Consider the following 72,089-nt stretch of genomic DNA (forward strand, 5'->3'; position numbering starts at 1 on the left):
GTGAAATGTAACTTCTTCTGTTTTAAAAGTTCACAGGGCATGGTTTAGGTAATATGTACAATAGTGGCCACAGTTGATATTATTCTAGGCCCCTTCTCATAAACAAAAACAAACTTGAATAGTCTTTTCAATATTAGCATATTTTAACAAGGAAAATTAATTTTTACTTTCATATTAAATATTACAAATAGGCATAATTATGATATTAACATAACATTTAAAAATAACTACAACTACAGCAAGGCAAATGACTGCTTATTTTCCATCTCTAAAATAATCTATCACTAGGATAGAAGACACATTGATTGCAGTAAAGTCTGAGTTCATAGAATAAGCAGTGAGAGAAACAAAGCAGTATGAGAATAAGAATCTCTAATGTTGCTCTCCAAGGTCACACATTATATAAATGGAGATTACTTGGAAAATAACTCCCCTCCCCAAAGAATTGCCTTCATATGCTGTTATAGGCAAAACTTGCTGCAGGAGTTAATCTATATTTCAGTTGGGTCAGATTTCAGTGAATGCTATGTCATTGGTAGAGATTGTTCACTATAGAACAAAAATCCCAGGGCAGAAAACATGAAGGGAAGAGAATCTTAAATTATTTCTTACCACTAAAATGTCAGAAACCTGATGAACAAGCCTTAGGAAATCTTTCAGTTAACCTTTCTCTCTCTTTTTTTTTACTTTTAAGATCTTATTTATTTGAGAACAGAGAGGGAGAAGCAGATTCCTGCTGAGCAGAGAGCCCAACTCAGAACTTGATCCCAGGACCCCAAGATTATGACTGAGCTAAAGGCAGACAGACACTTAACCAACTGAGCCACCCAGGCACCCTTTCAGTTTTCTCTTAGCTTATTGCATCAGGAATGAAATTTCCCATATGGACTATGAATTATATATGACAGATCAACTGGAAGCAAATTGTTGGGAGAAGCAATGGTCTCTCAGAGTTCATTGCCACTCAGTTATGGGCCTTGAGTGTTCCTATATGTGTTTGAGTATTCCAAGAATGCAAAGCCCTGATCATTCTTGACCTGGACCAAGTCTGAGTTGTATTTTCAGTGAGCAACTCTGAAGGATGAGAATGTTCTCTTTCCAGGGAAAAGAACAGGTTTCTTTACCCTTTGCTCTAAAATAGTGGGTTTCTGAAATTGAGTGTTCCTTGGCTGCAATGCAAACCCACTGCCTGTGACCTATGCCTAGGTTCTGCCACAGTTTTTCTCATGGGATTTAGGGAGGCGTAGGGACGTGGAACCAACATGCTTATGTTGCTTGTTTTGCTATTAGTATAAAATTCTTGTCTCTCATGTCTCTTTTGTCTGTTACATTTAAATATTTATTTATTCATAAGAGACACAGAGAGAGGCAGAGACATAGGCAGAGGGAGAAGCAGGCTTCCCGCAAGGAGCCCTGATGTGGGACTCGATCCCAGATCCCGAGATCAGGACCTGAGCCAAAGGCTCATGCTCATGGATCAGGGGTCCTCTCAGCGTCACCTGGGAGATGCGTTCAAGCCGGACCCCAACAGCAGCAGCTTCAAGAAGCCCACTGGGGAGATGAATATTGCCTCTGGCTGCCCAGTGTTTGTGGCTCAAACTGTGGCATCTTGTGGTTGTAGTGGCAGGTGGGATGTTATTAGCATCCCTGATAAGCAACGAGATGGAGCCCATGGCACTTTTTCTCTTCTCCGTCTCTCCTTCCTTTCTTTCTGTCTTCCCTTCCCCCTTTCCCAAGCAACAATAGTTTTGCTTGTGGTCTCACTGAGCATCCATAAAATGGTAACAAGCAAGCTTATTAGCTTGCAGGAAGGGTAAAATTCCAAACCCTGACCAACATGCCTGACTTTAGACAAATGTGATGTCCAACTGGAAATAGGCAATATATTGTAAAATAAGTAGTGGCATGAGAAAGTGGCATAGGTAGAATGATGTGAGAACTGATGTGATATTGGAAAAGGGAATGTCTCTTGCAGAAATGAAATGAGATGGTACAAAAATGAATCTTGGAGTTTATAAGCATTGTGCTTTGTGAAAGGGGATTTTTAAAAAAAAAGATTTATTTACTTAGAGCACAAGTGGGGAAGGAGCAGAGGAAGAGGGAGAGACAGAGACAGAAACAGAGATAGAGAATCTTCAAGCAGACTCGCTGCTGAGCACAAGGCTGACTCAGGGCTCAATCCCATGATCTTGAGATTATGACCTGAGCAAAGTCAAGAGTCTGACACTTAACTGATTAAGCCACCCAGGTGCTCCTGAAAGGGGAATTCTATGGATGTTTCTTGGCTGTACATAAGTTCAGTGGTGATAATTGAGGGAATCATCCAGAGAGAGTTACCTATAATCCAAGTTTGTGGTAACATCAGAATTATGGATAAAATGTCTGTTATAAATGGCCAACAGACACATGAAAAAATGCTTCACCATCACTCAGCATCAGGGAAATACAAATCAAAACCACAATGAAATGCTATCTCATACCAGTCAGGATGGCTAAAATTTCCAACTCAGGGAACAGATGTTGGCAAGGATGCAGAGAAAGGGGAACTCTTACACTGCTGGTAGGAATGCAAGCTGGTGCAGCCACTCTGGAAAACAGCATGGAGGTTCCTCAAAAAGTTAAAAATAGAGCTTCCCTAAAACCCAGCAATTGTACCACTAAGTAGTTACCCAAAGGATACAAACATAGTAATCCAAAGGGGCACATGCACCCTAATGTTTGACAGCAATGTCCACAGTAGCCAAACTATGGAAAGATCCCAGATGTCCATTGACAAATGAATTGATAAAGAAGATGTGAGATGTATGTACTACTCAGCCATTAAAAAATTAAATCTTAGCATTTGCAATGACATGGATAGAACTAAAGGTTATGACGCTAAGCAAAATATGTCGGAGAAAGATATGATTTGATTTCACGCATCTGTGGAATTTAAGAAATAAGACAGGATTGTGGTAGGGAGGGAAAAACGAGACAAAATCAGCATGAACTTCTCAGTGGTAAGACTTTGGCCTGCAGGTCAATGTGGGTCAGAACCCTGATCATCACTGTAGTGGTACTGCCTCTCATAGTAATTATACCTACCTTGCTTCTGCCAGTTAAATGCTGACTTGTGGCTGCTGCTATTCTACAGCCCTATGCTATCCACGGAATACTCAGTGCTATAATAGTGCTCCTTTTTGTCATCAATGTTTTGGGCTGCATTGGACAGCCAACACTAAATCTCTCAAAGATTTCTATCTTCCCCTTGCTACCACAACTCACAATGAGCGAAACCATATGATAATTGTCTTTCTCTAGTTGATTTATTTGACTCAGCTTAATACCCTCTAGATTCCCCTTTGAGGAATCACTTCAAAATCCCAGCTACTAGGGGTATAATCTCCAGCTGTTTGTTTGCCCTTTCAAACTTTGCCTCACCCACAGAGACACTTTACTCAAAAGTGTGCTCTTCTAATCAAATGGTTGATTCTATTAGAAGTATAAAGACCCAGCCATTTTCATCCACCGTGGGATACGTCTAATGAATTGTACATTCTCCAGAACTCTCTCTGGATTTGGGTGAAGTTTGTTTCAGGTCTCCATTGCAATTCAACTTTTCCCTCTGACCAACTCCACTACCTACCCCTCCCTTACATACCTGTTCATTTCTTTCTTTCTTTTTTTTTTTTTTTCATTTCTAATAAATATCAAACTTTTCTCAATATCTGTCTGGAGAACCCAGCCTAAGACAGTTGGTACCAGGAGTGGTCCAAGAAAGCAGATGATATATTATACTCAGGCTAGATTTAGGATGGGTTGTTCACTGTCCAGATCATTTGGACTTTACCATTGTTTTTTTTTTTAATTTTTATTTATTTATGATAGTCACACAGAGAGAGAGAGAGAGAGGCAGAGACATAGGCAGAGGGAGAAGCAGGCTCCATGCACTGGGAGCCCGACGTGGGATTCGATCCCGGGTCTCCAGGATTGTGCCCTGGGCCAAAGGCAGGCACCAAACCGCTGCACCACCCAGGGATCCCTGAACTTTATCATTGTTAATACTTGCACAGACAGCCCTGCCACAAGCTAAGGTTCCAATTGTTAAATGGTCTCTCTGGTGGTGAATTAAGATGATGTACTGGTAGAGGGAAATGCATAAGCTGATACTTCTCAAACATACCATGTATTGTATCAGAGAAGTAGTCTTGATTCTTTTGGCTAAGCCCCATTGACATTAGAGATCCAGAGTGTCCTCATGGCTCCCCTGTTATGGTAGGGGCATTTTAGGGCCAGGTTATGAATGCAGTCCTGGCCAAAGGTCAGTTTATGGTGGGTCATTTTTTCTCTGGACCAGCCCAGTAATCATGTCTCTATTCCCTGCAAATAAGTGACAACTTATAGCACCCCTGCAATGAGTTCTTAGCCTTCTCCACCTATAGGCCAACTTGAAGATGCTGGAAATCCTTCCAAAGAAGGGATGGTAATATAAGTGCCACGGTTGAGATTAAAAATAATGCAGCATTGGTAGTTCTTATCATAACTCCATGGACTTCACAAGTCTGACCCCTTCAGAGCTCACATGAATACTGCAGGATAGTAGTAGACAAGTGTAAACTCAGGTAAGTACTAGTCTCAACTGTAGTCACTGTTCTAGATGGCTGTCTATCGTTGATAGACAAGATTAATATAGACTTAAGTGTGTGATATGGGCTGTTTCGGTAAATGCATATTTGTATTCTGATTAGAAAAGAACATCAGACAGTTGGCCATTCATATGCAATATAAAAGAACATTCAGGGACAGTTTTGCCTTTGGCCTATATTAACTCTACAATTTATTTGATAATATAGTCTGAAGAGATTTGGACCACTTGGTCATCCCACAGAACGTTACGCTGATCTATTACATCAAAACATCATGAGTGACTAACTAGGAAAAACAAGAGGTGGCTAGGATGCTGGAGGCCTTGGTAAAACACAAGTGCATCAGATGGTGAGGGAGAAACCCTATGAAGATTTAGGGACCTCCTCCTTCAGTGAAGATTTTGGGGTTCAATGGTTACGGGTGTTCCAGGATATCATTCCAACATAAACAACTGTTTCTTTTATCTCCTATTTTAGAGAAAGAAGCACAAAGCCTCTTAGGTTTCTTTGTGTTCTAGAGGTACCACATTCCAAACCTAAGAATACTGCTCTAGCCTCCTACTACTATTCTATGTTGTATCTAAATTTACAATTGACTCATAGTAACTGTGATGCAACAGTGTGCTAGGGTTATTACCCTGCTTTTTTACCAGCCTAGAGCCCCCTTTTTGCTACTTGACTAGCAAATAATTCACTTTTGGAATCCTTTTCTTAAATATCTCATTTTAAAGATCATTTCTGTAGCCGATTGGGTTAGTTTGGGCAGCCCCAGAAATAGAATCTGAAGCCAGTTTTCAAATATCTGTGGTTTGTTGATTACCTTCCCTTTGCTGTCTCAATCTCTCATCCCTTACTGGCATTTTCCTTATTTCAGAAATAGAGTGCATTATCAAGTTTGTTGCTATGAAAATGACTGAAGTTTAATTCTGCTGGGAAGCTCAGGTGCCACACGTGACTCAGAATCATTCCAACTTGAGCCAAGGGGATCTAAGATCTCTATATACTATTTCCCATCATTCATTGCTTGAGGGTTATTCCAAGGGGGTGTTGATTTCCTGACATTTTTCAGTCTCCCACGACTGCTTTGATTCTAAGTGGACTTTGGGCAAACAAAGATGCTGGATGATGTGCACAGAATTGGTAAGTGGGAGGTGACATAGATGGGGCACCAACAACATATGCTATAGCAAACTTGACCAAATTATTTACATAAATTTTTATGTTTAATAATTTTAGCTAATTCCTTTTATTTCTTTTCTTGCTCTCCATTGGGTAAGTCAAATTTTCTTTTGCTAGTTTTGGTAGTTATGCATTCTATTCATGTGCATTAAACCTACATTTTTATGGCTATAACAAGTGTCTTTCCCCCAAATAGAAGTGAAATGTTATGAAAGATTTTTTTGGTCCATCTTCCCTCCATCATGCCCTCCCATCCGGATTCAATACATACACAGTGTTATTGTCTTGAATTTTGGTTCTGAGTTGGTAATGCAGTACTGTTCATGCTTGCTTTTCTTTCCACAAAACTTTGTGGTGAAAATGTAACAAGTAATGAAGTTGGTTGAGGAATCCAGGAAGTATTTAGAGAGGTGGCAAGACAAGGGAGACAAGTAGAGCTGTCAGCTCCTGTCACTATTCAATGTGACCAGTTCATAACTTTGACCATACTTCATGGGGAAGGTTGACTCTAGAGAAAGAGCAGAGTAGAATATGGCTGGAGACTTGGTAGATGTAGCTCTGGAGTCAGGTGACTGTATCACAAGTCCCTTGAATAAGCTCAGTAGTCGCTCCCAGGAAGCCCCAAAAGGCTTCTATTCTTCATCTCTAACTTCTTCTCTTGACTTTTCATATGAGGAGCTAAAACAAGAGGGAAGAAGAGTGAACATGCTTAGTACCTCATTACCAGAAGTGAGTTCTTACATAGTTCTTACATATTCCCTTACATAGTTCTTACATATTCCCTTTCTTACCCTAACTGGACTCAGGTCACTTTAAGTTATTATGAAAGTTTGGGACCATCTGAGTAAAGAGAGTATTACTTTATTCCCTGACCTCTATCATGTTGTGTTCAATTTCCTATTTTGTACTTCACAGTACAGACGAGTTCAGTAAACTGGCTACAAAGGACTATATTTCTTTGCTCATCCTCTGCAACAGGTCCAAAACTCCACTTGCCATGCCGCCTCAATTTTTGTATCCCTTCTCCTTCGTCCCATCCTTTGTATAAAACTCAACTGCATCTGATTGTTCTTCCCTCTGATCTCAGGATATCCTGGGGTCAAGGCCAACTTTTCTAGTGTTTTAATGTTTTTAACATTTCCCACCTAACACTTAACTCATCAGTTATGCATTCTCTTCAGATCTCCAGCCCCACTTGTCTCTTTCTCAGCCCATAAATAAGTCTGTCTTTCTACTTATTTCTTTTTTTCCTTCTGACTTTTCATCCTCTGCAATCTGGCTCAGCACCATACCACAAATTATAGACCTTCAACTCCCCCAATCACAAATAAATGCATTTCATTAATGAGGTTTAAAAAAGTGCCTACTCCCTGTTATTCCTCTATGCTAATTTTTATATGCTAACCTGGCTAGCCTACAGTCCTCAATTATTCAAAGACTAATCTAGGTGTTGTTGGAAAGGTAATCAATAGGTGTGATTAAGTCCATAATTCATTGTTCAGGATAATATCACTTACTTAAAATCAATCTAATGAGCCTAATTCAATTAGTTAAATGGTCTTAAAAGCAGACCTGCGGCCTCTCTGATGAAGTAATTCTACTCATGGACAGAAGTTTCAGCTGTGCTTCAGTTCTATTCTGAGTTTCCTAAAAGCTTTTCCTATGGATTTGAAGTTGCATAGCCAGCCTTTGCAATGGGGTACTAGCACAGTTGGATACTAATAATCAAATACATATAGAAGGTGAGGTTCTAGATGACCATGGTATTTGCTACTGTAACACATTTTTGTCAAATTAGGAAGTATAATGGGGTTGGCCAAATGCTTTTGACTGTCCTAAAGAAGTGAAAACTGCTCAAGGCTTTAAATTGCCAGCTAAAACTCTATATAAAATCCTGAAAATTTTCATATCTGTCCTTAAAGAAACCTTTGCCTACTGTAGCTATAGGGCCAAAACTTCTGAAAACCAAACCCAGAGTCTCATCCTATGAAGGGCCAAATCTCAATGCAAATTGAATTCCCAACCTCACAGGATATCTTCTGTTAATGTGAGTACATTGATAAAGAATGAGATTCCAAATATTGGAATGGAGACATTTGGGCAAATCCCAACAAACTGGAGATATCAAACCCCTAAATGAGTCTTCTTGACAGTAGAAGCTGCCTTTCTACCCGTCTGAGAAGGTTAGCACTTTGCTTGAGATACTTTCCTTTATAGGCACTGCTGATTCTCTTTAAGACCTGGCCCTGGAAAAAAAAAAAAAATAAGACCTGGCCCTGCCGCCTCTCCTGATTTCCAAATCTAGAAACAAACTAGACTCAGGTTCTAGAAACTCCCAAAGGATGAGATAAACAAGTGACCCATGAGGAGGTATACTACAAACATAACTGGATGATTTTTTTTCTGTCCAATTTCTACTCTAAGGAGATCTCTAAGGATCTCAGTGTGGGATGGTGATGGAAAGAATATAAAGTTGGATCAGTCTGAACCTATTGATATGGCTAAGCCTTAATTCCGGGTCCAATGTTTTAGGACTAGAAAGTTTCTAGTATTTTGTCTGAAACATAGACTGAAAGGTGGTGGCCTATACTAAATGAAATTGAAATGCCAGAATTGCCTTGATATACTATAGAAGATGGTATCCAAAGCCTTAAAGAAAATGGAATATTAGAATAGCTTTATAAGGTAGGACCTTCTCACTTACCCAAGAGGGTCTAGAGGACACAATTCTCAACTCAATTTTGAGAGCATCATTGAAGAGTTCTGTAGTCAACTTGTTGTAAATCAAATTACAATGGGAACTGCTGCCATACAACTAGTATCTCAAAATGCAATGGGAGATAATGGGATCCTGGGGTGGTAGGAGCTTACTGGCAACACTTAATCACCAAATACAGGGTAAGCATAGCTACCAAAGTAGACAGTAAAGCCAAGGCAGTAATCAGAATATTTTGACTTGCAAAGATGTGTGTTGTTGTTTAGTTGATCATGATATCCCCAGAGAAGAAACAAATGGGCAGCCTGGTAAATTTCTGTTCTATTAAAGTAGAGGGTCTACTTCTAAATGGTAAAGTTTAACTTGAATCTCACACACAAAAGTAATGGGCATTCAATTTCCAGGGCTTGAGCCAGTGTACAGATCAAAAATTTCATGGAGTCTTGGTCCCTTTGAGAAATCACCTTCCTACACTGCCAGATTGAACACTTTTAATCTTTTCCCCAGCATTCCCTAAATAGACCACAGTGACGTTGAGGACCATTGTCTAATAATAATTCCTGAGAAGTCTGTTTCCTTTTCCTCAATGCACAGTCACACCGGGAAATGGCCACGGGTCCACCAGTCACAGTAGGGGCTAGTTGAGGTAATGTAATGGGATTTAGCTAAGGTATATCTCACAGTGGGTCCAGTGAATCCCAAACCCATCCTTTGGTTCTTTCCTCAGTTCTAGAATGTGTGATGGTAATAGATCTACTTAGTAATAGGCAAAATCTCCACATTAGTTCCCTGACCTATAGAGCAAAGCAACTTGTATTGCCTTTACTTACAAAAATAGTAAACCAAAAGCAATGCCACATTCTGGAGATAAGTACCACTATGAAGGACTTGAAAGACACAAGGATGGTAATTTCAACCATGTCGCTATTCAAGTTGCTTATTTGGCTTGCACATAAAACAGATGGATCTTGGAGAACCAGAATTGTTACAAACTTGGGTGGTGATTCCAAATTCAGCCAATGTTACAGATGTGACTTCTCTGTTTGAGCACATCCTCTGGTACCTAATATATAGCTATTGATTTGGCAAATGCATTTTACTCTGTACTTGTTAGTAAGAAAAGAAAAGAAAAACAACCAGAAGCAGTTTGCTTTCAGGTGGCAAGGCCAGTGATATACTTTCACTGTTCTACCTTAAGACCTCACTGTGTCATAATATGTCATAATTTAGTACAGAGGGATTAATCACCTTTTTCTTGAGACATTATGCTGGTTCTTTACATTAATGATATATGCTGATTGGACCTGGTGGTCAGGAAGTAGTAACTACTTTAAAAATAATGGTAAGACATTTGCATATTAGAGGGTAGGAAGTAAATATTACAGAACTTTAAAATCCTTCCACTTAAGTGAAAATTCTAAGAATCCAGTGATATGGGGTGTGTGAGAATATTTACTAAGGTGAAAAAGAAGTGGTTGCACCTAGATTTCCTACCACTGAAAAAGCACAATGTTTAATGGGTCTTGAGTTTTTCATGGATCTTGGATCCTAGCCCTTTATCTGATACATTTCCAAATATCTCCTCCCATTCTGTAGGTTGCTTTTAGTTTTGTTGATTGTTTCCTTTGCTGTGCCGAAGATTTTTATCCTGATTAAGTCCCAATAATTCATTTTTGCTTTTATTTCCCTTGCCTTCATAGATGTGTCTAGCAAGAAGTTGCTGTGGCCAAGTTCAAAAAGGAGACATAACAGACTTAAAAAACACTGTAGCAAGACACATAGAAAGGCATTACATAATGATAAAGCACTCATGGAACACACTCCAAAATCAATCACATGTTAGGACACAAATCTAGTCTCAATAAATTTAAGATAGAAAAGATGCTTAATATAATTTTAGTCTACAACAATATGAAACTAGAAATAAATTACAAAAAAATCTGGAAAGAACACACATACATGAAGGCTAAACATGCTACTGAGTGATGAGTCAACCAAGAAATCAGAGGAAACCAGAAAATACACAATAGTCCAAAATCTTTGGGAAGCAGCAAAAGCAACTCTAAGATGGAAATTTATGATGTTACAGGCCTGCCTCAAACAAAAAATCTCAAGTGAACAACCTAACCTTACATCTAAAGGAGAAAGAAGAAGAAAGAAAGAAAGAAAGAAAGAAAGAAAGAAAGAAAGAAAGAAAAAAGAAAAAGAAAAGAAGAGAAGAGAAGAGAAAAGAAAAGAAAAGAAAAGAAAAGAAAAGAAAAGAAAAGAAAAGAAAAGAAAAGAAAAATCTAGGGGAAAAAAAAGAACAAAGCCCAAAGCTGGGAGGAAGAGGAAGATAATACAGATTGGAGCAGAAAGAGAGACAAAGAAAAAGGAGCAATAAAACTGGAGCTTATTCTTTGAAAAGAAATAAACAAAATTGATAAATCTTTAGCCAGAATCATCCAGAAAAAAAAGAATAGAGGACTCAAAAATCAGAAATGAGAGAAAAATAACCAACACTACAGATGTAAGGAATTAGAGGTGATTATGAAAAATTACATGCCAAAAAATCGGGCAACCTAGAACAAATGGATAAATTCCTAGAATTTACATTCTGAATCAAAAGAAACTGAAATCAGAGGAGGCAAGGCAAGATGGCAGAAGAGTAGGGCCCCCAAGTCACCTGTCCCCACCAACTTACCTAGATAACTTTCAAATCATCCTGAAAACCTGCGAATTCGACCTGAGATTTAAAGAGAGAACAGCTGGAATGCTACAGACAGAAGAGTTCGTGCTTTTATAAAGGTAAGAAGATGGGGAAAAAAATAAAGAAATAAAAAGCAGGGGATCCCTGGGTGGCTCAGCGGTTTAGCGCCTGCCTTTGGCCCAGGGTGTGATCCTGGGGTCACAGGATCGAGTCCCGCATGGGGCTCCCTGCATGGAGCCTGCTTCTCCCTCTGCCTGTGTCTCTGCTTCTCCCCCTCCCTCTCTCATGAATAAATAAATAAAATCTTTTTTTTAAAAAAAAGCATCCAAGTGGGAGGGGCCCCGCGAAGAGCCGGGCTAAGGCAGGTGCCCCCAGGACAGGAAAGTCCCGCCTGGAGAAGCAGGAGCTTCACCAATCTTCCCGGATGGAAAGGCGCTTGCAGGGAGCTCAGGCAGGATCCCAGGAGGGCGGGGGTGCCCTCAGGCTCCCAGGGGCACTAACAGAGCACCTGCGCCCTGGGGAGAGCAGCCACACCACCTGCACCGGAAAGGGCTGGCGGCACCCAGGGGACCCCAGGAGGAGCCAAGCCTCTGCTGGGGCAGCAGCTCTGCGCGGAGGGGGATACGCGGCCTGGGAGCAGCTCAGGCGGCGGCTCAGGTGGCAGCTCCGCACAGAGGGGCCTGCGGAGACCAGGGCACCAGGGGACACAGCCCAAGATCCGGCGCTCCCCTCGGGACAGACGGAGGTCGGGAGGACACAGGACAGTGAGGACGCTCCTGCTGCCCGGAGGCCCCGAGCTGTGCAGATCAGCGCCCCCGCCCCCGGAGCATCCAGGCCCCAGCAGACTGTGAGCTGCAGTAGTGACTGCGGGAGCTGACTCCAGGGCTGGAGAGCTGGACGCTGCCAGTGTTGTTGTCCCTCCTGGTGTCACCTTGTACCTGAGACTGAGCAGGGCCACCAGGGAGAAGGAGCCTCGGGATAAACAGCTCCCACTGAGTCGTGCACCTGGCAGGGGGCTGGGCAGCTCCCCCAGGTGCACACACCTGAAAATCAGCACAGCAGCCCCCCCCCCCCCCCCCCGCGCTGCCCCAGAAGACCAACTGGAAGGACAGGAGAAGAACAAGTTCTTGACCAAGAAGTGCTGGAAAGTTCCAGGGGAAGTTGAGGGATTTATAGTATATAGAATCAGGGGATAACCCCCCCCCTTGTTTTCTGTTTGTTCCCCCCCCCCCTTTTTTTCCCTCTCTCTTTCTCCTTTTTCCACTACAACTTGTTTTTAGCCACTCGGCACTGAGCAAAATGACTAGAGAGAAAAACTCACCACAAAAGAAAGAATCAGAAACAGCCCTCTCTCTCCCACAGAGTTGCAAAATTTGGATTACAATTCAATGTCAGAAAGCCAATTCAGAACCACAATTATAAAGCTACTGGTGGCTCTAGAAAAAATACATAAACGATTCAAAAGACTTCACGACTGCAGAATGTAGATCTAACCAGGCTGAAATTAAAAATCAATTAAATGAGATGCAATCCAAACTGGAGGAACTAACGACAAGAGTTAACAAGGTTGAAGAACGAGAGAGTGACATAGAAGACAAGTTGATGGCAAGGAAGGAAGCTGAAGAGAAAAGAGACAAACAATTAAAAGATCATGAGTAAAAAAAATAAAAATAAAAAAATAAAAAATAAAAAAAAATCATGAGTATAGGTTAAGGGAAATAAATTAAAGCCTCAGAGGAAAAAAATCTACATTTAATTGGGGTTCCTGAGGGCGCCAAAAGGGACAGACACCAGAAAGTGTACTTGAACAAATCATAGCTGAGAACTTCCCTAACTTGAGGAGGCAAACAGGCATTCAGATCTAGGAGATAGAGAGATCCTTCCCTAAAATCAATACAAATCGTTCAACACCTCGAAATTTAATAGTGACTTGTAAATTCCAAAGATAAAGAGAAGATCCTTAAAGCAGCAAGAAACAAGGGATCTAACCTTTGTGGGGAGAAGTATTAGGTTAACAGCAGACCTCTCCACAGAGACCTGGCAGGCCAGAAAGGGCTGGCAGGATATATTCAGGGTCCTAAATGAGAAGAACCTGCAGCCAAGAATACTTTATCCAGCAAGGCTCTCATTCAGAATAGAAGGAGAGATAAAGAGGTTCCAAGATAGGCAGTAACTGAAAGAATATGTGACCTCCAAACTAGCTCTGCAAGAAATTTTAAGGGGGATTCTGTAAAAGAAAGAGGAAGTGCAAGGAAACAATCCACAAAAACAGGGACTGAATAGGTATCATGATGACACTAAATTCATACTTTTCAATAGTAACTCTGAACGTGAACGGGCTTAATGACCCCATCAAAAGGCACAGGGTTTCAGACTGGATAAAAAAGCAGGACCCATCTATTTGCTGTCTACAAGAGACTCATTTTAAACATAAGGACACCTACAGCCTGAAAATAAAGGTTGGAGATCCATTTACCATTCAAATTGTCCTCAAAAGAAAGCTGGGGTAGCCATCCTTATATCAGATAAATTAAAGTTTATCCCAAAGTCTGTAGTAAGAGATCTTTTCACGAGTAAGATACTTTTCACGAGTAACCTCCAGCAGGTGCACGCATGTATGCACACGGGCATGCATACACATGCAGGGAGGAAAGTTTGTGGACCTTGTATTTTCAAGGTTTCCTTATGATCAGGGCATCTGAGGGGCCTCAGCTGTGAGGGGTCTGCTTCTCCAAGTGGAAAAATATTCAGTTAACCAGGTGCTGAGAAACAGAAGTGCGGGTCAAATACATCAGGTGAACTAAGATGTAGATGTAGATGTAGATCTAGATAAGTATCATCCAGAGTTTTAGTACATTGCACACACAAAAAATCAGCAATATCCCTATGACCTTCAAAGCATCCACACACACTTCCCATCTGTGGGCGCAGAAGCGCCTTCAATGGGAACAAAGTAAGAATTTTATATCAGAAGGAAAGAAAAACACTTATGAACACATATAATGCCTCCTCAACCTGAAAAGCAGGAAAGGATAATAAATAGCAAAAATCAGATAAAACTACTTCTATTATAATAGACACCATATTGCAAGTTAAACGTGATAGAAAACATGCAGAACAGACATTTTCCAGGTAGATGAAATATGAAAATGTATTGAACTAGAGAACCATCTACACCTTGTTTAGAGCTTATATCTCAATATCCCATAATATAACGTTATTATTTTACAGTAACATAAAATAACATTTTTGTAGTTTGAATAACACTTTTACTATAGAGGGATACTATATCACACTTAAGGATCTATCCAACAAGAAGACCTAACAATCATGAACATTTACGCCCCAAATGTGGGAGCTGCCAAGTATATCAATCAATTAATAACCAAAGTTAAGACATACTTAGATAATAATACACTTATACTTGGTGACTTGAACACAGTGTTCTCTACAATCGACAGATCTTCTAAGCACATCTCCAAAGAAACAAGAGCTTTAAATGATACACTGGACCAGATGGATTTCACAGATATCTACAGAATTTTACATCCAAACGCAACTGAATACACATTCTTCTCAAGTGCACAAGGAGCTTTCTCCAGAATAGACAATATACTGGGTCACAAATCAGGTCTTAACTGATACCAAAAGATTGGGATCATACCCTGCGTATTTTCAGATCATAATGCTTTGAAATTAGAACTAAATCCAAGAAGAAGTTTGGAAGGATTTCAAACACGTGGAGTTTAAGGACCAACCCGCTAAAAGATGAAAGGGTCAACCAGGAAATTAGAAAAGAATTTAAAAGATTCATGGAAACTAATGAGAATGAAGGTACAACCGTTCAAAATCTTTGGGATACAGCAAAAGCAGTCCTGAGGGGGAAATACATCACCAATACAAGCATCCATCCAAAAACTGGAAAGAACTCAAATACAAAAGCTAACCTTGCACCTAAAGGAGCTGGAGAAAAAACAGCAAATAGATCCTACACCCAGCAGAAGAAGAAAGTTAATAAAGATTCAAGCAGAACTCAATGAAATAGAGACCAGAAGAACTGTGGAACAGATCAACAAAACCAGGAGTTGGTTCTTTGAAAGAATTAATAAGATAGATAAACCATTAGCCAGCCTTATTAAAAAGAAGAGAGAAAAGACTCAAATTAATAAAATCATGAATGAGAAAGGAGAGATCACTACCAATACCAAGGAAATACAAACAATCTTAAACACTTATTATGAGCAGCTATACGCCAATAAATTAGGCAATCTAAAGAAATGGACGCATTTCTGGAAAACCAAAAACTACCAAAACTGGAACAGGAAGAAATAGAAAATGTGAACAGGCCAATAACCAGGGAGGAAATTGAAGCAGTCATCAAAAACCTCCCAAGACACAAAAGTCCAGGGCCAGATGGCTTCCCTGGGGAATTCTATCAAACGTTTAAAGAAGAAACCATACCTATTCTACTAAAGCTGTTTGGAAAGACAGAAAGAGATGGAGTACTTCCAAACTCGTTCTCTGAGGCCAGCATCACCTTAATTCCAAAACCAGACAAAGACCCCACCAAAAAGGAGAATTATAGACCAATATCCCTGATGAACATGGATGCAAAAATTCTCAACAAGATACTAGCCAATAGGATCCAACAATACATTAAGAAGATTATTCACCTTGACCAAGTGGGATTTATCCCTGGGACACAAGGCTGGTTCAACACTCGTAAAACAATCAATGTGACTGATCATATCAGCAAGAGAAAAAACAAGAACCATATGATCCTCTCAATAAATGTAGAGAAAGCATTTGACAAAGTACAGCATCCATTCCTAATCGAAACTCTTCAGAGTGTAGGGTTAGAGCAAACATTCCTCAGCATCTTAAAAGCCATCTACGAAAAGCCCACAGCAAATATCATTCTCAATGGGGAAACACTGAGAGCCTTTCCCCTAAGATCAGGAACACGACAGGGATGTCCACTCTCACCACTGCTATTCAACATAGTACTGGAAGTCCTAGCCTCAGAAATCAGGCAACAAAAAGAAATAAAGGCATTCAATTTGGCAAAGAAGAAGTCAAAATTTCCCTCTACACAGATAACATGATCCTGTACATAGAAAACCCAAAAGCCTCCACCCCAAGATTGCTAGAGCTCATACTCCAATTTGGCAGCATGGCAGGATACAAAATCAATGCCCAGAAGTCAGTGGCATTTCTATACACTAACAATGAGACTGAAGAAAGAGAAACTAAGGAGTCAATCCCATTTACAATTGCACCCAAAAGCATAAGATACCTAGGAATAAACCTGACCAAAGAGGTAAAGGATCTATACCCTAAAAACTACAGAACACTTCTGAAAGAAATTGAGGACAACAGAAAGAGATGGAAAAATATTCCATGTTCATGAATTGAAAGAATTAATATTGTGAAAATGTCAATGTTACGCAGGGAAATTTACACATTGGATGCAATCCCTCTCCAAATACCATGGACTTTCTTCAGAGAGTTGGAACAAATCATCTTAAGACTTGTGTGGATTGGGATCCCTGGGTGGCGGAGCAGTTTGGCGCCAGCCTTTGGCCCAGGGCGTGATCCTGGAGACCCGGGATCAAATCCCACGTTGGGCTTCCGGTGCATGGAGCCTGCTTCTCCCTCTGCCTGTGTCTCTGCCTCTGTGTGTGTGTGTGTGTGTGTGTGTGTGTGTGTGTGTGTGACTATCGTAGATAAAAAAAAAAAAAAAAAGACTTGTGTGGATTCAGAAAAGACCCCAAATAGCCAGGGGAATATTAAAAAGGAGAACCATAGCTGGGGGCATCACAATGCTAAATTTCAGGTTGTACTACAAGACAGTGTGGTACTGGCAGAGAAACAGACACATAGATCAATGGAACAGAATAGAGAATCCAGAAGTGGACCCTCAACTTTAGGGTCAACTAATATTCGACAAAGCAGGAAAGACTATCCACTGGAAAAAAGACAGTCTCCTTAATAAATGGTGTTGAGAAAATTGGACAACCACATGCAGAAGAATAAAACTAGACCATTCTCTTACACCATACACAAAGATAAACGCAAAATGTATGAAAGATCTAAATGTGAGAGAAGAATCCATCAAAATCCTAGAGGAGAACACAGGCAACACCCTTTTTGAACTTGGCCACAGCAACTTCTTGCAAGGTACATCCATGAAGGCAAGAGAAACAAAAGCAAAAATGAACTATTGGGACTTCATCAAGATAAGATGCTTTTGCACAGCAAAGGATACAGTCAACAAAACTAAAAGACAACCTACAGAATGGGAGAAGACATTTGCAAATGACCTACCAGATAAAGGGCTAGTATCCAAGATCTATAAAGAACTGAACTCAACAGCAAAGAAACAAACAATCCAGTCATGAAATGGGCAAAAGACATGAACAGAAATTTCACCAAAGAAGACATAGACATGTCCACAAGCACATGCGAAAATGCTCCACATCAAGGGCCTTCAGGGCAATACAAATCAAAACCACAATGAGATACCACCTCACACCAGTGAGAATGGGGAAAATTAACAAGGCAGGAAACCATAAATGTTGGAGAGGATGCGGAGAAAAGGGAACCCTCTTACACTGTTGGTGGGAATGTGAACTGGTGCAGCCACTCTGGGAAACTGTGTGGAGGTTCCTCAAAGAGTTAAAAATAGACCTGCCCTACGACCCAGCAATTGCACTGTCGGGGATTTACCCAAAAGATTCAGATGCAGTGAAACGCCAGGACACCTGCACCCCGATGTTTCTAGCAGCAATGTCCACAATAACCAAACTGTGGAAGGAGCCTCGGTGTCCATCGAAAGATGAATTGATAAAGAAGATGTGGTCTATGTATACAATGGAATATTCCTCAGCCATTAGAAATGACAAATACCCACCATTTGCTTCGATGTGGATGGACCTGGAGGGTATTATGCTGAGTGAAATAAGTCAATCGGAAAAGGACAAACATTATATGGTCTCATTCATTTGGGGAATATAAAAATTAGTGAAAGGGAATAAAGGGAAAGGAGAGAAAATGAGTGAAAATATCAGTGAGGATGACAGAACATGAGAGACACCCAACTCTGGGAAATGAACAAGGGGTAGTGGTAGGGGAGGTAGGTGGGGGTTGGGGTGACTTTGTGATAGGCACTGAGAGGGACACTTGGCAGGATGAGCACTTGGTGTTATGCTATATATGTTAGCAAATTGAACTCCAATAAAAATAATTAAATAAACCATTTTTAAAAAAGAAAAATAAATAAATAATGTTTTATACTTAAAAAAAAAAACAAAAGAAACTGAAATGAAAAGAAATAGAAAATTTGAACAGACTAATTACTAGTAACAAAGTTGAATTGGTAATCAAAAACTCACAAACACAAGTTCAGGACCAAATAGCTTTACAGGTAAATTCTACCAAGTATTTAAAAAATAGTTAATATACCTATTCTTCCAAATCATTCTAAAAAAATAAAAGAAATGGTATTTGTCTTATTCAATTTCTTTCATCAATGTCTTAAAGTATTCAGAGTATAGGTCTTTCACTTCCTTGGTTGTATCCAGTCAAACCATGGGCCACAGCTTATAGATTTGTTTAGACTCGTAGCTCTAAACATTTCTCCCCCAAGCAAAGTGAACAACCAGGTACATTGTTTATAAAGTTCTGCCCACTGGCAGTATTTTTCTTCACCACTATCCTTTGAGAATGTCCCAGAAAGGAGCTATAATGCTGCAGCTGTCACTTTTAATGACTGCATATCATGCAGAACAATCTGTCAATCAGGCCTGAATTTTGTTTTCAGTCAACTGAAATCACCATGAGACTATAGGTATGAATGGGAGAAAGAAGGTAATATAGCAACCGTGGGAGCCCTGGATAGTTAGACCAATTAATTCCTCAGGCTAATTGTGCCTTCAGGGTCTGCTTAAACCTGATTTTGTATGTTCCACTTCTGTTGTAAACGTAGTGTTGCTATGCATGCTCAGTTTCATGGTTTGTTGGGTCAGTCAACACCAGTTTACGATGCAGCTCAGGTCATATGATAACTTGTTGGCACATGGTTATGCATTCAGTCTCTTCTAGGGCCTGGTAGCAGATCAAGAGCTATTCCTCAGAATGAAATTAACTATCCACAGAGGATGATAGAGCTTCATCCCAAAATGCTAAGTGTTTGTGCTGTGATTCGCCTCTAGGGGCCTACCAAAGGCTCTGAATGAGATCTCTTCCAATCAATGGCACTTCAAGCACCGTTACATCTGCCGGATCAAATGGCCAGTGACAGAGAAGTTTGCATAGAAAAAGGTTCTCTTGCTCTGGGTAACCCTCAAAGCTAGCACCTTTTTAAGTTATTTGGTAAATGGGCTACAGTAGCATGTGCCAATGAAGAATACACTTATTGCTTCCAAAATCTACATATCAAACTCAACACCCAAGAAACAATCCAGTCATGAAATGGGCAGAAAACATGAACACACATGTCTCCGAAGAAGACATACATATGGCCAACAAGCACATGAAAAAATGTTCCACATCACTTGCCATCAGGGAAATACAAACAAAACCACAATGAGATACCACCTCACACCAGTAAGAATGGCAAAAATTAATAAGACAGCAAACGACAAATGTTGGAGAGGTTGTGGAGAAAGGGGAACCCTTTTCCACTGTTGGTGGGAATGCAAACTAGTACAGCCACTCTGGAAAACAGTATGGAGGCTCCTCAAGTTAAAAATAGAGCTACCCTATGACCCAGAAATTGCACTACTGGGTATTTACCCCCCAAATACTGATGTCGTGAAATGCCAGGACACCTACACCCCAATGTTCACAGCAACAAGATCCACAATAGCCAAATTGTGGAAGGAGCCATGATGTCCTTCCACCAATGAATGGATAAAGAAGATGTGGTCTATATATACAATGGAATATTACTCAGCCATCAGAAAGGACGAGTACCCACCATTTGCTTCGACATAGATGGAACTGGAGGGTATTATGCTGAGTGAAAAAGTCAATCAGAGAAAGACAATTATCATATAATTTCACTCATACATGGAATATAAGAAATAGTGAAAGGGATCTTAAAGGAAAGGAAGGGAACTGAGTGGGGAAAAATTAGAGAGGGAGACAAACCATGAGAAACTCCTAAGTCTGAGAAACAAAGAGTTGCAGAAGGGGAGGTGGGTGGGGGATAGGGTAACTGGAGGATGGGCAATGAGGAGGGCACTTGATGGGATGAGCACTGGGTGTTATACTATGTGTTGGCATATAGAATTTAAATAAAACAATTTAAAAAGTAAAGTCTGTTGTATCTGATGTTAGTAATGATACCCTGGTTTTTAAAAATTATTTCATTATTCATGGAATATTTTTTCTATCCCTTCACTTTCATTTTATATGTATCTTTAAGTTTGAGGTGAGTCTGTTGCACACAGTGTACAGATAGATGGTGGTGGGGTTTTTAAATCCATTATCATCTTCCATCTTTTGATTGGAGCATTTAATCCATTTACATTTTCTTTGTCATTTTGTTCATTGTTATCTGGTTGTTTTTGTAGCTCTTCATTGTTTTTTCTCTTGTTCTCTTCCCTTGTGGTTTGATGGTTTTCTTTAGTTTTATCCTTGGATTTCTTTCTGTTTTGTGTTTCTGTTAGAGGTTTTTGATTTGTGGTTATCTTTGAATTTATTATAACATCCAATTTATGTAGAAGTCTCTATTAAGTTGGTAGTCATTTAAGGTTGAACATATTCTAAGAGCACTAAATTTTTATTCCTTTCTCCACGTTTTATGTATATGACATTTTACATTTTTATTTTGTGTATCTCTTGACTATTTTTAATAGAACTTATTTTACTACTTTTGTGTTATAAGTTCCATTCTGGGTTTATAAGTAATTAATCTACTACCTTTACTATATGGTTGCTTTTATCTGTGAAATTTTTTCTTTTATGATTTTTATTTTTAGTTATGGCCATTTTTTTTTCCACTTAAAGAATTGTCTTTATTTCAAAGGCTGGTTTAGTGGTGATGAACTTCTTTAACTTTTGTATGTCTGGAAAACTCTTTCTCTTTCCTTCAACTGAAATGATAACCATGCCAGATATTCTTGGTTGTAGGTTTTTTTTTTTTTTTTTAGTTGTAGGTTTTCTTCCTTTCGCTCTTTGAATGCATCATGTCACTCACTACCTTCTCTCATGCAAAGTTTCTGCTAAAAAGCCAGGTGATAGCCCTATGATGTTTCCCTTGTATGTATTTGTTTTCCTTCCTCTGCTGCTTTTATTTTTATTTAAAGATTTGAGAGAGTGAGCAAATATGAACAGGAGAGGGGGTGCAGAAGAGAGACAGAAGCAGACTCCTCACTGAGCAGGGAGCCTGGCAGGGCTTAATCCCAGGACCCTAAATCATGACCTGAGCCAAAGGCAGACGCTTAACCAACTGAGCCACCCAGGTGCCCCCATACCCCACTTGGTGCTTTTAAAATTCTCTTTATCATTACTTTTTGCCATTTTAATTATTATGAGTCTTGTTGTGGACATCTTTGGATTAATGCTGTTAGGGACTCTCTCTGTTCTCCTTCTGAGATGCCTATAACATAAATGTTATTACACTTGATGTCACAATTTCCTTAACCTATTCTCACTTTTAATTTCTTTGCTCTTCAGCTTAGCTGATTTCCAAGATCACCATTGTCCAGTTAATTTCCCATTTTTCTGCATTCTCTAATCTGTTGGTTCTCTAGTGTATTTTTCATTTCAGTTATTGTATTCTTCAGCTCTGACTGGTTCTTTCTTACATTTTCTTTGTTGAAGTTGTTGTGCCCAGTTAACATCATTATGACCATTACTTTGAACTCTTCTAAAAAATTTTTATTGATTGATTCATGAGAGACACACAGAGAGAGAAGCAGAGACACAGGCAGAGGGAGAAGCAGGCTCCATGCAGGGAGCCTGATTTGGGACTCGATCCCGGGTCTCCAGGATCAGGCCCTGGGCCGAAGGTGGCTCTAAACCACTGAACCACCCGGGCTGCCCTACTTTGAACTCTTCATCAGATTTATTGCTTATCTGTTTCATTTAGCTCTTTTTCCTTCATTTTTGTTTGTTTGTTTAATTTGGGACATATTCCACTGTATCGTCATTTTGTCTGTTTCTATGTATTAGATCACCTATGTTGTCTTGTCAAGAAAGACCAGAACCAGGGGTGTTTCCTTGTGTGTGCATGCACTCTCTTTTTGTGCCTAAGCCATGCTTGCTGTGGATGCACTGGCTAAAGGGGCTGGCCTTTAGCCCAGCCAGCTGCAATAACTCACATTGTCTGCTGCGGGAACACTAGGCAGGGTTCCCTGTAGTTTTGAGAGGCCTGGCTCATTGGTTGGCAGGGGTGGTACTATTTTGCTGTCTGAAATTAGCTTTTACTATAGCTATGGGCACAACAAATGGAAGAGCTTGCTCCTTGTGTAGTCAGCTAAGAGACTCAGCTGCAGAAACTACAGGTGTGTAAGTATGTGGACTTATCTCCCCTTATCTCCAAGGCAGTAATCACTTTGGGGTAGTAGTGGTCCTAGCTTGGGTTACCCACCAGGTGTTTGGGGCAGGACCTGCTTTGGAGCCATGTTTGCTGAGGCCATTACATTGGGTGGGACAGACCTGAAGGGGAATGCCAGGGCTGGGCACACAGTGCTATCTAGCCTGGGAGAGGGGAAGAAAAATGGCATCTGTCAGATTATCCAGAGAAATCTCCTACAGATTACTGCCCTCTGGCATATGTTCTAAGATTACTCATTTTATTCATATATATCACAAATGCTTTGACTTAACTGAGTTATTGAGGTTACTGGCGCTTTGAGAGTGCAAACTCAGTTTCCTTCTGGCTTTCCTGGAGTTAATTCAGAGAGCTTTAAAAATCAGCAGGGCTTAAGTTCCATTAATTTTACATAGCTAAATATGAGGACTTGTCTTCTAGGATGGGTCTCCAAGGCTTGGGGTGCCTAGTGTGGGGTCTGATCTTGCTCCTCCATGCTTGTGTGGCCCTCCTGTTTGTGGTTAGTTGCACTTGGGTTTGGTTCCTGATAGCATCTCCTTATATATGTGGCCTGCTCTCAACAAATAGCTGTGGAAAATCTATTCTTCAAGTCTTTAGGTGATTTTCAGAGCTTATTGCATAGATGTAGGTATTGGCTCAGTGTGTCCATGGAACAAGGTGAGCTCAGGAACTGCCTACTCTACCATCGTCCCTAGTTCCCTCCCAAAATCAAATTTGTTATTGATTTGTACATATTCTTCAGGCTGTAGGTGTCCTTAAGTCTAAAATGAGTCCCTTGTAGGCAGCAAATAGATGAGTCTTGCTTTTTTATCCAGTCTGAAACCCTGAGTCTTTTGATGGGATCATTAAGCCCATTCACGTTCAGAGTTACTATTGAAAGATATGAATGTAGTGTCATCATAATACCTATTCAGTCCTGTTTTTGTGGATTGTTTCCTTGGACTTCCTCTTTCTTTTACAGAGTCCCCCCTTAATATTTCTTGCAGAGCTGGCTTGGTCATCACATATTCTTTCAGTTTCTGCCTATCTTGGAAGCTCTTTATCTCTCCTTCTATTCTGAATGAGAGCCTTGCTGGATAAAGTATTCCTGACTGCATGTTCTTCTCATTTAGGACCCTGAATATATCCTGCCAGCCCTTTCTAGCCTGCCAGGTCTCTGTGGAGAGGTCTGTTGTTAATCTAATGTCTCTCCCATATAAGTTAGGGATCTCTTGTCTCTTGCTGCTTTAAAGATTTTCTCTTTATCTTTGAAATTTGTAAGTTTCACTATTAAATGTCGAGGTGTTGAACGGTTTTTATTAATTTTGGGGGAGGGCACCTGTCTATCTCCTGGATCTGAATGTCTGTTTGCCTCCCCAAGTTAGGGAAGTTCTCAGCTATGATTCGTTCAAATATGCCTTCTGGCCCTCTGTCTCACTCGGTTCTCTCTGGAACCCCAATTATTTGAAGATTTTTCCTTCTGAGGCTATCATTTATTTCCCTTAACCTTTCCTCATGGTCTTTTAATTGTCTCTTTTTTCCTCATCTTCCTTCCTTGCCATCAACTTGTCTTCTATGCTGCTCACTCTTTACCTCATTAACCCTCATCGTTAGGATCTCCAGTTTGGATTGCGTCTCATTTAATTGATTTTTAATCTTGGCCTGATTAGATCTAAATTCTGCAGTCATGAAGTCTCTTGAATCCTTTATGCTTTTTTCCAGAGCTACCAGTAGCTTTATAACTGTACTTCTGAATTGGCTTTGTGACATCTAATTGTAATCCAAATTCTGTAACTGTGGCAGAGAGTAATGTGTCTGCTTCTTCTTCTTCTTTTTTTTTTGTGGTGAGTTTTCCTTCTAGTAATTTTGTTCAGTGCAGAGTGGCTGTAAGAGCAGGCTGAGTCAAGAATATCAACCATGACCTTAGTAAATTTCACCCTAGATGATTTTGCCGAGATCAGAGACCCGAAATTGAAAACAAAGATCAGAATGAAATAAAACAAAAGGACCACTAATGTGAAAAACAAATTTTAAAGCAAAGTAATAAAAATAAAAGGCCAAGAATCTCAAAGAAGAAGAAAAAAAAGAGAGAAAAAAAAGGAGAAAAAAGCAAAAGTAAAGAGGGAAAAAAAAGAAAAAAGAAAAAAGAGAAGAACAAAAAAAGCAGGGGGGGGGTACTGGGAGATGGTGGTGGTGACTAAGTTGTAGTGGAGGGAGAATGTAGTCTATCTGAGGGTCCTGTAGGAGGGTGATCCTCTTGGTTCTGAGTATATTAAGTTCTGTATGTTAGAAGATGCTCAGTCCCAAATTTATATACCAGAAATACTTGTAGAAAGCTCCAACATTTACCTTCAAAACATAAATGAGATAAAAGAGGGGGGAAAACGGGAATGAGGAGAGAATATAATCTCACAGAATGAACCCGTATGGTATACCACTTGTTTCTGGGTGCATGCTGGTCATGTTTTAGAAGGTATTAACTTCTGCCATTATAGAACAAAATGAGGCAGAGAAAATAAAAAAACACAAAATAAAAAAAGCATATCTTGTATATCTCCCAAAATTAGGTTGAGTATGTTGAAGGGAATCTAGAAATGGAAAATATATCTAGGACCTTTAATAGTAGAAATGTGTAAGTCAAAAAGAAGGAAACTTAAAAATGAAGAGGTGGTAAAATATTGTAGTTAAGGTGGGAAAAGAGACAAAAAATTGGAAATTACAGTCTGATATAAAAAATGAGTTGTCCTGGAAAAAGAAAGAAAAAAATAAGAGGGCTACCCTCTGGTTCTATACACTGTAAATCCGTCGACTTCCCCTGGAGCTTTCTAGCACTGCTCGGTCAAGAACTTGCTCTTCCCCTATTCTCCCAGCTGGTCTTCTGGGGGAGCAGCTGCTGTGCTGATTCTCAGGTGTGCGCACCTGGGGGAGATGCTCCCCCCACCCCCGCTGCTGGGAGCTGTTTACCCCATGAGGCCCTGTTCCCTGGCGGCCCGCTCCGTCCCAGGCACACGGCGACACCGGGAGGAACACCACTGGCGGCGGCCAGGTCCCCAGCCCTGGAGTCAGCTCCCGCAGTAACCACCCGCAGTCTCCCAGTCCGCACTGGCCTGGATGCTCCCGGGGCCGGGCGCTGAGCTGCACAGCTCGGGGGCGCCTGGTGGCAGGAGCGTCCTCACCATCCTGTGCCCTCCCCGCCTCCGTCTGTCCCGGGGGGAGCGCAGGATCCTGGGCTGTGTCCCCGGCGCCCCGGGACGGGGCCTGTGCTGCTGGAATCCTGCTCCTGGAATCCTGCAGGGCGCAGCCCCTCCGCCCGGAGCCCCCTGCCCCACCGGCTTCTCCCCGAGGCCCCGCCACGCTCCGGCCCTTTCCCGACATCGGCTGCGGGGTGGGTGGTGGGTGCGCTCTCCCCGGGTGCACCTCCTCTGCTGGTGACCCCGGGACACTGGAGGTGTCCCTGCCGCCCTGGGGATCTGCCCGGGTTCCCTGCTCAGCGCCTTTCTGTCTGGGAAGAAGCCGGTGCGGGTTGTTAAAGTTCCCCGTCCCCGGGGCTGGGCTCTCCTGGCCCAGGCTCTCGCCGCCCCCCTTAGCCCTGCTCCTCGCGCCCCCCCCCCCCGCCACTGGATTCTTTTTAATTTTTTCCCGCCTTCCTGCCTTGTTAGAAGTGAAATCCCTCCTCTCTGTAGCGTTCCAGCTAGTTCTCTCTTTAAATCTCAGGTAGGATCTGTGGGTGTTCAGGATGATTTGAAAGTTACCCAGGTGAGTTGGTGGGGCATGAGCTGAGGACCCTACTCCTCCACCAGCTTGCCCCGCCTCTCGGCTTTTATGATATGGAGGTATGTTTCCTCTGTCCATACACTGTAGAGTTTTAACCAAGGAAGGATGCTGTATTTTGTTAAATACCTTTTCTGCATCAACTGAAAGGATCATATGGTTCTTGTTCTTTCTTTTATTAATGTGCTGTACCACATTGATTTTTTTGTGAATAATGAACTACTCTTGCCCAGGAATAAATCCCACTTGGTCTCAACGAGTAATCCTTTTAATGTACTGTTGGCTCCTATTGGCTAGTATCTTGGTGAGAACTTTTGCATCCATGTTCATCAAGGATATCGGTCTGTACTTCCCCTTCCCTTCGGTGGAGTCTTTGTCTGGTTCTAGGATTGAGGTAATGCTGGCCTCATAGGAGTTTGGAAGTTTTCTTTCCATTTCTATTGTTTGGTACAGCTTCAAAAGGATAAGTATTAGTTCCTCTTTAAATGTTTGGTGGAAGCCATCTGGGCCTGGACTCTTGTTTTTTGGAAGACTTTGATTACTGTTTCCACTTCCTTGCTAGTTATGGAGCTGTTCAGATTTTCTCTTCCTATTTCAGTGGGTATCCTTATCTTGATCTTAGAGAAAAAGCTTTTTGCTTTTTACCCTTGAGTATAACATTAGTTGGGGGCTTATGTTACATAGCCTTTATTATATAAGGTACTTTTCATCTATACCTACTTTGTTGAGCAATTTTTAACCATAAATGAACATTGAATTTCATCAAATGCTTTTTCTCTACCTATTGAAATGATTATATGATTTTTATCTTTCATTTTGTTAATGTGGTGTATCATGATTTATTTGTGCATCTAGACCCATGTATTTCTGGAGTAAATCCCATTTGATAATAGCATATGATCCCTTTAATGTGTTGTTGACTTCAGTGGGCTAATGATGCAAAAATTCTCAACAAAAATGTTCATCAGGGATACTGGCCTGTGATTTTTTTTTTCATTGTGTCCTTGTCTGGTTTTGGTGTGGAGGTAATACTGATCTTGTAAAATGAGTTTGGGAATGTTCCCTACTCTTTAATTTTTTGGAAGAGTTTGAGAAGGATACGTTTTGCATATTCTTCAAATGTCTGGTTAGTAATAAAGAGATTGACTTAGTAATCATAAAACTCCAAAAAATAAAACTCCAAGATCAGATGGCTTTACTGGTGAATTTTACCAGTCTAGACTTTTTATTTCTTCATGATTCATTCTTGGAAGATTTTGTTTCTAGCAATTTGCCTATTTCTTCCATGTTTTCCAATTTTTTGACTATAAGAGACTACTATATACAATTATATGTCTTTTCCATTTCTTTATCATTTGTAATTTCTAACTTTCAGTCATCTTTTTCTTAGAGCCTAAAGTGACAATATAAAAAAAATCAAACTAAGAATTGGTTCTTTGAAAAGATAAGATTGGCAAATCTTTGGTAACTCACCATTTCATTTGTTTCTGCTTTAATCTTTATTATTTCCATTCTTCTAATTTTTGGCTTCATTTCTTGTTCCTTTAGGTATAACATTTGATTGTGTATTTGAGATTTTTCTTCTTTCTTGAGGTAAGCTTGTATCATTATAGTCCTTCCCCTCAGAATTGCTATGCTACATTCCATAGATTTTTGGCATGCTATATTTTCATATTTATTTGTCTCAAAGTATTTTTAAATTTCTTCTTTGATTTCTTCATTGACCCACTGGTTGTTAAAGTAGCGTGTTGTTTAATCTCCATATATTCATGATTTTCCAGTTTTCTCTTTGTAATTGATAACTAGCTTTATATAATTATGGTTGGAAAAATGCTTGATATGATTTCAATCTTAAATTTATTGAGACTTGTTTTGTGGCCTAACATATAATCTATCCTGGAGACTGTTTTGTGTGCACTTAATGTATATTTTGTTGCCTTTGGGTGGAATTTTCCATATATATTTAATCCATCTGGCCTAACATGTCATTTAAGGCTGATGTTTCATTACTGATTTTATTTTCTTTTTTTAAAGATTTTATTTATTTATTTATTTATTTATTTATTTATTTATTTATGAGAGAGAGAGAGAGAGAGAAGAGAGAGAAGCAGAGACACAGGCAGAGAGAGAAGCAGGCCCCATGCAGAAGCCTGATGTTGGACTCAGTCCCGGAACTCCAGGATCACGCCCTGGGCCGAAGGCAGGCGCTAAACCGCTAAGCCACCCAGGGATCCCCATTACAGATTTTCCGTCTGAATGATCTATTTATTCATTGATTTAAGAGGGGGTATTATGGTCTCCTACTATCATTGTTTTGTTGTAAATTTCTCCCCTTAGATCTGTTAAATGTTCGCTTTATATAGTTAGATAATTCTATGTTGGGTAAGTAAATATTTACCAATGTCACATCTTCTTGTTTGACTTTTTAATTACAGTATTTGTTTGAAAGACAAAGAGGAACATTATCTAATGATAAGAGTCTATTTTCTAAGTATAGCTACTTTTGGTTTCCATTTTTTATGAAATACCTGTTCTATCCCTTAACTTTCAGCTTATGTCCTTACATTTGAGTTGAGTCTATTGTAAGCAGCATATAAATGAGTCTTCATCACTACTTTAAAAAGTATTCTTTTAATTTTTTTGAAGTGTAATTAACATGATGTTACATTAGTTTCAGGTGTACAAAATGATTCAGCAATTGTATACATTTCTTATTGCTCAACAAGGTAACTGTATTATTTTTTTTAATTAATTTATTTATTTATGATAGTCACACACACACACACACACACACACACACACACAGAGGCAGAGAGAGAAGCAGGCTCCATGCACCGGGAGCCCGACGTGGGATTCGATCCCGGGTCTCCAGGATCGCGCCCTGGGCCAAAGGCAGGCGCCAAACCGCTGCGCCACCCAGGGATCCCGGTAACTGTATTATTAATCCTCCTTATTTATTTCACCCATCCCTTTCACCCACCTCCCCTCTGGCAACCACCAGTCTGTTTTTTTGTATTTAAAAGTCTGATTTTTTTCTTTTCTTTTTTTCATTTGTTAAATGAAATAAATTTCATGTAAGTGAAATCATATTGTATCTGTTTTTCCCTGACTGACAAATAACTTGACATTATAACCTACAGGTCTAGCCATATTGTCAAATGGTTAGCTCTCATTCTTTTTTACAGCTGAGTAATATTCCAGCATGCGCACACACATGTATGTATGTTCATCACATCTTTATTCATCTATTGCTGGACATGGGTTGCTTCCATATCTTGGCTTTTGTAAATAATGCTGGCAATAAAAATAGGAGTACATATATCTTTTACAAATTAGTGTTTTTTCTTTGGGTATATGCCCACTGGTGGAATTACTGGATCATATGGTAATTCATTTTTTAATTTTTTGAGTAAGAGCCATACTGTTTTCCACAATGGTTGCATCAATTTACATTCCCACCAATAATGCATGAGGGTTTCCTTTTCTCCACATCCTTATCTATACTTATTATTTCTTGTCATTTTGATACTAGCCTATTCTGGCAAAACCTATAATGGTTTTAATATCTATTTCCCTGTAACTAGTGATATTGGGAATCTTGGACTATCTGTATATCTTCTTTAAAAAAATGTCTATTCAGGTCCTCTACCTGTTTCTCCAATCAGGATTTCTTTCTCTCTCTCTTTTCTCTCTCATGTTGCATTGTATGAATTCTGTATTTATTTCAGGTATTAACACCTTATTGGATTTATCTGCAAGTATCTTTTTTCATTCATCAAGTTGTCTTTTCATTTTGTTTGTTTCCTTTGTGGTGTAAAATTTATTTTATTTTATTTAGTCCTAATAGTTTATTTTTGCTTTTCTTATGTGTGTGTGCCTGAAGATACATATTCATAAGAATGTTGCTAAGGCTGATGTCCAATTGAGTACTGCCTATGTTTTGAGTTTTATGGTTTCAGGTCTGACATTGAGGTCTTGAATCCATTTTGAGTTTATTTTTGTATATTGTTTTAAAAAGTGATCCAGTTTCATTCTTTTCCATGTAGCTGTGCAGTTTTCCCAATACCACTTATTGAAGAGACAGTCTTTTCCCCATTGTATATTCTTACTTCTGATGTCATAGATTAATTGATCATATATACATGGGTTTATTTATCTTCTTTTCCATTGACCTCTGTGTCTATTTTTATGCCAGCACCATACTGTTTTGATTACTATAGATGTTTATCTTGAAATCTGTGATTGTAATACCTACAGCTTTGTTCTTCTCCATCAAAATTGCTTTGGTAGTTCCAGGTATTCTGTGGTTTCATACCAATTTTGAGATTATTTTATCTATTTTGTGAAAAATACTTAGTATTTTGATGAGGATTGCATTGAATCTTTAGAGCTTTGGGTACTATGGACCTTTGGACCTTTAACAATATTAATTTTTCTGATCCATAAACATGGGGTGTCTTTCACTATCTCTTGGTGTCATTTTCAATTTCTTTCATCAATGTCTTATAGTTTTCAGAGTGTAAATCTTTGACCTCCTTTGTTAAATTTATTCCTAGGTATTTTGGGGGTGTGTGTGTAATTATAAATAGGATTGTTTTCTAATTCCTTTCTGCTACTTAATTATTAATGTATCGCAATGTAACATATTTCTATATATTTATTTTGTATTTATAAGTTTACTGAATTACTGGTTCTAATAATTTTGGGGTGGAGCCTTTCAGGTTTTGTATATATAGTGTGTCAGCTGCCAATAGGGATAGTTTTACTTCTTCCTTATTAATTTGGATGTTTTCATTTTTCTTATGTGGTTGCTGTGGCTAGGACTTCCAACACTATGTTGAATAAAATTGGTGAGAGTGGATATCCTTGTATTCCTTCTGATTTGAGAGGAAGACCTTTCAGTTTTTCACCACTGACTATGATGTTAGAAGTGGATTTGTCATATACAGCCTCAATCATGTTGAGGTATGTTTCCTTACTTTTTGAGCATTTTTATCATAAATGGATTTGAATTTTGTCCATTGTTTTTTCTGCATCAGTTGAAATGCATCTATCCTTTTTGTTACTGTGGCGTATCATATTGATTGATTTGCAGATGTTAAACCATATTGTATTCCTGCATTAAATCACACTTGACTGTGGTGGGTCATCCTATTAATGCATTGTTGAATTCTGTTTATTTTCTTGAAGACTTTTGCATCTATGTTCATCAGAGATATTGGCCTACAGTGTTGGTTTTGTTGTAGTGTCTCTGTCCAGTTGCAATATCAAGGTAATGCTGGCTTCATTGAATTTGGAAGCATTCTTTCCTCCTCTCATTCTAACTATTCAAAAAAAAAGAAGAAGAAGGATAAGTATTAACTCTTCTTGAAATTTTAGTATATTGTACACTGGAACAATATTACACTGTATGTTCACTAGTTAGAGTTTGAATAAACACTTTTAAAAAGTTTAGTAGAATTCACTTGTAAAGCTACTGAATTTTTGTTTTCATTGTTTTTCACTGATTTAATTTGTTAATAATTGGTCATCCATATCTTCTTGATTCAGTCTTAGAAGACTGTTTCTAGGAATTAATCCATTTCTTCTAGGTTCTTTATTTGTTGGCATATAATTTTGTGAGGTAGTCTCATAATCTGTTATATTTCTCTGGTGTTGGTGTAATTTATCTTCATTTCTGATTTTGAGTGTTTTTTCTTGATGAGCCTGGCTAAAGGTTTTTCAATGATCTTTTCAAAGAACCAGCTCTTAAAGATTAAAAGGCGAGAAAAGATCAACGATACTATTTCATTTACTTCCACTGTAATCTTTATTATTTCCTTCCTTCTACTAACTTCAAGCTTTATTGCTAATTAGTGTTCTTTTCTGCTTTCTTTAACATTTCCTATAGGGCAACTTTAGTGGTGAAGAACTCCTTTAGCATTTTCTTCTCTGGAAAACTCTTTATATTCTTTTCAAACCTGAATTATAACCTTGCTGGATAGAATAATAGTGGTTGGAAGTTTTTTTACTTCCAACGTTTTGAATTTATCATGCCACTCACTATTGGTCTGCAAAATTTCTGAGAAATCTGGTGATAGTCTTACGTATTCACTTGTACATAACAAGTTGTCAATAGTTAGACAAGAGAAAAATATTTTGTCTGAACCAAAGCTGAGGGCATCACAATGCTGGATTTCAAGCTGAACTGTAAGATTCTAATTAAAATGTGTCTTGGTGTGGGTCTCTTTGGATTTATCATGTTTGGAAAGTTCTGGGCTTCCAGGACCTAGATGTGTTTTCTTCCCCATATTAGGGAAGTTTTCAAATAACTTTTCTGCCCCTTTGTTTTCCTCTCCTTTTAGGACCCCTATAATGTGAATGTTCTTCCCCTTGATATTGTCTCATAGGTTTCCTAAGCTATCTTACTTTTTAATTTTTCTTTTTGCTGCTCTGTTTGGGTGAGCTCTGCCATCTTATTTTTCATATCACTAATTCTTCTGCTTCATCTACTCTGCTGTTGAACACCTCTAGTGTATTTTTCTGTTCAGTGTTTCATTCTTTAGCTCTGCCATGTTTGCTACTTTATTTTCTTTTTCTTTGTTGAAGTTTTCACTGTGTTCATCGATCCTCCCAAATCTGATAAACATCTTTATGACCATTGCTTTGAAGTCTTTTTTTTTTTTTTAAGTTTTTGTCAGGTAAATTACTTCTCTCTCTTTAAATATATTTTTTCCCCTGGGGCTTTGTCTTATTCTTTTGTTTATAACCTATCCCTGTTTCTTCATTTTGCTTGAATCTGTTTGGGAGAGGTAGCTGTTTCACCTAACACCTAGAAACAGTCTTGAGGGCTGACCCTATGTGGGCAATGAATCTTATCAATTAACCTTACCCTAATTTTTGTGTTTTTCTTAATTGTGCCTCCTAATGGCTGAGTAATATTCCGTTGTGTATATATATCACATCTTCTTTATCCATCCACCATTTGCTTCAACTGGATGGAACTGGAGGGTATTATGCTGAGTGAAGTAAGTCAATCGGAGAAGGACAAACATTATATGGTTTCACTCATACAGGGAATATAAGAAACAGTGAAAGGAGTTATAAGGGACAGGAGGGAAAATGACTGGAAAATATCAGAGAGGGTGACAAAACATAAGAGACTCCTAACTCTGGGAAACGAACAAGGGGTAGTGGAAGGGGAGGTGGGCTTGGGGATGGGGTGACTGGGTGACAGGCACTGAGGGGGCACTTGATGGGTTGAGCACTGGGTGTTATACTATATGTTGGCAAATTGAACTCCAATAAAAAATATACAAAGATTGTGGGGCACAGATCCCATTCCCCTCAGGGAGAAGTTCTGTATTTTTGAGACCCCTTCCCTCTGTTGGGTTGCCACCCTAGAGATGGGGTTTTTGATGAGACTGCATTTCTGCTTCTCTTACTCATTTTGATGTTGTTCTTTATCTTTTGCTGTGGAGTAACTGTTAAGCTAGTTTTCAGAAGAAATTGTTCTATATGTAGCTTTAAGTTTATTGTCTGTCAGAGAGGAGTTCAGGATCTTCCTACGCTTGAACATCTTGAACTGACTTTCTCTTATTTCTTAATGTAGGCATTTATTACTATAAACTTTTCTTAGAATTGCTTTTGTAGTATCTCCTAGACTTTGACATTTTTAAACAAATGGAAGCACAACATAGTTCTAGATTTTCTTTTGAATTTTTTGACACATTGGTTGTTCTGGTGTGTATTGTTTAATCTTGAGATGATTCCTAGTTTAATATCATTGTGGTTTGAAATCATACCAAGTATCTAATTTAAATTTGCCAAGACTTGTTTTGTAACCAATTATGTAACCTATCCTGGTGAATGTATCATGTGAACTTGAGAAAAATGTATATTCTGCTGCTGTTGAATGGACTGCTCTATTTATGTCTGTTCTAGTTGGTCTAAAGTTCAAGACCATTGTTCCCTGATTGGTAGTGAAATCTCCTACTTCTATTTTATTATTTTCTCCCCTCTGATCTGTTAGTATTTGCTTAATATAATCACATCTTCTGATGTTAGTCACAAATATATTTGATTTACCTTCTAGTCAAGTTGATGCCCAGATCATTATATAATGACCATGGTTGATTATTGTTTTGTTTTATAACTACCTCTGCTGTCTTTTGGTTTCTACTTTCATGGAATATGTTTTGCTCTCTCTTCAGTTTGAGTTTATGTGTGTCCTGAAAGCTGAAGTCTCTTCTAGGCAGCATATAACTAGGTCTTGTTTTTGTATCCATCCATCTCTTTGCCTTTTGATTGGATAATTCAGCCCATTAAGATTTAGATGACAGGAGTGAAGTGTCTTTACCTATCATTATTCTGTTTTCTGGCTGTATTATAATTCTGCTTTCCTAGTCCTCCTTTCTTGCTGCCTTCCTTTTATAAATTAATCATTTTTCACAGTGGTATGCTTTAATTCCCTTCTATTTATTTTCTGTGTAACTTGTCAATTTTTGCTTTGAAGTTTTATGTAAGCCTCAGGGAATCACAAATGATCAGTGTAAAATATAGTCATATACATAACTTTAATGACATACAAAAATTCTTTTTACTCCCCCCTTATATCACCATTTATATCTTTGTATATTGTGTATGCATTAACAATTTGTTAAAGCTATACCTATCTTTAATCTTTTGTCCCTTAATCTACTGATGTGTTAACTACTTAATTCTAATATACAGTATTACAGCATTAGGACATTCTGACTGTACTTTACCAGTGTAAGAAACATTATCTGTTTTCAATTTACTAGTATGTATACTTTTATTTCAGATTGAAGAACTTCATTCAGCATTTCTTATAAGGCAGGTAAACTGGTGATAAACTCCTTAGCCTTTGTTAGGGAAGGTTTTACCTGGCAAATTTATCCTTTAGAAATGAAGGTCAGATAAAGTATTATTGGTTGGAGGTTTCTTTTTAACACCTTAAATATATTATCCCATTCTCTACCGGCCAGAAATATCTCTACTCATAAATCCACTGGTAGCCCCATGTGTATTCCTTTGTATTTCTTATCTTACTGCTTTAAAAATTATTTGTGATTGGCTTTAGATAGTTTTATTATGTGTCTTGGAGAAAATAGTTTTGGATTGAAATTTCACAGTGACCTATTAGGTTCAGAAAAAACAAAACAAAACAAAACAAAACTTGGATATCCAAATTTCTCCCTAGGTTTGGGAGGGTCTCAGCCATTGTTTAATATTTATACTCTCTTCTCCCACTGGGACTCCAGTGATATGTATATTATTTTATGGGGGCAGGGCAAGTATCAAGGACTCACTCATAGTTGCAGGGGCCTTAGCTATTGGCTTTCTCCCTTGTGGTTGCACATTTAAGTGAGGAAGAGTGATAGGAGTTAGTGTAGGGATGTGCATGTGCACAACTGGAAGAAATAGCTACAGAATTGGTGTGGTGGTGCAGGCAGGGCCAGATCCAGACTCATAGCCAAATCCTCTGCAGGTGCTTATCAGTGTATTCACCTGTGGCTGCACAGCCCCTCCACCCTCACCATCGGGCATGTACAAAGCAGTGGAAGCTGATGACAGTAGTCAGGCTGGATGGCATGCAGGTACAGAGCTGGAGAGGTTAGCCCAGAGTACAGGCCCAGTGGTGGTAGTCAGCCTAAGAGACTTAGGTTGTCTTCTTGCATTCATACAACTACAGCAGCCTGAGCTGGCTTTGAGCACAGCTGCTGGGCTCCGGTGAGTACAGGAAAAAAACTTACGTGGCTGACATTTTATAATTTGGCCAGAGAGACCTTGGGTAGCTATAGTTATGGGTCCTGGACTCTCTTCGGGAAAAAGGAGTAGGGAAGGATTCAAGTGGCTGGTGTCCGTTAATTAGAATAACTATGGGGCATAAGTGGGTGAAATCTGAAAGGTGTCTGCAGTGGCTAGTGGTAGTAAGTCTACAGTGCAGGTCGCTAGGAACTGTGATTTCTCAGTTACAGGGCTCCTAGTGGTAGCTTCGTCTTTTCTTCTTTGTTCCTACCATTTCTCCCCATCCCAGAGAACTCTCTGAGAGCTATTTTTGTTCATGGATAGCTGCCTAATTGTTGATCATTGAGAAACTAGGGTCTCCTATATTGTTATTTTGGTGATATCATAGGATATTGAGTGGTTTAAAGTGATATATAAGTTGACAGGGAGTGGACTATGGTCTTTTGATGCATCAGTGTGGCCAGGCTACAGTCCTCAGTTATTCAAATATTAATTACATCTGCAAAATATCTTCACAGAAGCATGCAAAGCACATAATCAGTTAACTTTACAGGCGGGATTTTAATCTCCCTTACTTAAAGATACCTAAAATAATCAGTTTAAAGGACTTAAAAGCAGTGTTGAAGTTACCCACAGGCATAGTTTTATCTTCAAGTGAATTTCAGCCATGTCTAATAGTTCCAACTTACTCTTCCTGGCAGTCTGCCCTATAGATTTTGGATTTCCCTTATCAACCTCCAGAATTGAACCACCTAATTCGTTGAAACTGATATGTTACTTTGTCTCCTATTGGTTCTGTTTCTCTGATTAAACCTTGACACATTTTCTTAAGTATTTGATTAACTAGAGAGGGAGAAGAGTGCCTGGGTGTCTCTTCAGTTAAACATCTGCCTTCAGCTCAGATCATGATCTCAGATTCCTGTGATCACCCCATGTCAGGCTCCTTGCCCTGTGGGGAGTCGGCTTGTCTCTCTCCTTCTTTCTCTCAAATAAATAAATAAAATCTTAAACAACAACAACAACACAAAAGGAGAGAATGAGAATGACTTATACCATCTTATCCCTTACCCATCTGAGTCTTCAATGTCAGTTGTCCCATGATTTATCTTCTGCCATCTTGTGATGATACTTGGAAGTTTACAGTCATGACTGCTCAAGGAATGCTCCTGAAAGTTTTTAAGAATTCTGTGAGTCACCATCTCATAAGAAAATAGGAAATCAGAGAAATGCATTTCACTTGGTTGTTATCTAAGCCTATTTCTTCAATAATTGGAGTTGAGTACCTAAATATGTAATGTGTTACCCTTGTAGCTGAAAATATACTTTAAAATGTAAACATTTTGTGGCAACACTCAGAATAAGTGTTCATTTCTTTAAAGTTTAAAAGTAGAAAAGTTATACCTTCTCTGCAGGAAAGCTTTATGTATTTATCTTGAGGTTCAAAGTCAAGTTCTTCCTTCCTTTCCTCATCCCACTCAATCAATGTCTCCTGTCAAAAGGTCCTAAGGTCATGCTTCAGAAAGGCTGAGCAAACAAAAGTGAACATAAAGGCTTGTAGAAGCACAAGAGTTATTTTGTAAAAACTTACAAAAAAGCATGTACATTATAATAAAGTTCCCTTTTATACTAAAAAGTCTTGGTCACTTTTCATTGAAAGTCTACATATTTCTTAATGCATGCCTAGTATTCTATACTATGAATGAACCATGATTTAATTTTCTCCTTATTGGTAAACATATAGGTTTGTCTAGCTTCTTGACAATTAAAAAATAATACACTGAACAAACTTACAACTCTAGCCTTGCTACGTGCCAGTATTTCTGTAGGGTAGATTATTAGAACAGTAACAACCTCTTTTCAATACTGATGCTGAGTAACTCAGCATGCAAGAGGTAACAAATCTAGCCTAGGACAGTGCTTAAGTTTTCTCTTATATCTGTCTACCCTTCAGTTTGTACAGTTAAAGAAAAGTGTGACCATGGAAGTATTCTGTGTGAATCTCCAAGAAATGACTTTCCATTCAACTGCTATGAGTACAAATGGTGGGACAACTTCTAGCTGTGGTCCTTGAGCAAGCATGGTTTTCTTGGGTAGCCCCCAGCTGATGACAAAGCATTGCAGTTTTAACTCAGAGCAATTTCTGCCCAAATGTGTGACCCTGCTAATAGCAATCTTTAATGTGGAGGTTTCTCTTGGGTTGGCTGGAACTTTGGATCACCGTGAAGTCTTTCCCTTTCACACTAGCTAGATCTGCACAGCTGCTTGAAGGATTTCCTTCTCATGAACCTATGGCACAGGGGATTTTCAGATGTGATTATTGAGGATGATGAGATGGGGACATAGCATTGGGTCTACCCAGATAATCCAAGGTAATCACATGGGTTCTTGTAAGAAGGGAAATTGGTCAGAAGGAGAGGAGGTAGAGGTTAGAGTAAGTCAAGGCCACAAGCCAAGGAATATAAGCAGCCTCTTGGAAGATGGATAAAATAAGGAAAGTGGGTACAAAATACAAGCTGAGGTAGAACAGATTAAGCAGACTTTAAAATAAAGACTGCAATAAGAGACAAGGGCATTATATAATGATAAAGGGATCAATCCAAAAGGAAGATATAACAATTATAAATATCTATGAACCCAATATAGAAGTACCTAAATGCATAAAGCAGGTATTAACAAAGAAGGAATTGATTATAATACAATAACAGGGGATTTTAATACCTCACTTATATCATTGGATAGATCACTCAGACAGAAAATCAGCAAAGAAAGTGGTTTTGAACAACACATTAGGCCAGATGATCCTAACAGATATATGCTGAACAACCCAGTCCAAAACAGCAGAAAACACATTCTAAGTGCACCTGGAACAGTCTCTAGGATCAATCACATGGTACGCCACAAAACAAAGCTTAATAAAATTTAAGAAGATTGCAATTATACCAAGCATCTTTTCTTTTTTTTTTTTAAAAAAAATATTATTTATTTATTTATTTCATGAGAGACAGAGAGAGAGGCAGAGACACAGGAAGAGGGAGAGGCAGGCTCCATGCAGGGAGCCTGACGTGGGACTCGACCCCGGGTCTCCAGGATCAGGCCCTGGGCTGAAGGCGGTGCTAAACCACTGGGCCACTGGGGCTGCCCCCCCAAGCATCTTTTCTGACCACAATGTTATAAAGCTGGAATTACAAGAAAATAATTGGACAATACACAAAGTCATGAAGGCCTACATACTACTGAACAACCAGTGAGTCAATGAAGACCTTGAATAGGAAATCAAAATATCATAAAACAACAAAAATGGAAACATACCTCTTTTGCTGAATCCTATAGATTTTCAGAACACTGTAAGATGGAAGTTTGTTAGGCCCACTTCAAGAAATAAGATGGATCTTAATCTAAAACCTACATTTAGAGGAACTAGAAAAAGAACAAAGCCCAAAATAGGAGAAAAATAAGGAAGACTAGGGCAAAAATAAATACAAAAAAGGGATGAAAATCCAAGATCTGTTTTATTTTTTTAAGGTAAAACTTTGATAATGTTATACATACATATGGAATATTACTCAGCCATCAAAAGAATGAAATCTTGCCATTTGCAACAACATGGAACTAGATAGTATTATGCTAAGTGAAATAGTTTTGTCTAACTGCAGAGAAATATGATTTTACTCATATGTAGAATTTTAGAAACAAAACAAATGAGCAAAGGGGAGAAAAGAGGCAAACCAAGACACAGATTCTTAACTATAGAGAACAAATTGATGGTTATCAGAATAGAGGTTGGTGGGAGGATGAATAAAACAGATGAAAGAGATTAAGGAATGCACTTGTGATGAGCACCATGTGTTGTATGGAAGTGTTGAATCACTATATAGTATACCTGGAACTAACATAACACTGTATGTTACCTGACTGGATTTTGAATAAAAACTTAATAGCTGAGAGGCATGTGGGTGGCTCAGTGGTTGAGCATCTGCCTTTGGCTCAGTGTGTGATTCTGGGATCCTGGGATGGAGTCCCACATCAGGATCCTCACAGGGAGCCTGCTTCTCCCTCTGCCTATGTCTCTGCTTCTCTCTCTGTGTCTCTTGTGAATAAATAAATTTAAAAACTTAATAACTGAAATGAAAAATACTCTAGGGGGAATCAACAGATTATCAGATACAGAAGAATGGATCAGTGACCTGAAGGGAGGGTAATGGAAAGAACCCAAATAGTAAATAGAAAAAAGAATTTTAAAAATGAGGAGTTAAGGAATCTCTTGGTCAACAACAAGAGAACAAACATTCACATTATAGGGATCCCAGGAGCAGATGAGAAAGATAAATGAGCAGAAAATTTATTTGAAGAAATAATAGTGAAAACTTACCTAACCTAGAAAACGAAGCAGATATCCAGACTCAGACTCAAAGCACAGAGTTCATCTGAACTGAAGGAGGTTTGCAACAAGACACATATTAATTAATTGAAATGGCTAAGGTTAAAATAAAAGAAATGTTTTAAAACATGGAAAAGAAAACACAATGGTCCCCAAACCTTTGAGATACAGCAAAAGTGTTTCTAAGAGGGAAATTTATAGTAATATAGGCCTATTTCCAGAAGCAAGAAACATCTCAGTCTTACCTTTCACCTGGAAGAGCTAGGAAAAGAACAACAAAACCAAAAAACCAGTAGAAAGAAGGAAATAACAAAGAGCAGAAATAAATGATATAGAAACTTAAAAAAAAAAAACCACACACAATAGAACAAATCAATGAGAACAGGAGTTGGTTCTTTGGAAAACAAAACAAAATTAAATCTCTAGCCAGAGTTATCAAGAAAAAAGAGAAAGGACTCAAAGTCACAAATGAGAGAGGAGAAATAAAAGCCAACACCACAAAAATATAATTATAAAAGAATATTATGAAAAATTGTATGCCAGCAAATTGGACATCCTAGAAGAAATGGATAAATTCCTAGAAAATACAACCTACCCAAACTGAAACAGGAGGAAATAGAAAAATCTAAACAAACCAATAACCAGCAAAGAAATTGAATCAGTAATTTAAAAACTACCAACAAACAAAAGTCCAGGACCAGATGACTTCACAGGTGAATTCTATCAAACATTTAAAGAGTTAATATCTATTCTTTTCAAACTGTTCCAAAAAATGGAAAAGAAAGAAAAACTTCCAAATTCATTCTATAAATCCAGCATTACCCTAATACCAAAATCAAATAAAGACTCCACTGAAAAAGAGAACTACAGGTCAATATCTCTGCTGAACACAGATGTCAAAGTCCTCAACCAATTACTAGCAAACCAAGTCAAATAATACATTTTATTTTATTAAAGTTCTGTGTTTTAAGATTTTATTTATTTGGTAGAGCACAAGCGGCGGGGGGGGGGGGGGGGCGGGGAGAGGGACAAGCAGATTCCCTGCTGAGTGGGAAGACTGATATGGGGCTTGATCCCAGGATCCTAAGATCATCATGACTTGAACTGAAGTCAGATGCTTAAAAGAAACATACAGGCACCCTCAATAATAGATTTTTAAAAAATTCACCATAGTCTAGTGGGATTTATTTCTGGGTTGCAAGGGTGGTTCAATATTAGCAAATCCATCAACATGAAACATCACGTTAATGTGAAAAAGGATAAGAACCATATTATTTCAAGATGCAGGAAAAAGCATTTGATAAATTACAACGTTTATTCATGATAAAAAACCCTCAACAAAGTAGCTTTAGAAGGAACATAACATAATAAAGGCCAAGGATGAAAATCCCACTGCTAACATAATCCATAATGGGGAAAAATGGAGAACTTTTCCCCTAAGATCAGGAAAAAGACAAGAATGTTCACTCTCACCACTTTGGTTCAACATAGTGAATGCTATGGAAATCCTAGCCACAGCAATCAGACAACAAAAAGAAATAAAAGGGATCCAAATCAGGAAAGAAGAAGTAAAACTTTCACTATTTGCAGATGACATATATAGAAAATCTGAAAGACTCCACCAAGAAACTCCTAGAACTAACAAATGAATTCAGTAAATTCCTAAGATACAAAATCAGTGTACAAAAATCCATACACCAATAATGAAGCAGCAGAAAGAGAAAGTAAGAAAACAATCCCATTTACAGTTGTACCCAAAATAAGATATTTAGGAAATAACCAAAGAGGTGAAGGAACTGTACTCTGAAAACTATTAAAACACTGATGAAAGAAAATTAAGACGACACAAAGAAATGGAAAGAAATTCCATGCTCTTAGATTAGAAGAATAAATATTGTTAAAATGTCTATACTACCCAAAGCAACTCTCCTAATCAGTGCAATGCCATCAAAATACCAAGAGAGTTTTTCATGGAACTAGAGCAAACCTATCCTAAAATTTTACCCCAATAGCCAAAGCAACCTTGAAAAAGAAAAAGAAAGCTTGAGGCATCACAATTCTGGGCTTCAAGTTATATTGCAAAGCTGCAGTAATCAAAACAGTATGGTATTGGCACAAAAATAGATACATAGGACATGGAACACAATAGAAAACCCAGATATGAACCCACAACTATACGGTCAATTAAAGTTGACAAAGCAGGAAAGACCATCTAATTGGAAAACAACTGTGTCTTCAACAAATGGTGTTGGGAAAACTGGCCAACTACCTGCAAAGAATGAAAGTAGACTACTTTTCTCACCCCATACACAACAATAAATTAAAAATGGATTGAAGACCTAAATGTGGGACTTGAAACCGTAAGCCATAGTTTTCTTCATTTATTTTTCAGTTATTTTGTTGTTAGTGTATAGTGACCTGTGTATGTTGATTGTATTCCTTGAAAATTTACTGAATTCATGATTAGTTCTAACAACTTTTTTTAGATTGAGTTTTTAGAGTTTTCCTTACATACAATTATACCATCTCCAAATAATGACAATTTTACTTTTTCCTTTCTGATTTGGATGTCTTTTATTTGTTTCTCTTGCTACAGTGTTCATTACTATGTTGAACAGAACTGAATAAAGTGATGGAGAGTGAGCACCTTTGTCTTATTCTTGATCCTAGAGGAAAAGCTTTCAACCTTCACTGTTGACCATAATGTTAGCTATAGCTTTGTCACATATGGTCTTTATTATGTTATGTTTATTTTATACCCAATTTGTTGAGTGTTTTTATCTTGAAAGGATATTGTATTTTGTTAAATACTTTTTCTACATCCTTTGAGGTGAGTATGATTTTTATCTCATTCTATTATATTTTATCACATTTATTGATTTACATACGTTGAATCATCCTTGCATCCTAAGGATAAATGTCACTTGGTCATGGTGTATGATTCTTTTAATGTGCTTTTGTATTAGGTTTGCAAATATTTTGTTGAGAGTTTTAAAATCTACTTTCTTCAGGCATATTGCTCTATAATTTTCTTGTAGTATTCTTATCTGGCTTTTGTAGCAGGACAATGCTGTTCTTGTAAAATGGGTTTGGAAGTATTCCCTCCTCCTCCTCAGCTTTTTGGAAGAATTTGAGAATTGGCATTAATTCTTCTTTAAGTGTTGGTTGAATTTACCTGTGAGGCCATCTGTTCCTGGGTTTTCCTGTGTTGGGAGGTTTTGGATTACTGGCTCAATCTTCTTGTTACTGGTCTGTTCATATATTCTATTTCTTTCTGACTTAGTTTTGGTTTGTTGTATATTTCTAAGAGTTTATCTAGTTTTTCTAGGTGATTTAGTTTGTTGGCCTATAATTGTTCATAGCATTCTTTCATAATCCTATGTATTCCTATAGTATCAGTTGTAATGTCTCTTATTTCTAATCCTGTTTATTTGAATTCTCTTTTTAAAAAATTTAGTGTAGGTAAAGATTTGTCAGTTTTATCTGTGTAAAAAAGTCACCTTTTGGTTCTGTGAGCATTTCTAATTTTTTGTCTCTATTTTTTTTTCTATTTTTTTAAGGCCCTGGTCTTTATTTCCCTCTTTCTGCTCACTTTGGGCTTAGTTTGTTGTTTTCTCCTTGAAGTATAAAGTTATTTGAGATCTTTCTTTTTTTTCTTAATTTAGGCATTTATACCTATAAATTTCCTCCTGGAACTACTTTCACTGTATCCCATGTTTTGGTATATTGTGTTTCCATTTTTATTTGTTTCAAGATTTTCTTGAATTCCCATTGGATTTCTTCTTCGACCCATTGGTTATTTGGAAGCATGTTGTCTAATTTCCACATATTTGAATTTTCCAGTTTCCTCCCATTGTTGATTTTCAATTTTACACCATTGTGGTCAGAAAAGATACTTGGTATGATTTCACCCTTTTAAGATTTGCTGGGATTTCTTTTGTGACTGATCACATTATCTATTCTGGAGAATGTTTCCTGTGCACTTGAGAAGAATGTATATTCTGCTGCTGTTGGATGGAATGTTTTGTAAATGTCTGTTAGGTATATTTGATCTAAATTATACTTCAATTCTAATGTTACTTGTTGATTTTCTGTTTGGATGGTCTATGCATTGTTGAGCATGGGGTATTAAAGTCCTTTACTACTATTTTAGTGTTGCCTGTTCCTCCCTTTATCTTTTAATGTTTGCTTAATATATTTAGGAGCTCTGATGTTGGATTGATAAATATTTATGATAGTTATATCCTCTTGATCAGTTGATCCTTTCATCATTTATATAATGGCGTTCTTTGTCTCATTAAAGTTTTGATTTAAAGTCTATTTTATCTAATATAAATATAGCTACCATTGCTCTTTTGGTTTCCACTTGCTTGGAATGTATTTTTCTATTTCTTCAGTTTGAGCTTACATGTGTCCTTGGAACTAAAGTGAGTCTCTTGTAAGTAGCATATATTTAGGTCTTATTTATTTTTAATCCATCTAGTTACTCTGCCTTTTGATTGGAGAATTTAATCCATTACATTTAATGTAGTTCTTGGTGAGGACTTCTACTGCCATCTTCTTGTTTTGCATGCTCTTGTACTTCTTTTGTTCATTTCTTCCTCCCTTGCTATTTTCCTTTATAAGTCGATAATTTTCTGCAGTGGTATGCTTTGATTCTTTTCATTTTGTGTCTATCTACTTTAGATTTGTTTTGGGATTGCCTTCTGGCTTACTTGAAGCATCTTATAGCATCTTATAATAGTCTGTTTTATGCTGATAACACCTTAGATTCAGTTGAACATAAAAATTCTACCCTTTTACTCTCCCGAATACATTTTGTTTTTGATGGTTAAAGGATACTTAATCAGCAGTTTCTATGTGACCATGCTGGCACCTGATCTTGGACTTCCCAGCTTCCAAAACTGTAAGAAATAAATTTCTGTTGTTTATAAACTACCCAGTTTGTAGAATTTATTACAGCAGCCCAAATGGACTGAGGCAATGTCTTTAAAATATTTAAATCATAATAGAACTACAAATGAAATTCTTTTTAATATTTCCCCCACCCTATTTCATATATTAGACACTTCAGTTTTGGTGTATTCTACTGAAACCATTTTTATGCACAAATACACATATTTATGTACAGATTTTTAAAGTGTTCAATAGGATCATAAGTGCATTTGTTTAACATTTTCCCCCACCAAATGGGACATGACAGGTTTCCAAGCTAGTTCATATAGTTATGGTTTAGTATTTTTTAGATGATGTATAAAACTAGGTGGTACAGATATCACATGATTTTGTAAAACCTTTCCATGTAATGAAAATTTTGATTGTGTCCAGTTTTTAGCTTTTATATAGTATGTTCATTGGAAAAGTTACAAAATAATGTTAGAATTTCTAAAGAAAGATTCCTAACAGTGCAACACAATCCTCTTAATTCAAGGAACTGAAATCTGGAGGACAAGAAATTTATCTAAGGCCAGATTCAAACCATGACTGATGCCAGGAATCATAAAATTTCCATGATACCCTGCCAGCCTTTCAACTTAGTTAAGAAGGAAGAAAGGATGTTTCCTTAATTAATGTGATTGATAGATTTCTTGAGAACCTAGTCATTAATTGTCATGCATTTTCATTTTGTCACTCTTTTTCTAAGTATGGTTCTTAAATGTCAGGGACATTTTTGTTGGCAAGATGAATATTACTTTTTTTTTTTTTTTAGAGTAGAGATTTGAGCTTTTTTGTGACTTCAGATTTTTTTGGTTTTTGGTTTTACTATTCCTCCAAGGCTGTCTGTATTTATGATTTGAGTACTCTAGTGTAATAGCCTATGACATGAGGATATAAGAGAACTCTGAACAGTAGGAGAGACAACAAGATATCAATGCTCTATAGTAGAGATAGGGTTAAATATATAGCAGGGCTGCAAGATCAGGTAAATGGGCAATTTGGAGATTTATATAGTGGGTGATGCTTGAGTTGAGATTTGAAGGATGAGTAAATATTTATTAAGTGGGAAGTACATTCTAATCATAGGGAACAGTATGTGCAAGTACTTGGTGTTCTGAAAAAATTGGTATTATCGGGTACTTTCTATCTTGGATTGGCAGGAGTTGTAGTGGGAAGTAAGCAGAAACCAAATCACAGAAGGCCTATCCCCTATTATAAACTTGGTCTTTCTGCCTCCAATTTTGTCCCAAGTTGTTGTGATTGTCTAGATGAGAGATGAGAGTCTAAACTATGAAATGAGACATGATATATTCAAGAGATTTAAAGATTGAACAGATGCCAGCTGAAACTTATCCAGGGTCCTAGTTCTGTTAAACCTCAAACTAATTGGGAGACAACTGGCAGCCAAGAGATGGAAAAATTGGTAGTTATCCAATTTCTTGCCTGATTCAAAATTTCCTGAGTTATTTGAGATCCATATACAAGATACTTTTTTAGGGCCTATAGAAGACATTTAAGCACACTGCTAATATTTGTGATCCTAAATTTATTTTCAAGACACTGTGAGAGCAGTCAAAACATATAAACTACATACCTAAGGAAGTAGTACATTAAGAATAGAATTCAAAAACTCGAATCCTGGTCATTTATTCATGAGAGACACACAGAGAGAGGCAAAGGCAGAATCTGGCTCCCTGTGGAGAGCCTGATGTGAGGGACTTGATTCAAGGTCCCCAGGACCACAACCTGAGCCAAAGGTAGATGTTCAACCACTGAGCCATGCGGGTGCCCCGAATCCTGGTTATTTCTAATATAAAAAGTTGTTAGGGCTTGAATCTTGATACAATTCATTTCCAATGCAAAGGCATACAATAAATTAGTTCTATTTTGTTTATACTTTGTCATCATAATAGAGATATATTGATCTCTTTTTGCTCATGCTTCAAAGACAAATACTGTAGAGGCACATTAGTACTAACTTTGCTCCTTTCTTTCCTTGTAACTTCACCAGTGTTATAGTTTGGAGTGTCCATACCAGAAGATCTCAGGCTAATCAATTTCAAAAATTGTCCAAATGAATGACACTCAACAACAAAATGGCCTGCCATTCCCTGTAAAGAGAAAATAAACTTAATTCCATAGCCTGCCCAATATCTTCTCATTATCAGAAGCAGGAAAATTAGTTAAAAAAAAAAAAAGAGACAGCTAAAAATTCAATGCAAGAAGTGACTGAAGATACAGACATCAGATCTAGGACGTCACACAGCTGGCAATGCCTCCCTCAATTAATCTGGAGCAAGCAACACTAAGAAACTAGGATACCTGGAGAATTTTGACACTTTGATTAGCAGATGCACAGCACTCAAAATCCCATATGCCAGCATTTGATTAATTGAATCTTGGTAATATGCCCATGTCCAGTTGCCAAGAGTACAAGGGAAAGTTGAATATACTTTTGGACTTCTAGGTTTATAGCAGTAGGCAAGCTCTGTTATAAACCAGGACTCACACAGGACCTAATAAATAGTTCATGCTGAGTATTTATTATCTATTGCCACACTAATGCTGCACTAAAAATCATCCCGAATTTAGGGGCTCATAAGACTGTGGGTTCATTGGGTGATTCTGCTGGTTTTAGCTGGGCAGTTCATTTAGTCTTTGCTGAGCTCACTCTGGTGGTTAGCTGTTAGCTAGTCTAGGATGGTCTCAGCTGGGATCACTGGCTCACTTCTATGTATTTCATCTTCCATCCAGATTTCCTGGGCACATTCTCTTGGCAATTGCAGATGTCTAATACCTAGGCTTGGAACTGGCACACCGCCAGTTCTACCACATTTAATTGGGCAAAGTCTGAATTCAAGCAATGGGGGAAATTATGATTTCTCCCATGAAAATGTAGAATCTACATTTTCCAAAATGTAGATTTTAGATTAGATTAATTTTGGAATTAGATTCCAAAAATAGAATTCTTCACCCCTCCTGAATCACCTCTCACTATGCCTTTAGAATGAGGAACAAAGTCTCTTGTCTACCCTTTCATCTAGCCATTCAGCTTCTTTTCTCTTAGACATTATCAGTAATTATAGGTGAATATGTATGCATGTTTCCTTTTTTATACAAATATTTACATATTTCACAGTTCTTCATTAAATTACCTTTCATGTAACTTGAAGATTACCCCCATATTCATAAATATATATCTGTAACATCAATTGTTAAAAGTAGAATTACTAGGTCAAAGGGTATACATATTTTAAAATTTAATAGTGACCAATCATCCTTCATAAGAAACCTTATATATGCCTTCTCGTCATGAAATCTATGTGATTACTTGTTTCTCCAACCCCTTGCCAAAATGCCAATCATCAAACCATTTTATATTATAAACATATGAATTTTTAAAAGGCGTCTCAGTGGATTTTTAAGGTTTTACTTAAGTTTGAATTTTTTAATAAAGTTGTAAGAACAGAAAAGTACTACCATGTCCCCTTCACCAAAATTCTCCAATTATTAGTAATTTAACCTGTTTGCTCTGTAATCCTCTCTATATAAATAGCCATTGTCATCGTTTGTTTTCCAAACCACATGACAGCAAGTTGCTAATGTGATCCTCTTCATTCCTCAATACTGCAGTGTGTATTTTTGGAACACAAAGACCTTCTGTTACCTAAAAGGCCACAATACAACCATCCTAATCAGGATTTTAGTACTGATGAAACACTACTGTTTATAAATGATGCTGTGTTCTTCTCAGTGCATCACACCAGGAGACAACTAACAGTGATTTACCCCACCACTGTTGATGTTAACTTTGATCACCTGCTCAAGTTGGTGTCTGATGGATTTACAGGTGGCAAAGCCTGCCATTTCCCCCTTTGTAATTGAGAAGTATTCTGTGAGAAGATCTCTGGTGAGAAATCTCAAATTTCAACTCACCAGCCTTAGCATCCATTGATGACTTGACTAGAACCAATCAGCATTATAATGGTTGCCAAATGGTGGGTGCTTTCCCCCATTTCCTCTACATTAGTTAACATTCAATTTTAAGGGAAATTATTTCTTTCTCTCTCATATTTATGTCAGTATGTGACATACACATACACATACAATTTTATTTCATCATAATCCATTACTGCCCTTTATTTTGAGACTTGAATTGTCCCAGATCTGGCCATTGGGAGCCTCTGAAAGCTAACCCCAAGTAGTTGAGCATCTCCTGACTTTCTGGCACAAGATATCTCAGGTTCATCTTGTACTTTCCCTGACCTAGCCCTGGAATCATCCATTTCTCCAAGGGGTCCTGGTTTAAGTTAGAGTTCAGCATTTTCTGGAAAGGGCTGAATAGTAAATATTTTAGGCTTTGTGAGTCATTGGATTCTGTCACAACTACTTAATTCTGCTGTTATAGTGCAAAAACAGCCATAGATAATATGTAAATGAATGGCCACGGCTGTGTTCCAGTAAAAGTTTATAAAACCAGACAGTGGGCCCAATTTTGTCTAGAAGCCATAGGTCACTCTTTTTAGAGAAAGATTGTATTTATTTAATTTTTTAAAAATTGAGATATAATTTACATTTAACGTTGAGTTAGCTTTAGGCATACAGCATAATTATTTGATATGTTTATATTATAAAATAATCACCACAATAAGTCTAATTAACATTCACCACCTCACATAGTTATAAATTTATTTTTCTTGTGGTGATGAGAACTTTTAAGATTTACTTTTAGCAACTTTCCAACATACAATACAGTATTAACTATAGTAACCATGTGTATATTATATTCATAGGACTTATTTATCTTAAAACTGGAAGTTTGTACCTTTTGAGGATGGTATTTTGAAACCAATATCTGGGCATTTAGAATGCTCATTCTTACTGGGATATCTTTTAGGTTCTTGCAAGAAATAGAACTAGGAAATATATGTATGCACACACATATCCCTTCATCTATTTCTTTATGCTATAAAACCATAAATTCACACTGTTATCTACAACTCCAACATCTCAGGGTTCTTTCTAGCCTTCACCCCTTCCATATTTGTAAATCCCTTCTCTGGCTGTCATTATTATTTAGTTTCGTTTTATGCAACCAATTTCCAGACCATGCTGGGCACATTCTTGGCTTCATGCCAGGTCTCCAGCCCCACCTTCATGTTTCTGTCATCTTTTCAGCTACCTATTTGCCACTTCTAGGGAAAGAAAGAAGAGCTCAATGTAGTTTTAGTTTACATTTATAAGTGAAGGTAATCATCTCACATGGTTAAGAGCCATTATTTTTTGTGAATTTTCTGTTCATAGTTCATACACTTTGCCCATTTTTTTTTCTCCTAGATTACTCTCATTTTACATATTTTGCCGATTTTTCCACTGGGTCATTGGTCTTTTTCTTATTACTCTATTGGAGTTTTGTTTTTTATGAATGCAGGGAACACAATCTGCTCCTAGGAAACAAAGAACGGTAAAAAAAAACCCCACAAAAATAGACGGAAGGTGGGATCAAGATAGTAGAGTAGAAATATCCAGAGCTCATTTTTTCCCACAGACACACCAAAATCTAAATTTAGAATAGCATCTCTATATTGTTAAGACTGAATGAGTACTGAGAATGACAACTAGCAGAAAAGATCATACACAATTAAGGATATAAAGAAAAAGCCACATCAAGACAGGTAAAAGGGTGAAGATACACTTTAATCAGGACCCATGTATCCTCCAACCCAGAAACACACAAGTGGGAAGGATATCAGAACCACAGAGGCCTTCCCTGAGGAACAAGGTGTCTAAGCCCCACATCAGGCTGGGGGACCTGCATCAGGAAGATCAGCACCCACGCTGGTTTTTAAAACCAATTGTACTTCTGTCCAGGAGAGTTGAAGTTCATAGAAAACCAATACTCTTCTCTTAAAGGGCATGTGTGCTTTCTCATTTACTGGGGGACCTGCATCAGGAAGATCAGCACCCATGCTGGTTTTTAAAACCAATTGTACTTCTGTCCAGGAGAGTTGAAGTTCATAGAAAACCAATACTCTTCTCTTAAAGGGCATGTGTGCTTTCTCATTTACTCCAAGTCCCAGTGCAGGGACAGCAGTTTGAAAAGTGTCTGAGTTACGCATGAAGGAGATACACTGACTAATATTAGGACATGTGCCAGATGGGCAGGTTTCTACTGGAACATTCTATGGAACATTCAAAGCACTATTGGGCTGCATTTTAAAAACTTCTCTTCTACTTGGGTGGCCCAGCACTGACAAGTATCATTTCTGACACTTTCCATCTACTATGCTGGTACAGCTAGCCTTACCACCCCCCTCAGCATTCCACTGGAACTTACCCCTCTCAACCCACCCACCCTGCCTTAGAGCCCCTGCCAAGTAGCTCCCTACTCCCACCACACCTGGATAGTGCGCTCAGCCAGTGCCAGAGCACCTTCCAAATGCTCCCACCTCAGGAGGGGATCAGCCCCACACAATATAATGTCTGTAATACTCATAGCTAGACCTTGCAGTAAGTCGTGCCAGAGGTCAACCCCACACACCAGCATGAGTACAACAGAGAGAAACTGACAGTAATATAATGATAGTAGGACTTTAACATCCCATTTACACCAATGGATAGATCATTTAGATAGAAAAATCAACAAGGAAATAATGACTTTAAATGACACATTAGACCAGATGGTCCTAACAGATATGTATAGAACTTTCCACACCAAAACAACAGAATATACATTCTTTTCAGTGCACGTGGAGTATTTTCCAGGATAGATCATGTCTTAGGATACAAAACAAGTCTCAATAAATTTAAGAAGATTGAAATCCTATCAAGCATCCTTTCTTTTTTTTTCAAGCATCCTTTCTGACTACAACAGTGTGAAGTTAGAAATCAACAGTAAGAAGAAAATTGGAAAATATACAAACACAGGGAAGCTAACAACATGCTACTCAACAACCAACAGGTTAATGAAGAAATCAACAAGGAAATCAGAAAGTACTGTGAGACAAATGAAAATAGACACAGCATTCTAAAATCTATAGAATGCAGCAAAAACAGTTCTAAAAGGGAAGTTTAAGCAATATAGAACCATCTTAAGAAACAAGAAAAATCTTAAACAATCTAACCTTACACCTAAAGGAACTAAAAAAGAACAAAAAAAGTCCCCTAAGTTAGTGTAAGAAATGAAATAATAAAGATTGGAGTGAAAATAAATGAATAGAAACTAAAGAAAAACATAGAAAAGATCAATGAAATGAAAAGCTGGTTATTTGAAAATACGAACTTGATAAACTTTTAGCCAGATTAATCAAGAAAAGGAGAGCCCAAATCAGAAATTAAAGAGGAGAAATTATAGCAGATACTACAGAAATACAATGGATTATAAAGTGACTACTATAAAAAATTATGTGCCAACAAATGGAACAACCTAGAATAAATGGAAAAAATCCTAGAAACATGCAGTTTTCCCAGAATGAATCAAGAAGAAATAGAAAATCCCCCAAGAGACCAACTACTGGTAATGAAATTGAAACAGAAATCAAATAATTCCTGAAAAATAAAAATCTAGGACCAGACAGCTTCCAGATAAATTCTACCAAACATTTAAAACATAGTTAAAGCTTTTTCTAATTATTCCAAAAAATTGACATAGAAAGGAGACTTCCAAAGTCATTCTATAAGGCCAGAATTGGCTTGATACCAAAACCAGACAAGACCACAAGACTGTGTGTGTGCACGCACACACACACACACACACACACACACAACGTAGGCCAATATCCTTGATTAATATTGTTGCTACAATCCTCAACATAATATAGCAAACTGAATTCAACAATACATTCAAAGGACCATATACCATGATCAAGTGGGATTAATTTCAAAATCCACAAATTAGCCAGTGTGATGTGCCACATTAACAAAAAGAATAAAAATCAATATGATCATCTCAACAGAGGCAGAAAAAGCATTTGACACAACATTCATTCATGATAAAAATTCTCAATAAAGTGTAGATGAAACATATCTTAACATAAAAAAGATCATATATGACAAATCCATAGCTAACATCATACTCAATGAAAAGCTGAAAGCTTTTTCTCTAATATCAGGAACAAGACGAAGATGCCTATCATTTCCACTTTTAGTCAACATAGTACTGGAAGTCCTAAGAATAGCAATTATGCAAGAAAAAGAAAAGGCATTCAAATTTGTGAGGAAGGTGTAAAACTGTCACTATTTGTATCAGATGGCATGATACAACGTTATAGAAATTCCTAAAGACTTCACCCAAAAACTATTAGAACTAATAAATGAATTCAGTAAAGTTGTAGTATACAAAATTAATATACAGAATCTGTTGCATTTCTATTATGAAATAGCAGAAAGAAAAATTATGAAAAAATCTCATTTACAATTTCATCAGAAAGAATATGGTATTTAGGAAGAAATTTAACCAAGGGGTGAAAGACCTGTACATTAAAACTATAAGACATTAAAAAATAATAATAAATAAATAAAATTATAAAATGATGATGAAAGAAATTGAAGACACAAACAAATGGGAAAATATTCCATGCCCATGGATTGGAAGAATTAATATTGTTAAAATGTCCACACTACCCAGAACAATCTACAGATTCAGTGCAATCCCTATCAAAATACCAATGGCATTTGTCACATAACTAACTAGAATAGTCCTAATATTTACATGGAATCACAAAAGACCCCAAACTGGCAAAGCAATCTTCAAAGGGAAAAACAAACCTGAATCACAGTCCTAGGCTTCAAGTTACAGAAAAAGCTAAAGTAATTGAAACAGTAAGTACTGGCATGAAAAAAACACAAAGATCAATGGAATATAATAGAGAGCCCAGCATTAAATCCATGCTTACATGGTCAGTTAATCTTTGACAAAGGAGGCAAGAACATACAATGGGGAGAAGATAGTCTCTTTAATAAATAGTGCTGGGACTGAGGGGGGCACCTGACGGGCGCGGGGTGAGCACTGGGTGTTATTCTATATGTTGGCAAATCAAACTCAATAAAAAATATATATATATAAAATAAATAGTGCTGGGAAAATTGGATAGCTGCATGCAATAGAATGAGACTGGACAAGTTTTTTATACCATTTACAAAAATACATTCAAAATGGATTAAAGACTTGAATGTAAGACCAGAATCCATAAAACTCCTAGAAGAAAGCCATAGGTAGTAAGCTCATGGACATTGGTATGAGCAATATTTTTTGAATCTGTCTCTTCAGGGAAGGGCAACAAAAGCAAAAATAAGACTATATCAAACCAGAAAGCTTATGCACAGCAAAGGAAACCAATAAAATAGAAATGGAACCTACTAAATTAGAGAAGATATTTACAAATAACATAATTTATATGAGGCTAATATCCAAAATAAGTAAAAATATCATGTAACTCAGTATCAAAACACCAATCAAATTTAAAGAAATGAGCAGAATACCTGAACAGACATCACTACAAAGAAGACATTCAAATGGCCAGTAGACTCTTAAAAAGATGCTTAATGTCACTAATCATCAAAAAATACAAATCAAAACCATAATGAGAGTTCACATCTGTTAGAATGGCTTTTATCAAAAAGGCAAGAAATAACAAATCTTAGTGAGGATGGGAAAGAAGAGAACCTCTTGTACTGTTGGTGAAAATGCAAAATGGTGCAGCCACTACGGAATATAGAAATGTGGGTGCCACCAATTCTACTTCTGGGTATTTGTCTGAAGAAAAATATCCCTTATGTTCGATGCAGTATTATACAACAGCCAAAATATAGAAGCAACCCAAGTGTTTCTTGATAGATAAATGGAAAAAAGATGCATGTACATGTGCATACGCCCCCCCCCACACACACACATATACACAATGGAATATTATTCAGCAATAAAAAGAATGAAATCTTGTCATTTGTGACAATGTAGATGGACCTAAGTGGTATTATGCTGAGTAAAATAAGTTGGAGACAAATACCATATGAGTTCGTTTATAAGTGGAATCTACAAAAATAAAACAAAACAGAAACAGACATAGAGAACAATCTGGTGTTTGCCAGAGGGGAAAGAGGAGTGAACTAAATAGGGAAAGATATAAAAGGTGCATACTTCCAGTTATACAATAAATAAGACACAGGGATAGAATGTAGTGCATAGGGAATATAGTTAATAATCTGTAACCACTTTATATGGTGACTGACCATAGTCAGATTTATCATTGTGATTACTTTGCAATGTATAGAAATGCTGAATCACTGTGTTGTACTCCTAAAACGAATTTAACATTGTATGACAATTATACTTCAGTTAAAAAAAGAAAACTGTAAACTATGAACTAATACATTTACTCATTAACTGCCCTGAAAATGGCACTCAAATTTGTAATTATCAAGTTCCAAATTTCAAAATTCATTAAAAATTTTTACCTTGTAATGAGCTTTCCTCTGACCACAAAATTTAAATGAGATTAAAGAAAGTAATGTTATAGCAGCTCCTCATAAAGGGAAAATTAGCCCTTCAGAAATGTATTTTTATGTAATCAAATTTATAAGCTCTTGCTGAATTTGCACCTTTTGTCAGCTTTGTCATGGAGGTTAGGTATATACCCCATGTGTTCTTGATACACAGGAAAACCAATTATACCAATATTTATTATGACAGAAACAGCTTGGCCTTATAGCCAGCAGCTATACTGACCACTTAACAAATTAGTAGGCAATATCCAATCACAGCTTTTAAAATTTAAATTCAAACAGGCAACATATAGTACATCATTATTTTTTAATGTAATGTTCAATGATTTGTCAATTGTATATAACACACGGTGGTCATCACATCATGTGCTCCCCTTAATGCCCATCACCCAGTTACCCCATCTGCTCACCCACCTCCCCTTCAGGAACCTTCAGTTTGTTTACTATAGTTGAATCTCTCATGGTTTTTCTCCCCCTCTGATTTCTTCCCAGTTTTCCCTCCTTTCCCCTGTGATCCTCTGCACTGTTTCTTACATTCCACATATGGGTGAAATCATATGACAGTTGACATTCTCCAATTGACTTATTTCATTCAGCATGATACCCTCCAGTTGTATCCATGTCAATGTAAATGGTAGTTCACAGCTTTCTGATTATAACTGTTCATCTTCATTAGAGTCCAGAACAGATTGGGACATAGAGGTAGAAGTTGGTAATGTGAGGCTGATTAAGCTGTTGGGAGAAATGTGATTCAGAGTTTTGGTTAAAAAGACTTATGCACTCAAAATTAAGTGTACTCATCAAAGGTAGAGCTGGACACTGGCAGGTCTCCCCAGCAAGGTCCAGCCTCTGAAAAGTTTATGCCATGACAGAGCAGAACAGATAAGAACATGCGCTTTCCTTATAGATGGGCGGATCAGAGAGAGAGGAGATGAAGCATCTCCCACATCCTTTCCCCAAACTCATCAGTCACCAGCATGGAATCTCCATCTCTCCAGTTTTCGGGTGGAGGAACTTCCACTTATGGGATGAGTGTTCCCTGTACCTTCCAAATTATACGTCTCCTAACTTCCCTTTAGTCATCTCAACCAACTAAACTATTTTTTCAGGGTTTCTTAAGCCCTTTTCCCCCTCTGAATTATTTTTCTGGGAATGAAAACAGTGGTCTGTCTGAACTATTTCAGTCTTATAAAAATAAGCTAATTTTCAGTTTTGATCAATGATAGGCATAGTGGATGATGTCTGTATCACACAGACATTTCTTTAGGAGTGAAGTATTTTTTCTTTACTGCTGAGTGCTTAGCTATAAATCTTCACATCTTGCCTAAAAGAGAGGCACCTTGCCTGAGGGCACAGCTCCTTCCTAAGATAGTCCACATTTAATGGTTGACTGAGGATTCATTATCCTCATTGAAGCCTCTGATTTTTTTTCATTTTTTAAAATTAAATTTAATTTGTCAACATACTGTACATCATTAGTTTTAGATCTAGTGTTCAATAATTCATCAGTTGTGTATAACACCCAGTGCTCATCACATCACGTGCCTTCTTTACTTCCCATTACCCAGTTATCCTGTCCCTCCACCCATATCCCCTTCAGCAACCCTCAATTTGCTTCCCAGAGTTAAGTCTCTCATGATTTGTCTTTGATTTTTCCCCATTCAGCTTCCCCTCCTTCCCTTATGGTCCTGCACTATTTCTTATATTCCACATATGAGTGAAACTAATGTTCATAGAAGCTTCTGCTTTCTTAACCCAATGCAGAATACTAAGGGATCATCTCAGCTTCAGAGATTCCTATGGGATCTGGCAAGGTCTGTTTAAACTGTATGGTATAGTCAACTCCCCCTTCTGTTGAATTCTGCTTTCTATCCAACCCTTGCATACGTGTTCAATTTAAGAGAAACATTTAATAGAGGCACTTGATCTCAGAGTTGTGAGTTCAAACCCCATGTTGGGCATAGAGTTTACTCAAAAAAAATTTAATAAACTCCTAACATGCTATTATTGCCTCAGAGGTGGCTTCCTGGAACCCAACTTGCAACTGTTAGCATTGACTTTCCTGGGTCATTCCTGGTACTAAGATGGGACTCTGCAACTGGATTGTCAGCAGTTAGCTGGCAATAAGGACCCTGAAGTGAATTCAATAATGTCACTTAAAATTCATGCCTATCTAGAACCTCACAATGTGACCTTATTTGGAAAAAGCACTTTTGCAGATGTAATTATTTAAGGATTAAAAAGATGAGATTATATTAGGGTGAGTCCTAAATTCAATAAGTGATGTCTTTATAAGAAGACAATGCAGATGCACAGAGGAAAAGGCCATGTGAAGATGGAGATTAGTGGTCTCCTTGTTCATGACAATGTAGAACCCTCCACCCCTGCCGCCATATCTACACTTAGTCAATAACTAGATTTCAGTCACAACGTAACCCAGCTGGGGATGTGCTAGGCTGATTATGGAGGAAAGGGACTCTACCGCAAAGGAACTGTGGAGGTGTTTTGGGTGAGAAAGGTGACATGTGGAATTTATGCAAGCCTCAATGGGAGAATCACAGTGCAGGCTGCTAGGGTTCTGAAGCAAGATCTTTTGTAGCAGAGAATTTCAAAACATTGTTTGGGTTTTTTTTTTTTTGTACATTTTTTTATTGGAACTCAATTTGCCAACATATAGTATAACCCCAAGTGCTCATCCTGTCAAATGCCCCCCTCAGTGCCTGTCACCCAGTCACCCCATCCTCTCACCCACTTCCCCTTCCACTACCCCTTGTTTATTTCCCAGAGTTAGGAGTCTCTCATGTTCTGTCACCGTCTCTGATTTTTCCCACTCATTTTCTCAGCCATTAGAAACGATGAATACTCACCATTTGCTTCAACATGGATGGAACTGGAGGGGATTAGTCAATCGGAGAAGGACGATCATTATATGGTTTCACTCATATGGAGAATATAAAAATAGTGAAAGGGATTATAGGGGAAAGGACAAAACATTGTTTGAAAAGCAGCTTCTGACTTGCTTTTGGGTCTTGCTGCAGAAAAAGCATCTGAACATAGTACACCAAGTGACTACATGGCCAACATAATCCTTCATGATGTGGGTTAAATCAGAACCCACAAATCATTAGATTGGGTGGTCCCAGCAATAATCCTTTGGTGTATGGAATATAGTACATCCAGGGTCAAGCATGAGCAAGGCTGGAGGACAAAGCAGCAAAGCAGGTAGTCTGGACCTTGAGGTCATTTATCGCTGTGGCACTTGTGTCTTTCTTTAGGTCATAGGCAGTATCAGGGTACTTTCTAACTAAATGATGGAATGGAACAAAAAGGATGTCAATCTTTTGAAAGGCTCCAGCTGGCCTAAACTGCTCTGCAGGAAGGCACGTAGGAGACATTGTCTACCAAAGCAGTGAGTAATGTGCTGATGAGAGGGGCATCAGCATCACAAAGCAGTTTAAGTGGTGTCTATCTTCTCCAGGCCAGAGCTGACAGTAGGAGCTGCCATTGCAGAACTGGAGCCTCTGAGAGCAAAGGGAATTTCAGATTCTGAGCCAGTAGAGGCAGGTGACAATGCATAACCAGTCAGAAGCCAGGTGGACACAATCATTATAATCAGTGGAAGATCAGAATGGCAGCCAGACAGTGGCAATCTTGTTCAGAGACCCGAACCATGAGGATGTCCTGCAATGTGACATGGGTCCATTATATCCATGATATCATGGTAATCTGACTAGATGAGGAAAAAATGTCTATGAAATGGAAAGGAAGTCAGATGAGGCTGTCAGGCTGCAATGTATGTCTAAACTCCGGTGGAAAAAAGTAAGGTTGCATGGAAGCTTCTTAGACTGGGTGCAATTCTGAGAAAAGTTTGGCAAAATCATCACAGAGTCCTTGAGCTACTTTGTTTCCCTGCTTATCCTGCCAGAGGGCCCAGTGTGAGAAAGACTGAGGGTTATTTGTCCTAGATGATAGTAGTAACAAAGTGATAGCTCCACTATTGATTTGGCTTTAGGGAGATTCCAATTCCATGCCCAGGTACATTTTGAGGGCAGATAAACTTTGTCGTCAATTCATTAGGTGATGGGGAATAGCTTTTAATAATCATCTGGCATCTCTTTAAATCTAGTGGCTTGTTTGGTACTTAATCAGGCAATAACAAAATGTTGATAAAAATTACATTCCAAGTTATTGTTTTATGTTACATAATTTGAGACGATAGAGTGATTCCAGATAAAGTTCAGTAGCATTCTTCTTTTGAATGAACTCTATGAATCAAATGTATTTTATAATTATTGTTTATTTGATTATTAAGTCCTAAGGGTAAGTTAAAGATTTTAATTTTCTGGGAAATGTATGCCAAAGCCTGACATGGAAGATTGCTATAAAACACAAAGGATACCTAAATGATGATGCTAACACAACTGGCCAGTTCATAAATAATATTTGCATGATTTTATAGGCTGGTTGCCAATAATTATGTTAGTCACTCCTGCTAAGGAAATATCTCATTCCAAGATATTAAAGTTAGGCCTGACTGCATAAAATCCAGAAATCTCATCATAAATTTACAGGATTTTAATAGAAGCTCATTAATCAAATTGTATGGACATGTAGAATGATACCTTCTGATGGAGGCAGGTCACGGTGGTCAAGATTATGAAGGAAATTGATGCTGTTTGTTCTTGTATTAGAATTTATTTACTATGTCAATGTACACATTTAAAAATTATGAGTGAAATCAAAGTTATAAATCATAGTTGGTATAATCATCTTTAAAATCACATGGTATTTGGATATTATGATATACTGACTATAGAAAGTATTAACTTAGATTTACATATGAACATATTTACATATAATGGGTTCTGTTCTGTTAAAACTCATGACCCTTTATAGGATGACAATCTGACAATAGCCAATATGGAATGACCCAGTTTTGGGGAAATACACCAAAGTACTACTAATACCATAAGACCACACTATAGTAATCTTATGAGATCATACCATGAGTCCTAGAAATTGAGGAAAGATATTTCCATATTAACTGTAGGATAAGAAATAACAGGTATTTTCAGACTAGGGAGAGTGAGGAGGCTTGGCATAGTTTTGCTGCTAAGCTCCATGTGGAGACAGACAGGAGTAAAAGGGAACATCCAATCTCTTCTTTGTGCAACAATGGCATTATAAAACCACTCCTTTCTGAGAAGCTGGGATTCAGAACAGCAGCTTCTAGGATGAGCCTCCAAACTCAAGGGGGCAGGCCTACATTCTAGCCCTGGCAATCCTGACATTTTGGAGGTATAGTGATCACAGTTTTGTCTTTCTGAATTTGTGAGGAGGATATCAGTTTGAGAGTCACCACTAGAAAGGACTGTGTTTGACAGAGTGACAAGTGATGAGCTCATTGGGATCAGTAACAGAAAGAAATAGCTTACAATGGCCAAGTGAGAAGCTTAGAGTAGGAAAATCTGAAACAGTCATTCCAGGGTACATGTGAAATTGTACCTATGTAAATAGCTAGAAGTCAGTGCTCCCTTCTCAACCCTATTTGACAGAACAAAACAAAACAGCCTTGTGGAGTTTAAAGGAAATGTAACAATAGCTAAAAGCTAGAGACCTCAATGGATTATCCTGTAGAAGCTGCAAGTTTAGTAACTTCAGAAGCTGGTAGAGAAAGCTTCATCCAAAAAAAAAAAAAAACAAAAAACAAAAAAGAAGAAAGAAAAAATTGATGCTGAGCACTTAGTGAGCACTTAGTTCAGAAGTCCCATGGACTGAGATTTCATTCTGGGCAGCTCTGGGTAGGTTGTTTTAGCATCATGGGCCTGGGGTCTCCACTCCCATCTAGGAAACAATTCCATCAGTGGTAGGTGAGCTATGTCCTCCCACTGGAGCCTGAATCTCTGACCTTTAAATATGGCTCTAAGTTCCTGATAGGCAAAGTACCAGAAGAGACAGTTACTATACTCTTATCGACTGAGAAAAAATTATGCTGTTTCTCAAGGGATATAAAGCCTTTCCTAGCAGCCAACTTCATCAGAAAATTTTCATGAGGGGCTTTCTAGAGCAAGAGCTGAAGGATGTAGTAGACCATGTCTCCCATGTTCCTAGAACAAAGAGAATAATAGATTTCATTAGCCTGTTTTTTTTTTTCCATAGCATTCCTTGATAAAAGCTGAAAGCATAACACCAAACATAGCACAGCAAATGTGATAGTGTGTGAGGCCAAAAAAATATTATCCAAATATGTGAGGGTCCTGTTCAATCTGAGGATGGAATGTGGATGTGCTTCATGACCTCAAATCAGCTTTTTACAAACATCACTTCTCTCAGTCTTTTGGAAAGAGGTAGCAGATGATTTATAATTAATCTCTATTAAGGGTTTAGAAAATTGGTTTGTAATTCAAACCCAATTGAATACTTTAAAAAAATCAAACGAGCATGGACTAAAGTTAATATCCAACATTATTGTAATAAAGCAATTTAACCAAGGCTTCTGATCCAGATGAATCTCCAGCTCTCTTTTGTTTGGAGGTAACCTTGGAGGTTCACACAGGCAAAGCTGTTTTTAATGTCCCAAGTCTACTGAATACTTGGTTATAAGCTGGAGCCAAGTTTCTACATATTTAGACATTAGGCTGCAGGCCCTTTTTACCCACTTCTAGAAACCCACCTCTGACAGCTTCTTTTAACACTTGAAGGCCTGCCTGGTTTTGGGGACCTATACTTATCTGGGTACTTCTAGCCAGAGGAGCAGAGATTGTTCCCTTTTGGCATCCTGAAGGAATTCCTAAAGTAAAGCTGGTGATTCTATAGGTCCTGGCAAATTTTTCAGGCAAAAGCCAGCCCTACCCAAGATGTTTCTGTGTGCCATTGGGGTCTGAGAATGAAGAACGGGAGAGAATACTACCTACAGGGTCAACTGGCTTAGGATTTAAGAACAGAATGGAAGGTCCCTCAGCTTTGAAAGAAATGTTAAATACATCATTTGGCCAGTTTCTCTTTTGAGAAAGTAGGCTCTTTATGTCTGCTAGAATCTATCTACCAAACAGATAAGCTTACAGGAGACTTTTATGGAGTAATTAATCAGAAATCTAACTCCAAAAGCTACTTTTTAGAAACCCAATCTAGTTTGGTTACTAGGTAACTGCTTAAGAAGTCCATGTAAAGACAAGTATGCATCTCAAATCAAGACAGTACTTTTAAAGATCTCTTTTAGATGACTCATTTGAATACATAAACCACATCTTCTTCATCCCTTCATCTTTTGATGGACACCGAGACTCCTTCCACAGTTTGGCTATTGTGGCCATTGCTGCTAGAAACATCGGGGTGCAGGTGTCCCGGCGTTTCCCTGCATCTGTATCTTTGGTGTAAATCCCCAACAGTGCAATTGCTGGGTCGTAGGGCAGGTCTATTTTTAACTCTTTGAGGAACCTCCACACAGTATTCCAGAGTGGCTGCGCCAGTTCACATTCCCACCAACAGTGTAAGAGGGTTCCCCTTTCTCCACATCCTCTCCAACATTTGTGGTTTCCTGTCTTGTTAATTTTCCCCATTCTCACTGGTGTGAGGTGGTATCTCATTGTGGTTTTGATTTGTATTTCCCTGATGGCAAGTGATGCTGAGCATTTTCTCATGTGCGTGTTGGCCATGTCTATGTCTTCCTCTGTGAGATTTCTCTTCATGTCTTTTGCCCATTTCATGATTGGATTGTCTGTTTCTTTGGTGTTGATTTTAAGAAGTTCTTTATAGATCTTGGAAACTAGCCCTTTAACTGATACGTCATTTGCAAATATCTTCTCCCACTCTGTAGGTTGTCTTTTAGTTTTGTTGACTGTTTCTTTTGCTGTGCAGAAGAAACTTCTTATCTTGATGAAGTCCCAATAGTTCATTTTTGCTTTTGTTTCTCTTGCCTTCATGGATGTGTTTTGCAAGAAGTTACTGTGGCTGAGTTCAAAAAGGGTGTTGCCTGTATTCTTCTCTAGGATTTTGATGGAATCTTGTCTCACATTTAGATCTTTCATCCATTTTGAGTTTATCTTTGTGTATGGTGCAAGAGAGTGGTCTAGTTTCATTCTTCTGCATGTGGATGTCCAATTTTCCCAGCACCATTTATTGAAGAGACTGTCTTTTTTCCAGTGGATAGTCTTTCCTGCTTTGTCGAATATTAGTTGACAATGGAATATTCCTCAGCCATTAGAAATGACAAATACCCACCATTTGCTTCGACGTGGATGGAACTGGAGGGTATTATGCTGAGTGAAATAAGTCAATCAGAGAAGGACAACTATTATATGGTTTCACTCATACAGGGAATATAAGAAATAGTGACAGGGAATAAAGGGGAAAGGAGAAAAAAATGAGTGGGAAATATCAGAAAGGGAGACAGAGGGATCCCTGGGTGGCGCAGCGGTTTGGCGCCTGCCTTTGGCCCAGGGCGCGATCCTGGAGACCCGGGATCGAATCCTACATCGGGCTCCCGGTGCATGGAGCCTGCTTCTCCCTCTGCCTATGTCTCTGCCTCTCTCTCTCTATCTCTGTGTGACTATCATAAATAAATAAAAATTAAAAAAAAAAAAAAAAAAAAAGAAAGGGAGACAGAACATGAGAGACTCCTAACTCTGGGAAACGAACTAGGGGTGGGGGAAGGGGAGGTGGGTGGGGGGTGGGTGTGACTGGGTGACCAGCACTGAGGGGGGCACTTGATGGGATGAGCACTGGGTGTTATTCTATATGTTGGCAAATTGAACACCAATAAAAAATAAATTTACAAAAAAAAAAAAAAAAGATGACTCATTCGACCAGCTAGGTTGAAGACAAAATAATGAAGTTCAGGATATAGAGTGATTTCCCTCTGTGGAGAAGATGCATGTGGACTCTGGGGGAAATGTGACCTTTAGATGAGTCCACAGGGCAGTACTAGCAGTTAATTCTTTAAGTTCTGTGCTGTATAAGATGGGACGGACCACCTGGGGCCAAGTTCATTGCTTTGACCAGGAGATGTCAGTGTTGAATCATGTACCATAACTCACTGAACCTTGAGGCACCTTGGCTAGATGGAGCTACAACTGTATAGCTTCTGAGAGTGCTTTCTGGGAAGATATCAGCAGTGACTGATTCAAGCAGTCTTAGAGGGACATTTGGGTTCAACAATCGTGTGTAAAGATAGTTCTTGGGAGGAAAATGGCTAAGCTAACTGACTTAATCAGAGGCTGATTAGTAGAAAGAGAACCCCAGGAAGAAGAGATGCTGAACATCTAAAGTAGAGCAAAGACAAACCAGTGAAGAGCAAGAGTTGAACCAACAGCTATAGGTCTCAGAAGAGAACCAATTCTAGAGAGACCAGAGAAAAAAGACTGGTTCTGTTGGCAGAAGAATTGTGGAGATTGCCTTTCAAAGCACTAGTGCTTATGGCTCTGTTGATCTACTCTCCTTCACTAAACAAATAATACTTCAAACATGTATTGAGCTAACATAGCAGGCAGCAGGTGAGCAAGACAGATGGTCCCTGCCTCTCTTTGATCTCTGTTTTCTGGTTAAGGCACCTGACTCCTTTTGGCTGCCTTGGGAGGGGTGTACCTGACAATGGTTCAAGATCCCACCTATGTGGGTCCCTCCTCTTTGGAGGCTGCTATCGTGGAGGAATGATAGCCCCCGACTTGTATGCACCACTTTAGAGTCTACTAGAATAGAAATGATGGTGATGGGGATAGGGCTTTTATCAGAAAAGAGATACTATGTGCCAGAGAAAGAAAATAATCTGTTAATTTAGAGCAACTTTGCCTCTAAAATATACCAGTGAACTTCAGTGATCTCTGGAAGCTAAAATATCTAAGAAAATAACCTAGTGGAATAGTGCTTTATACTTATGAAACAGTGGTTTTAAATACTTATTAAATATACTTTTACTTATTAAAAACTACTACTTTATGGCCTTGGGTTCCAATTATTTTATCCTATGGTCATACTAATATGTTACTGATGCTAATTCTTATTTAAGATAGTTGACTACTTATTAAAAAATTTACGTAATTCCATAATTATATAATCATTGACTTACTGGGGCCTGTTCTATTATTGGTAACTTCATATAGGGAACATATGAGTTAATTAATCGCCCAAGATAACTTGGCCCAGAATCCCAGGACTCCTAATTTAGTCAACTTTGTTCATGATAAAATCTAGTTTATGTAAACAGAAAATGCACCTATGTTCTCTTTTAGGTCCCATGGGTTCAAACATCAAGGTGTAGAAGTTTTGAACATTAGTTAATCCTCTGGGGCACTCCTGATAAGATGGTGATCAGGGAAACAAGGTAAACAGACTTGCTCTATCACATCCATATAAAACCTTGCTCAGGGGGATGGGGCCAGAGAAATTGGTGCTCCATCTCCCTCACCATCATGGTGGTTCTGTACCAAGAATCTTTCCAAACATCCAACTGCAGGACATGAATCATTTTTGAAGTCTGGCCAAAATATTGCAATGCCCACTGTGGGCACTGCTTTCTTCTAATGTCAAAATGCAAGGCCAACGTTGGCTTTCTTAGATATTTGTGTTTCAAAGCCTCATGGATGACAGACAAACAGAAAAACCCCTGGGGGAAAAGCCAGCAGCAGGTAGAGAGCCAGTTTCTGGGACAAAATAATCAGCCCCCAAGGCCATAAGGAACTTTTCAGTTGTCATGGAATTAGTGACTAGAGGGGTCTTTCAGGGGCATCCTGGTGGTAACCTTGGAAAGCCCTGTGATGGGGCCAGATCTGGGTAAACATGTTATCAAGGGTCTCGAATTTAGTGTTTTGCTTTCATGATACCCTATTCTCAGATATTCCCTAACTTGCCAACCTGTTGAACCTCCTCTGATTCCTTAAGCCCTTGGAAAAGCACACATTCAGATCAGTGTGGCATCTCTTATGTGTACCATTGTGTTTTGTTTAAAAATGGCTCTAATCCAAAGGAATAACTTATTTTGAATACTTGGAATTTGGCTCAAATGGGCCATGGCACTCTCCAAATGCCATGGTATACCCCTCTCAGCCACCTATAGCTTCATTCACACCTATAGGGAACATTTAGATCTCATTCCTACTAGTGTGTTCTCCAGGCTCACATTGGACCTCTTCTCTTTTTCTTAAATATTTATTCATAAGAGACACATAGAGAGAGGCAGAGACACAGGCAGAGGGAGCCTGATGCGGGACTCAATCCCAGGACCCCGGGATCACTACCTGAGCCAAAGGCAGACGCTCAACCACTGAGCCACTCAGGTGCCCCTGGACCTCTTCTGATGAGCTTGGCATTTAGTAATCCAGACCTTTGTATGTGCATCCTGGAAGAGTTTTTGTTCCTGGGGGCAAGTCTGAGAAGTCTACAAATCCATCCAGAAACATGGGAAGCTGTAGTGCAGACTTCAATACTTCATCTCCCTTAGCTTTTTCTCCTATCCCTTATCCTCTCTTATCTCAAGGTTCCCTTTTTCCACTCCTGTTACCTGGGTGCAAGCAGTTTAGGAGAAAATTCCAAGACCTTATTTCAGTCTCTGCTTTTAGGAAAACCCAAAATAAGACACAGGCCCTAGGTTCTCATTTGGGTCACTCAGAAAAATGCCTATAAGACAAAAAACTGAGTGAGAGAAAAGTACATTATAAGCTATAAAACCACAGTAAGTTACCATTCAGTAGTGAAAGAAGAGACCAGAGGTGAAGAGAATTTTTGACCTCATAGAACTTATATTTCATGTTTTAACTTTCTTCTATTCATGAAAAATTCAGCTGTAATATGCTTTACAAACTTTATGTTGTTTGAATCTTGCTGGGATTCCTCAATTCGTATTTTTTCTAATCTTTCTTTTCAATCTTGTCGGAGCCAGTGAATTCTGTTTCCTATTCTGTCTTTGCTGCCCTCTAGAATTGGTCTTTTCTCATTCCTTAAAAAGGTAACTTTTGCCCAAATTTTAAGGGAGATTTAAGATTATCTGGCAAATCTGGTTAAGAGGCTGAGGGAGACTACTTAAGGAACTGGCATCCTATGCAGAGTGTTCCAGTTTAAGATGGTGACATAGGAGGCTCCTGAACTTACCTCTTCCCATTGACACACTGAATTTATAGCTATACACAGAAGAATTTCCCATAAAAGAAATCCAGAAACTAGCTGAACAACTCCTACACATTAAGCATACAAGAAAAAAACTACATTTAAATGGGAAGTATAGGCCGAGATATACTTTCACCAGGTACCCCACCCTGGCATGGTATCATAAAATGAGACAGTAACTCCCAACTCCCAGCTGCTCCTGAGGACTTAAAAATTGGGACCCATCATGTAGTGCCCCAACTTTTAAACTTCCACCTGAGGGATGGGCCCCCAAAACACCAGACTCTGAAGGCCAATGGAGCTTGTATTCATAGGACCCATCAAACTATAGAAAATGAAGAAATAGTTCTTAACAGGCTCTCAAAGGCTCCTCATGGCTGCTCTTCCAGGGCTCAGCACAGAGGCAGAGGTTAGAAATGTCCATCTCAAGTCCTTCACTGAAAAAAAGATCTATTTGCTTATCTTAAAAGCTGAAGCCTAAGAATCAGTCCCTTAATTTAGCATGCAACTAGGAATGACTGCTACCTCTCCCAGAGATAAAAGGGGCTATTGGGAGCCAACTCCACATTCTCCCCCTATCTTGCTATGGGTTACTGGTATCCTCCTGAAAGGAGCTTGTGCACATGTCTGGAGAACAAGCTTTTGTGGCCGCTGCCCAAAGAATACACCCCTTGAACCAATAGCTCTGGTAGCCAACAGGGCTATTTGGAGGTGCCATAGAACAGTAGCAAGTAAAGAATCAGTTCTTAACTAGCTATCTCTTCAGGACTCAGTGCAGAGGGAGCAGACGGAAACATCTAGCTCCCAGACTTTCTCTGAAAGAGATATGCTTGCATACTTTAGTAGCTGCTGCCTTAGGGTCTGGTTTCCAATCAGCCAGCATCTAGGTGCTGAATGAGATTCTCCCCTTTGGGACACCAACATGTCTTGGCATGCCCTCAGCTACTGAGAGCCACTAAGACAAAGAAAATGGCTTGGAGTCACAAAGGTTTGAAATATTACCAAGATCTAAGGCCATTGTAAAGGCACTCCTGCATGAATCCACTCTTTCAAGACTGGGAGAAGTAGTTGTTTTCCCTCATTTGTAGAAACCAACATAAAGAGTCAAGAGAAAGGAAGAAACAGAGAAATATTCTCCAACAGAAGAATAAGATCAAACTCAAGGAATAGATCTTAATTAAATGGAGATAAGTGATTTACCTGAAAAAGAGTTCAAAATAATCATAAAGATACCAACATGAAGAGGATAATACATGAATAAAGGGAGAGTTTCAACAAAGAGATAAAAAATATAAGAAAGTACTAACCAGAAATCACAGAGCTGATGAATTCAATAACTGAACTGAAAAATTCAATACAGGGGTTCAACAACAAACTAGATAAAATGGAAGAAAGGATCAGAATACTCAAAAACAGGACAGAAGAATTCATCCAATCAGAACAACAAAAAGAAAAAGGAATATAAGAGTGACAGTGTAAGGGATTAAGCAGACCAACATTCACATTACAGGAGGCCTACAGGAGAAAGAGAAAGGAGCAGAAAGCTTACTTGAAGATAAATGGCTAAATTTCCCTAATCTGGGGAAGGAAATAGACATCTAGATCCAGGAAGCCTAGAGAATTTTTAAAGATGAAGCCAAAGAGATCCACACCAAGAAATAGAATTAAAGTGATGAAAGTAAAGTCAAGGAGAGAATCTTAACAATAGGAAGGAAAAAAAATTGTTATATACAAGGAAAGACTATAAGCAGATAAGACTATCAGCAAACTTTCAACAGAAACTTTGTAGGCCAGAAGAAAGTGGCATGATATATTCAAAGTGCTAATAGGAAAGAAAAGTTCTAAACCAAGAATACTTTACATGATAAAATTGTCCTTCAGGATTGAAGGAGAGAGAGTTTTCCAGACAAGCAAAAACTGAAAAAATTTATCACCATTAAACCAGCTTTACAAGAAATATTAAAGGACTTCTTGAATTAAAATGAAAGGACACTATTAATAACAGGAAAACCCATGAAAGTATAAATCTCACTGATAAAGGTAAACACATAGTTAAATTCAGAATACTCTTAATATTGTAATGGTGAGGATAAATCACCTATGGATTTAACATAAAGATTAAAACACAAAAGTAACTTTACAAAAGTAATTTTACAAAAGTAAAAATGACTTTAACTACAATACATTGCTCAAGGTAAAAATAAGTAAATTATGTCATAAAAACATAAAATATAGTGATGGGGAGGAAAATAAAAATAGTATGTATTTTACTTTATTCATATTTTACTTTAGAATGTATTTGAATCTAAGTTGTTATCAGCTTAAAATAGACTGTTATAAGTATAATTTATTTTATGTAAACCTTTGGTAACTACAAGCAAAAACCTACAGTAAATAAACAAAAGATAAAGAGAAAGGAATTTAAGTATTACAGAAAACCATCAAATTACAAAGGAAGGGACAAAACAAACAACAAACAAAAAAACCAAGGGCATTACAAATAACCGGGAAACAATTAACAAAGTGACCATAGTAAGTCCATACCAATCAATAAGTATTTTAAATGTACTTCTTTCTAGTCATTTTGCTCAGTGCAGAGTGGCTAAAAACAAGTTGTATTGGAAAAAGGAAGAAAACAAAACAAAACAAAACAAAAAACCAAGGAGGGGTATCCTATGGTTCTATATACGTAAATCCCTCGACTTCCCCTGGAGCTTTCCAGTGCTGCTTGGTCCAGAACTTGCTCTTCCCCTGTCCTCCCAGCTGGTCTTCTGGGGAGGGGCTGCTGTGCTGATCCTCAGGCTGCTGTGCTGCCCCTCAGGAGGGGCAAAGCTTGGGGACGCCCGACGGCAGGAGCATCCTCGCTGTCCTGTGCCCTCCCCACCTCCGTTTGTCCCGGGAGGCTTTTGCCACCTGGCCTTAGCCCAGCTCCTCACGAGGCCCTTCCCTCACTTGATTCTTTTTATTTTTTTTCCATCTTCCTACCTTGTTAGAAGCACAAACTCTTCTCTCCGTAGCGTTCCAGCTGTTCTCCCTTTAAATCTCAGGTCGAATTAGTAGGTTTTCAGGATGATTTGAAAGTTATCTAGGTAAGTTGGTGGGACAGGTGAGTTGGGGACCCTACTCCTCTGCCATCTTGCCCCACCCCTGTCAGTATTTTAAATGTAAAAGGAATAAATTGTCCAATGAAAAGACACAGAACAGCTGAGTTGACAGTAAAAAGATCCAACTATGCTGTCTACAACAGACTCACTTTAAATGTAAGAATACACAAAGATTGAAAGTTAAGGAATGGGAAAATCTATTCCATGCTAGTGCAAACCAAAAGGAAGCAGGGGTAGCTATACTTGTGTCAGATAAAATAGAAGTTATGATAAAGACTGTAAGAAGAGAAGGTCATTACATAATGATAAAAGAGTCAATCCAACAAAAGGATATAAAATTTATATTCATGCACCCAACATAGGAATACCTAAATATATAAGGAAATATTAGCAATCCTAAAGGGAAAAATAGACAGTAATATTTTAATAGCAGGACATGTCAATGTCCCGGTTGCAACAACACATAAAGTATTCAGAAAATCAAGAAGGAAACATTGGACATAAACGACATGTTAACTAGATGTCATTAACAAATATTTGTAGAACATTATATTGAAAGTAGAATACTTCTACCCTACGACCCAGCAATTGCACTACTGGAGATTTACCCAAAAGATACAGAGGCAGTGAAACACTGGGACACCTGCACCCCAGTATTCATAGCAGCAATGTCCACAATAGCCAAACTGTGGAAGGAGCCTCAATGTCCATCGAAAGATAAATAGATAAAGAAAATGTGGTATATATATATATATGTATATATATATATATATATATACACACAATGGAATATTACTTAGC

At 38.2% G+C, this 72,089-nt stretch overlaps 2 long non-coding RNA genes across 2 annotated transcripts; one reads left to right on the plus strand and one right to left on the minus strand.

The window, feature by feature from the left end:
* Window positions 1–5,871: 5,871 nt before the first annotated feature.
* On the minus strand, window positions 5,872–37,798 carry LOC112646834 (uncharacterized). The gene is made up of 3 exons (XR_004811265.2): window positions 37,674–37,798; window positions 37,341–37,438; window positions 5,872–6,482 (listed from the first exon to the last, which is right to left on the minus strand). It is a non-coding gene; the product is annotated as an uncharacterized LOC112646834 (long non-coding RNA).
* Window positions 22,563–29,186, plus strand: LOC125754202 (uncharacterized). Its single transcript, XR_007407805.1, has 3 exons — window positions 22,563–22,722; window positions 28,071–28,115; window positions 28,605–29,186. It is a non-coding gene; the product is annotated as an uncharacterized LOC125754202 (long non-coding RNA).
* Window positions 37,799–72,089: the final 34,291 nt, after the last annotated feature.

Source organism: Canis lupus, chromosome 32 (assembly GCF_003254725.2).
Source record: "Canis lupus dingo isolate Sandy chromosome 32, ASM325472v2, whole genome shotgun sequence".
In the NCBI taxonomy this organism is placed as follows: domain Eukaryota; kingdom Metazoa; phylum Chordata; class Mammalia; order Carnivora; family Canidae; genus Canis; species Canis lupus.